This window comes from Xiphophorus hellerii, chromosome 21 (assembly GCF_003331165.1).
Source record: "Xiphophorus hellerii strain 12219 chromosome 21, Xiphophorus_hellerii-4.1, whole genome shotgun sequence".
Classification (NCBI taxonomy): Eukaryota; Metazoa; Chordata; class Actinopteri; order Cyprinodontiformes; family Poeciliidae; genus Xiphophorus; species Xiphophorus hellerii.
Window position 1 is genome coordinate 1,817,042 of NC_045692.1, and position 72,089 is coordinate 1,889,130.

General features: G+C 38.9%; 1 protein-coding gene and 3 long non-coding RNA genes across 4 annotated transcripts; 1 reads left to right on the forward strand and 3 right to left on the reverse strand.

Moving 5' to 3' along the window:
• The first annotated feature begins 21,251 nt into the window (after positions 1-21,251).
• Positions 21,252-30,422, forward strand: LOC116711845 (uncharacterized). The gene is made up of 2 exons (XR_004337346.1): positions 21,252-21,324; positions 30,173-30,422. It is a non-coding gene; the product is annotated as an uncharacterized LOC116711845 (long non-coding RNA).
• On the reverse strand, positions 24,858-25,308 carry LOC116711846 (uncharacterized). The gene is made up of 2 exons (XR_004337347.1): positions 25,195-25,308; positions 24,858-25,069 (listed from the first exon to the last, which is right to left on the reverse strand). It is a non-coding gene; the product is annotated as an uncharacterized LOC116711846 (long non-coding RNA).
• Positions 30,423-41,881: 11,459 nt separating the features above from the next.
• On the reverse strand, positions 41,882-43,364 carry LOC116711843 (ADP-ribose glycohydrolase OARD1-like). The gene is made up of 4 exons (XM_032551402.1): positions 42,987-43,364; positions 42,793-42,851; positions 42,592-42,704; positions 41,882-42,485 (listed from the first exon to the last, which is right to left on the reverse strand). The coding sequence occupies exons 1-4, from the start codon at positions 43,177-43,179 to the stop codon at positions 42,347-42,349; spliced, it is 504 nt and encodes a 167-aa protein (XP_032407293.1). The 5' UTR covers positions 43,180-43,364; the 3' UTR covers positions 41,882-42,346.
• Positions 43,365-49,885: 6,521 nt separating this feature from the next.
• On the reverse strand, positions 49,886-51,283 carry LOC116711847 (uncharacterized). The gene is made up of 2 exons (XR_004337348.1): positions 50,660-51,283; positions 49,886-50,262 (listed from the first exon to the last, which is right to left on the reverse strand). It is a non-coding gene; the product is annotated as an uncharacterized LOC116711847 (long non-coding RNA).
• Between the last annotated feature and the right edge of the window lie 20,806 nt (positions 51,284-72,089).

Consider the following 72,089-nt stretch of genomic DNA (forward strand, 5'->3'; position numbering starts at 1 on the left):
GGCTTACCCAAACCGTTTGAAGGGATTGTACTCTTAGAGTTTACTTCGGAATCTGAGGAAAGTAATACAATCATTTCCACATAATTTTTTCACTTTAGCTTTTAGCAAATCGAAACATGTTCAGTAATTCTAACTCACTCAAAATGGGATAAGTTTAGCCTGCTAAATGCAGGGGTGAGGTTTAGCAGCACAGTGCTTTACTATCTGCAGGGCAACTAAAAAATACATTTACAGATATATTTGAAATCTGTCTGTAAATGGTTTATGTAATTACATAGAATGTTATCAAAAGGGGTTTTGATGGTCCAAGAATGTTGAATGAATGTCTCATCTAAAGTGTACTTTGAATAAATTTGGTAAATATGCTGAGTGTCATGTTCTGTGTTTTTCGGTGTGTTTATTTTGAGTTTTCTGTGTCTCTGTGTTGTCCTGTTCTCCCTTCGATTACTCCCAGGTGTTTCTCGTTCCCTAATTACCTCCTGTGTATTTAGTGTCACCTGTGTGTCTGTGTCTTTGTCGGGTCCTTGTCTCATTTGGCGTCTAGTCTCTGTCATCTGTGTTCCCAATCCGTTGTTTCGTCCTTTGTGTTAACAGTTGCTACCGGCGTCGTTGCTACAGTTGCTTCCGCTGGACTGTGTTATTATGGACATTCATTATTAAAATCATTTGTTATCGCATCCTGGGTCTACAGCGTCTGCCTCACCACCTCAACACACCACGTTTCATGACACTGAGTTCTTTGTTGTTTCTGTCTATTCACAAATATTTATTCTAAAATAAATCAATATTTCATGGTTGACAAAATCCGATCAACATTTCTTCTATGGTTGCAAATCCTCTGTAAACTAAAGTTTTAGGTGCAGAGTCTGAAATGTGTCTGTTTCTGCTGAATCAAACGTTCTGCTTGCTGGTCATGATGGATTGTCAGCCATTAACATACTCACGGCTCAGAAGTGGTTGCTGACTAGTTTCAGAGAACACTGTTCCATCTGTTGAGGCACAGCTATCCTCCACTTCACCTATATTTACATTTCAGTCAGTGTATTCAATGTGTAATGAAATGTTTTACTGGATGAGTTTCATTCTCTGAAATTAATGACAAAAATATTGGACATTTTAATTAAAATAATATTTTTTACATGTACCTTTATATCATGTCATTGCACATTACTACAACACTTTAAAAATAACAGACCATATTTTTACTAATGTATATATTTTCTCCTTTTTTTCTCTTTTGCTGGTTACAAGGTGTCTGATTTCCTCTGCTTATGTGCTTTTCACTGTTATACATTCTGTTCTCCTTTTCACAGATCTGCTTTTCTCTGTCCACTGTCCTTTCACCTTTAGCCTCATCTTCCTTGCTGTCACCAAGAATGGAAAGCATATTAATGCTTCCTCTTTGGTGTATGTCGGTGTTTTTTTTTCCCTCACCTCTAGTTGAGTTTTTACAGTGACATAAAATCATGTAAACTCACTTTTGCCTTTACTGTAAGATACACACTAAATATGAGGAAAAGCTGCTTGGTAATCATTTTCTATACCCATGTTCTTTCGTTTTCAAAACAATTCTGTACATCAATAAGATGTGTAGCTGCCTGTTTCTCTTTTTACAGTGATCTAAATGATCAGTCATGTTTGCCTGTATCTGCTGAACTGTTACCTCTTTTTCTAATTGGACTCATCAGTGTCTGCTGTGTCAGAAGAAATATTGTTTCATCGATTATGTTGTCAAAGAGCACCAGAGCAGCTGTCACATACAAAACATAAACTCATGCCCTGGATATCTTCATGAGCATGGCAGTGATTCCCAATCAGCACTGAGCACCATAGATCTGACTACATATATTAATATGTAGTCAGCTCAATGGTATTTGTATATAAAAGGGCTTCGTCATTCAGAGTAACAACCGAACACTTCTCACAGACTCTCAAAGAACTGAATGTTATTTCATGGAGTGGTCCTCAGCAGCAGTTCTTCCTGATGAATGCAACTGCATCATTTGGACGTGGTGTGAGGGTCTGAGGAAAATGAATAAGTGGACGACAACTGGAGGAAGAGACTGACCTTAGGAGGAAAAGATAGAATCTACAGCAGAATACAAAGAATCCAGAAGCGATCCAAAACATGCATCATGCTGTCCTCATTTTGGAATTGGTGCATGTGTGCGTGTGTGTGGGTTATGAGTTTGTTTTGAGCAGCAGATTTCCACCTATGTGGTAAACAGTTTGCAGCTGTCACTACTGGCTGCAGATCCTGTCAAATGGCTGTGAATGTGGCGACGAGTCTTCACCTCATCATCATCCTCAGGGATAGAGTGAGAGTCTGTTGTCTCATACGAAAGAACTTAATGTTTAAATCACTGTATTTTGATTTATTTTTGAACATATGTGTTTTTAAATGAAGCCCTGTCAAATGTGAACTCCTGCCACCTCTGGGACTCAGTAAAATTTACCTCCCATGTAGGGTTTCTTTCTGGTCCCCTTGTTTGAAATTCCACTTTCTCTTTCGTCTCAGATTTCACCCTGGTATATACGGGCTTCCGTCTCTTCTTGTTTATATACCCCCAGCGATCACCATCACCTGCCTACTCTCTGGCCCCCTGCAGAACCTCCTTGTGGAAGCCAGGCTTCCCTCTGGTGCCTCACCCACAGCAGCTGCCCTCTCCAGGGCCTCACATCTCAGGAAATCTGTTAGCACCAGAAACCAAACCTCCACTCCACACCAAGCCTCTTCTAACCATCCCCATGTTCACTTTCAGACATTTTCTGCAGATTTTGACTTTTGGACTTTGTTCTCATATAACTATATCAATTATAAATAAACCACTTACCACTTAACCACCTCAGGAGATCTCGTGTCTCCTGAGGTTTCTTTCTCTGTGGTTCAGGAAGTTAACAGGACTAAAAACAGGACAGTTCTTTTATATGATCCATACTGTTCATTACTTTCTAGGAATCACCTGGTTCAGGCAGAAAAAGACACCCGGCCTGTATTTTCTCAATGTATGTGATGAAATCATGATCATTTTTTTCCTGTTATAGGTCAAAATTTTTGTTTATTTATTTCATAAATAAATTTTTGTTTATTTATTTCATAAATAAACAAAAATTTGTTTATCAAACTTTAGAATAATGAGTGAAATCATTTCCTATTAAACTGTGTGTGGTGTCAAATATTTTGCTGGAATTCTGAGCTGTTCAAAAATGTTCGATCTTAGTCAGATTTATATAGTGACTATAAAAAGCAATAAAGTGTTATTGCTTCTATAAAATAGTCATAATCAAATTTGGTTAATTGTGATAACCAAAGTATTTTGATTGCTAATTTGTTTTTATTATAAAATTATTGGTGCCTTATCCTTAAGTTTAGATACAAGTTTACGTACAGCCAAAAATAGGCTACTATGCCTTTATCAATTTGGGAATTCTAGATTATCATGCTTCCTTCTCTGGTGTCATGGGAACATCAGAAGAATTGAGTTAAGATACCAAAAGCAGAAATGTGGACCTCCACAGTTCTGGGTCAAGTTGGATACAACTTCCAAATTTCAGAAGTTTTTCTGCACATTTGTTCAAATCAAATCCAAATATAAATAGCATAGAGTCATCCAGCTCTGATTCTGTTCAGGAAGGAGGCTGGTTCTGTGTCCCACACATCAACATGTGATGGAGCTAACTGAGCGGAACGAAACCAAAGAGCTTGTGATGTTGCTGACTGAAGATGGTCAGAGGGTGCCATTATCCACAGGCAAATGAACTTGTATTCCTGTTGGTGAAATTAACAGCATGCTACATAGTCATTGACAAGATGGTTGACTCAGCTAATCAACCAGCTAAAACCAGCATGTTGATGAAAACACAGCAGCAACAAAGACACAATAAACACATCACCACTGAAACCTTGCTCAGGTTAACCAGACATTTTAGAAAGCTGTTGTTTTTTGAGTGTAATAACTTTTTACACTTCCAACTGCTATTTATAATTAGAATTTATTTGAAGCAGTAGACAGAAGCTGTGCATTAAGTTTAAAGCAGGATGTAAAAACACAATTTTATGATATTCAAAGAAATGCTGGAGTTCATTAGCATGGTGTTTCTACAGTGCCTGTAAAAACTGTACAGGCACTACAGTTTTTACAGTAGTGCCTGTACTACTGTAAAAACTGTAGACATACATAAAAATGCCCTAAAAATACAGGGCATTTTTATGTATGCCCTGTATACATAAAAAGTATACAGGGCCTTTTTATGTTTTACTCTATTGCATTTACAAATCACTCATGATCAAAGTTAAAATTTATTACAAGAAAAATAAAGAAAGAACCCCATGATTTCTTCAAAACAATAACTATAGAATAATATTTGACATGAACAAAGTGCATAAATATTATAGTCACCCCCTTCCACTCAGCGTTTAGTATTTTCACCTCTGGTTGCCATCGTAGCAGGAAGTGCACATGAATGGTTCTCAGTCAGGCTCATCTTGATGTGAACAGATGTGGGTTTTGACTGGACTACTCCATAACCTCCACACTTGTTGTCTTCAAATCATCTCTGTATCTTCAGCTGGACGCTTCGAGTCGTTCAAATAGTAGCCAGAAATTCTGATGAACCAGTGAATAAACCTGCCAGCTGTCTTTATCCAGCTATCAATGGAGACACATTCACTGCAATCAGCTGATCTCCATCTCACTCATTGTGAGACTAGTAGCAATAACTGGATGGATTCCTGTAGAATTAAGTCAGACATTTTAAGGGTGGTGAATGTATTACCACTTATTTTATGTTTTACCACTTATTTTATGTTAATTGTTTTCAGTGAAATATTATTTTGTATTTTGTCAATTTCAAGTTAAAGAGTTCTTTTGTCAAACTTTGTTAGGCATGATCAAGTTGTAAAAGCAACAAAAGAGTAAAATATCCAAGTGAGTGAAACTTTTTATAGGGACCGTGAACTTTCGTTGTCACACACATTTTCAGCTCTGCTTAAAAATTCCCTTTTGGACTGAAATTGACATGTTCGAATTCAACCTTCTGACCCACATGCAGAATCAGAGTTCAAATAAGGAAATGGTTTTATTTTCATAGAAACAACTGACAGATCTTGAGCTTTCTGGAGAATGGAAAGGGTCACGTGATTGGTGGCGTCTGGAACGAGAGTGGAGTTAATGGTGGCCTGAAATGAGTTGATCAGGGATGTAATAAGAGAGAGCTTACTTTAGAACAATTCAGAGTGAGAAATGGAGGAAAAGATGGCCAGGTTCCTGTGTGGTGAATGATTGATGGTGATTCCTTAGACCAGTGCAAGGAGGGTGGTGACACAGAGAGGCAGGGGTCTGATGGAGCAGGGTGGAGAAATGAGGAACAGCAGAGCAGGCAAGCAGGTAACTTGCATGTAGGACCCACAGAAGGAGAAACAACGGAACTGATTCTTCTTGGAAAAGCCAATGAGACAAACCGAGAGGCAGCAACCACAAGGGCTATTAAATAGTGATGGGCTATCTGAAGCCAGGCTTCGAGGCTTGTACCGAGTAATAAGGGGGCGTGTCAATGAAGCCCCGCCCCGAGGCTTGTGTCGGCTTGTTGAAAACCACGTGACTGGCAACAAGAGGCCTCACATTGCATGGGTCACGTGACTGCTTCATTTTGCGTGTTGGTTTTCAGAATAAAAGCCCAATGAACCCTGTTGCTTCGTGGATTGTAGTAGGTGGTTTGGTAGCGCATCAGCAGAGCAGTTTTTATCAGCAGTGGTTGAAATGGAGCCGTCAAAAAAGAGAAAAACCTCTCATATGTGGGTGTATTATGAGATGACAGATCACAATAAGGTTTGTATAATGTTTGCCCAAGATCTGACTACATTTGCCTCATTAATAGCAACTTTGTGTTAACTTCCACATCCTTTTATTTCAGGTGAAATGTTTGCTGTGTGACAGGGTGTTGGTCTACAACAACACATAATCAATGGTTAGGCATTACAGGGCCATACATGAAAATAAGCACACTTTAAACACAGGAGACACCAGCCGGAGTATGACATTGTCTTATGTTTAGTAAATTATTTCATTCATATCATATATCTGCTCTTTAGTGGTTTTTTATCTTTTCATTACTGGACTTTTTTTTCAGAATTGCACAGCGTTGCTGCGCTACAGCAGACATGAACTTCTGGACATTTGGAGCTACAAATTTGACTCTATGATCACCGATCTCCGACTCATCCCAGAGATCTCCAGAACACCGGAGGCTGCTCACTTCTCCCAGCTGGGTGGAAGTGTACGCAGGCCGCGACGAGAACGTAAACAAAGGCGGGGTAAGCGTGGAGGGGTGCGAGCTAGGCTAAAGCTAACACCACACCGGCTCCCTTTACCCAGCATTTTCTTCGCCAATGTCCGTTCTCTAGCTAATAAAATGGATGAGTTACGACTATCCATCACGAGTGACAGACGGATTATGAACTCAAATGCCATGTTTTTCACCGAAACATGGCTAAACAACAGCTGCCCGGACAATGTTATCCAACTATGTGGACACCACACACACCGAGCCGACAGGACAGCAGATGACTCTGGCAAGACCAGAGGCGGAGGTTTGTGCATTTATATTAACAAAGCTTGGTGCACAGACTCTGCTACTACCGAGAGTCACTGCTCACGGAATGTGGAGTTTTTAATGGTCAAATGCAGACCTTATTACCTCCCAAGGGAATTCACCTCGATCATCCTCACTGCCGTGTACACCCCCCCGGATGCTAATGCCAAGCTAGCCATGAAAGAACTCTATCTGGCTATTAGCAAACACCAAACCAAATACCCCGAGGCTGCTTTTATTGTTGCGGGTGATTTCAATCACTCCAACTTGAAGACAGTTCTTCCCAGATTCCACCAACATGTCTCCTGCCACACCAGAGGAGACAAGACCCTGGACCATGTCTACTCCAATGTGGCTGGAGCCTACAATGTGACACCCCTCCCCAACATCGGACAATCAGACCATCTCTCCCTGTTCCTCACACCTCGGTACTTACCACTCATCCAAAGTGTGAAACCTACCGTGAGGACAGTAAAGGTGTGGCCAGAGGGCTCAGACGCTGTGCTCCAGGACCGGTTCAGGAATACAGATTGGACTATTTTCCACCATATAGACTTGGATCAGTACGCCTCATCTGTACTGAACCATATTTCCACCACCATAGAACGTGTCACCACTTGCAAACGCATTACCATGTACCCCAACCAGAAACCCTGGATGAACCGAGACGTTCATCTCCTGCTGAAGGCCCGCAACATCGCCTTCAGGTCAGGGGATGCACAGACTTACAGTGCAGCCAGGGCTGAGCTGAAGAAGGGAATCAAGAAGGCCAAACACTACTACAAAAGGAAGGTGGAGGATCATTTTTCTAACGCCAACCCCCGACGTATGTGGCAAGGCCTTCAGATTCTCACAGACTACAAGAACCCCAATACCACCCCCGCTTCTACTGATGTCTCCTTCCTCAACGAACTTAACTTCTATGCTCGTTTTGAGAGAGGGAATACCACAACTGCAACCAAAGCAGCTATCACCCCAGGCCAACAGCCACTGACTTTCCTCCCCACTGACGTAGGAGCGGCTCTGAGCAGGATTAAATCCCACAAGGCTGTGGGTCCTGATGGCATACCTGGACGTGTCCTCAGAACGTGCTCTGGGGAGCTGGCAGGAGTGCTGACGGACATCTTCAACCTGTCCCTGGCCCGCGCTGTGGTACCGACCTGCTTCAAGTCTACCTCCATCGTCCCAATCCCCAAGAATCCCAACCCAACCAGACTCAATGACTACCGCCCGGTAGCCCTTACCCCCATCATTACCAAGTGCTTGGAGCGGCTGGTCCTAGCACACTTCAGATCCTGTCTCCCCCCCACACTAGACCCCCACCAATTTGCATACAGGCAGAACAGGAGCACAGAGGATGCACTCTCTATAGTGCTGCACTCTGTCCTTTCTCACCTGGACAGTAAGAACACTTACGCCAGACTGCTGTTCTTGGATTTTAGTTCAGCATTGAACACTGTCACCCCATCACAACTCATTACCAAACTCACAGACCTCGGCATCAGTTCACTCATGTGTAACTGGTTGCTCGACTTCCTGACCAGTCGACCTCAACATGTCCGGCTGGACAACCACTTCTCATCCACCATCATCATAAACACCGGAGTGCCACAAGGCTGTGTGATGAGTCCCTTCCTCTACTCCCTCTTCACCTACGACTGCAGACCTGTCCATGGCTCTAACGCCATCATCAAGTTTGCAGACGACACCACGGTGATCGGCCTCATCAGAGATAATGACGAGGCCGCTTACAGAGAGGAGGTAGACCGTCTGGCTGAGTGGTGCGACAAAAACAACCTGCAGCTGAACACCGAGAAGACCAAGGAGCTTATCGTGGACTTCAGGAGGAACGCTGACCTACATCCACCCATCCACATTAAGGGGACAGTGGTGGAGCGTGTGGACACCTTTAAGTTCCTGGGAGTCCACATCTCCGAGGAGATGTGGACTTTGATGGTTGTCAAAGTCTCCTGACTTTGACAACCAGCAGCTCCAAACTCATTAAGAAGGCGCATCAGTGCCTCTTCTTCATGAGGACCCTGAGGAAGTACCACCTGTCCTCAGAGATCCTCACGAACTTCTACCGCTGCACCACTGAGAGCATCCTCACCAACTGTATTACAGCTTGGTACGGGAACTGTTCTGTCTCCGACCGGCAGGTGCTGCAGAGGGTGGTGAAAACTGCCCAGTATATCGCCGGGGCACTGCTCCCTGCCATCAAGGACATCTACAGGAAGCGGTGTTTGAAAAGGGCCGGGAAAATCACAAAGGACTCCACTCACCCAGCACACACACTCTTTTCCCTCCTGCCCTCTGGGAGGCGTTACAGAAGCCTACGGACCAGAACCACCAGGCACCGGAACAGCTTCTTTCCCACAGCTGTCACGCTTTTGAACGCCTCCTGACATAAAACATAAACTATAAGGACTGTACTCCCCTATCCTCTCATACAACAATAACACATGGACTATCCTCACACACACACACATCACGGACTGTTTTCTTCACACACACATACAACCTGTAAATTTTATCTGCCATTATTTATCTTGTATTATATTATATACATATATAATCCATTCCCTAACATTCTTGTATATTCTGTATATTCTGTATAATCTGTGCATATAGCTCCCATATTTATATTTATACACAATATCTATATCTCTTTGCTATAACCCCTTATAGTCCATACATACATAGTCTTGTACATCTGTAAATAAATATTTATATCTCGTAGAGCACTTTTGGATAGATGCAAACTACATCTCGTTGCTTGTACTTGTGACAGTGCAATGACAAAGTTGAATTCTATTCTGTTCTATTCTATATCAGTATCATATCTATCAGTATATTATTGTGTCATTTCAATTATTTTATATTTATGCATCTTACAGGTTCCAGGAAGCAGGTGCTAGATGAGGCTGTGGTAAATCTGATTGTAAAGGATTCCCAACCTTTTTCAGTAGTGGAGGATGAGGGCTTCAGAGAGCGCATTCATTTGCTGGATCCAACCTATGTTCTTCCTACTAGAAAGGTTTACATGTGTAAACAATAACAGCTAATGTGGTAATTTGAAATCATTTCAGTTATTAAAATGAATAATTTTGCTTTTCATTTTAGGCATTAAAAAAGATGGTGGAAGAGAAATTCTACAAAACAAAAGAAAAGGCCAAAGAAGACATCCAAAAGGTGTCTGCCGTCAGCCTGACAGCAGATATGTGGGCGTCCATAAATATGGAGGCGTACCTGGTCATAACATGCCACTTCATTGATCCCAATGACAAACTGAGCATTGTAGTAATTGGAGTGTAGCATTTCCCTTCCGCTCACACATCTGACAATCTGGCCAGGGTCATGCATAATCACATGGCGGAGTGGGGAATTACTGATAAAGTGAACTGTTTGGTGACTGATGCAGCTGCTAACATGATTGCATGTGCTAAGGCATTAAAGATCAGGCACTCCATCTGCATTGCTCATGGACTGAATTTATTAGTCCGAAAATCATTTGACCAGATCCCTGCCCTCTGTGACATCCACGCAAAGGTTAAAAGAATTGTGGCATATTTCCACTCAAGCAAAACAGGTAAAGAAAAGCTAGAAGGGACTCAAATACAGATGGGAAGACAATCACAAAAGCTTATAATCAATGTGGACACACGCTGGAACAGCACTTACCTTATGTTGGAATGTCTGTTTCAACAAAAAGAACCTGTGGCCGCAGCCCTCACAACACTCAAAACTGATACAATCCCTTTGACTTCTCAGGATTATGAGATAATTGAGGAATTCTTACCCGTGTTGTTCCCATTTTTCCAAGCAACTTTAGAGCTCTCTGAAGAGAAAAGAGTGTCAATATCCAAGGTTATACCTTTAATGAACATGCTGCACCATGCAGTGCTTACAAAGATTGTAAATATCAAAAATGATGTTGCAAGACTTCTGTCTGAAAACCTATTGAGGCGTGTCAAAGAACAAGTCTCAAATATTGAATCATTAAGTGTCATGACAATGGCCACATTGCTGGACCCTCGGTTCAAAACTCTTGGTTTTCTTAGTCAAAGCAAAGCACAAGAGGCAGTACGCCGGCTGGAAGCAGAATGTTCTGAACTGATTGGAAGCAATGAAGGAGTCCAGCTGCAGGATTCAGGAGATGCAGGAGAAGGCACCAGCAGATCTTGTGAGTTTTTATATATTTTGAAATTTTCTTGTGACATTTGTACTACTGTATTTCAGCTCTTCGTGTTGTGTATTATCTGTAATGATCTTTTGTTTTTATTTATAGGTGAACTGTGGTCTCTGTTAGATACTACGGTGGACCAGAAGAGGCATAGCTCCAATGCCACAGCAGATGCCATTGTTGAAGTGGAGCGATACCTTGCTGAAAAGAACCTAAGGAGACATGAAGATCCATTGGAGTATTGGCATACACAGAAACATGTGCATCCCCATTTGTACTGCATGGCACTGAAGTTCCTCTGTTCACCTGCATCATCAGTGCCGTGTGAACGAGCTTTTTCCAAGGCGGGGTAGGTCATCTGCCGACGAAGAAACCATCTAAAGCCTGAAACAGTGAAAAAGTCCTATTCCTAAATAAAAACAATTAAACCTAAAATCCAGATATTTCTAAATTTTCTTTTGTTTGATCAGGAGATGCATCGGAATCACACATCAAAAGCAGACTAAAAGCCATTGGAAGAGGCAAACTATATGTGTAACTTAATATTAAGAACCAGAACTAGAACTCCAAGGAAGAGATGATTTTAAACAAATTCTGTCTTTAAGGAAGCAAGTTTCAAGCTCAAAGTATACAGAGTCTGCAGCAACAGTCACTCAATTCTCAATACATTAAGTAACACATATCTTCATTGTCAAATAAGTCCATGACATAAACGAAAACCCAACACCACTGTTAGAATAATTTTATTATCATTGTTACATTAGTAGTGTTACTAGGGTCATCTATAGGTTAAAGTGAACATATGTGTGAGACAGAGCTAACCTTTCTTTAACCCTTAAAACTAGTTCTTTGAAGATGGTCTTCTGATGAGTTTTCCCTAGTCGTAAACCTGTGTTTGTTTATACTCTCTGTGCCTCCTACATAGCAATTCCTTAGTCGTAAATCTACCTTTTGTTATGCGTTAGTTCCTGAGTGACTGCTGATCTTATCAGCACCAGCCCCCTTTCTTTTGTTTTGTGTTAATAAAAGACAAGTTCTACTTCGGAGCTTCAGAACACATGGTGAGCTGTTCAGAGGAGCAGTTCGCTGTGTCTTCTCCTTTTGCAAAAGCTTGGTTGAAAACTCAAACGTTGTCTGTGGTTCTTTCTTTGTATTTTAGGTACACAAAAATACCTATCAACCACCACTGATGGTCAAGGATTAGATTGGCTACAAATAATTTTAATAATTAAAACATGACAATTAAATATGATTCTCCTCTTACTAAACGTGAGTTTGATGAAAACCTTGTGACAATATTGCATTTACAAATTTTTGGAAGTATGATCCAACTGAGTAACAAGGCTGTTACAGTTTCACCAGCCGATGTCACTAGTGAGCGATGAATGAAGCATCGAGTAATGAACTTTTTTCCAAAGCAAAGTGTTGGAAAGCTTATTGCTTCATGAGGCTTCACTTGCCCATCACTACTATTAAACATATGGCAAATGCACAGGAGAGAGTCAAAAGCTTGTAACAGGTAACTACAAGAGGGGGCCAGAGAGACTACAGGTAACCATTAATTGTCCAGGACTGAGTGAAGGCTCTGCCGCTCTTTTATTCCCAGCACTCTGATTAGGCTGATGAGCTCCACCTGTGTTGGCTGCCCAGGTTCTCCACCAAGATCTTCACTGGAAAAGATGCATCACTTGCACTCACACACGCATACCCCCATACACACCCCCACACATGCACGCACACACACAGGAACCCTGACTGAAATCATGACTTTCTGACGTCCACTCTAAAACACCTTGACTTTAATCTCGTTAAGTCGCTTTCTTACCAAATTCATGATGTAAAAATTGTAGATTTTCAAAGAGAAAATAAGTTTTAACTTCCTGTTGAATATCTTTAATATTGCTTTAGTATTTAGTGAAGTAAACCAGGCCCTCCTGCAGAAAAGCACCCATACAACGTAAACCTGCCAACCTCCCACTTCTCAGGCCGGACTTCTCAGGCCGACATGATATATACTATGAGTTAGGGACAGAGCCAGCTTTCCTCCCTTTTCTCCAATTGTGACAATGGTCATAACAGTCAAACACTTCTTTCTACAGACTACTTGACATTTCTACTTAAGAATTATGGTGTTTCCATCAAACATGTTCACATTATCGACTGGTTTTGTTGCGGGGTCCATATGCACATCTCACAATAAATCACCTGGGATATCAGAACTCTATGACTGCTGGGAATTCTCATGCTGTTTACATTGTTTACACATTTTCAGTCATCTGGAAACTAATGAAACACACTATGAATGAAACATACCATGGAGACCAGCAATTTTCTTCCTCATATCATGGCAGATTTCTTTGGACGATGAAGTGTGATCGTGTCCCACAAGGTGGCAGACTGTGTATGTATAACCTGATATATAAAATGACCTTCCAGTGGCTACAATTCAGTCACCTCTGGAGAACAAAATTAAAAGGGGCAGGCACATAGTGCCATTTTAAAGCACAATCAAGTAACTATGCCTCCTTCACTTGTGAAAAGAAATACTGTACGTGTCAAATATAAAAATTAAAAAAATCGCTTTGTAATTTGAAGCCTGTTTCTTTAAGAAGCTCTTGCTCTTCCTGACACTCCACCTTCAACACAACATGACATGACAACACTCCTTCACTATGCTGCTTACAACTTTCTTAGGAGCTTTAGACTGAAATGTAGTACACTAACAGTTACACCAGATGTTCGGTAATTGCTGCCGTCTCTAATCTGGAGAGGCAGAGGAGGGAAGTTGTAGCGGAGGGGCGCTCTGTAATGCAGAAGCTTGACTTGGGACTCCAGCTCCAAGGCGGAGCTTTGTGGAAATAGGCAGAGCTTGGTGAGAGCAGGCAGGAAGAATCAAAGCAACATTTCAGGTATGTTGTTGATAGGGGATTACATCATAACGTGATGCAAAGTTTTAAAAAAAGTCGAGTTTACATAGCACCTCTCCTTCGATCTTTTCAAGATGAACCCAGAATTTGGCTTGGATTTTCCCTCGTAAGCTTGAGGGAAATCACCTCTGTATCACATCTGTAGTGACAGTGACACAGAAAAATCTTAACCACACTGTTTGTCTCTCAAAAGGCTGTCAGATGAAATTATTGAAGTCGTCTCCTGAGGCTGTTTCTGCCTCAGCAACAACAGCAGAACCTTTCTTCCATCCATGTTGGATCAGAACAAGTCTCAGCTCTCAGGCAGAAAGCAGTGAAGGCTCCAGGTTGTGCTTACCCTTGACCTAAGCGGGGTGGGGAGGGAGCTCTCAGATTGTCTTTGAAAACTAAATCATATCTCTGGCTCTTGACATAAAAAACACAAGAGCAGGAAGAGGAGGAAGAAGTGCCACTGGTGGCAAGACTGCTAATTAAAGGCATAGATTATTTATTTGCTTTATTGTGGTATTTTGCCTGTTTGCCAAACAGCTGCAGAGGGCTGACACTGCCTTACTGGTTGCCCTAGTCAAATTGTATTGTACACACATATGGTCACACACACTAATGTGCCTCCTTGCTTTTTGTACAGCACACACACTAGAACTTCATTCCTGTCCATCTTTAAAACTGGAATTTCTGCATCATCCAGATCACAGAGATTTTAGAGGACACATGGAGAACAGCTTCATTTAAAATTAGAATGTTTTGCATGTGACGTATTAAAAAGGGTTTTTCAATGTAAAAGTGATAGAGTATTAGCGACATTGTAGATAACAGAAAGAAAAAAAAATGGCCATGGAGGAGTAAATTTCCACCAAAAAACCCCAAAGAATTTGAGATTAATTTCACATATAAACAAGAAAAAACTTGAAAGATTGTAAAGTTCTGAGAGTTTGCCAAAAACTCCAAAAAGTTCTCTGAGGTTTTAGGTGTAAATTTGTGCTGCTGGATATTTTCTAAAGTGTAAGTGGCAGACCATCTCCTGCAGACTCAACATGAATGCCTCAATCTGGATCCAGAACACATGTCTGAGTCAGTGAAGAAGAATATGGTTCCCTGTGTTGTCATGACAAGGCTGACAAAACCAGGCACCAGGTGCTGCACAGGCATGAGGTCCAGATGGAATAGAGAAAAATATGGAGCATACGTAGCATTTTGCTGCTCACCCTGATCAGAAGGAACAATCTGGACAAATCACTGCTGCAGAATTACAGGCTGATCTCCAACCTTCTATTCATCAGCAAAATTATTGAGGAAGCTGCTTCAACAGTTAAATTTCTTTCTAACAATAACCAACTGCTTTGACGTCTTTCAATGGTTTCCATGGTTACCACCGTACCGAGTCTGCCCTTGTCAAAGTGTTCAATGACAGCCACATAAATACAGACTGCGGAACCACAGTGCTGGTTCTGTTGGACATCAGTGTTGATCATAACTTATTACTGAAACAACTGGACTGTCTGGTCCAGTACTCAGTAGGTTTGAATCTTACGTAAAGAACAGGGATGTCTTTGTTTCAATAGGAAACTTCTCATGGAAGTGGACTGAAGTCACATTTGGAGTATTCTCTACTCTAATTTAATATTTATGTGCTCCCACTAGCTCAAGTTATAACAATCAAGTAAGATTAGCTACCATAACTATGCAGATGATACACAGCTCTACATGACGATGTCACCAGGTGACTCAGAACCCATCCAATCACTGAACAGATGCTTAGAACAGATACATTTGTGGATGTGCCAAAACTTTCTCCACCAGAACCAAAACAAAACTGACACTATTATCTTTGGACCTAAAAAGGAATGATCAAGAGTCAGCACAGAACTGATGCAAAACTTCATCAGAAGTGCACATATGAGTTCTGATGAGTAATTCCCTCTATATGAGTTCACACAAAGGGACAGACAGAGTACTGCAGTTCTGATGGGCTCATGGTTGTGGTGGTTCCATCATCCAGCCCGTCCCCAAGCCACACTCTGCTCACTAATGATTTGACTCTTCTCATTCACCGTTCTTCATCTGTTCTGTGCAATGGGAATTACTGAGCTTGATTTGTCCAAAGATGTTTCAAGACTACTACACAGAAGCAGTTTTCACTCTGTCTTGTTGAGTCCAGCTCCACTTTAACAGCAGGATTTCATCAGCATGATGGTCCTTCTAATACTCACTGATTAATGATCAAATAGAGAAGAGGATATTTTCAGGTCTTTCCTCTCAAGTGATACCAGCATTTTTAGCTGCTTTTAATGTTTAGCTTGATGGAAATATTGGGTTTTGACCTGTGTGATAGCTGTTGGACATCTAGGGTCATTCCAAGAGGTACAGGACTATGATATAAGGTAAAATTACTAACATCTACAAGTTATTATAGGGATAATAATGTATTATCTTCATATGCAGATGGAGCAGTTCCTGCAATCACTCTGTGGTGACTCAGACTTGGACAGGGGTCCCACTTAGGACAGACAAAGACATCAGTCCTGACTCATGGCACAAAGCAGCCTCAATCATAATCCAGGATCTGGTCTAGATCTGTATCAAACAACCTGTTTTCAACATATAAACATGGAATATCATAAAAGTTAGTAATTTGTGCATTTCACATAAGTCTATAAAGATCAAAGTACCTTTACACTGACATTCACAGTGAAAGATGAGTAACAATCAATCAATTAATCAGTCAAGTTTATTTATGTAGTCCATTTCAGCAAAAAGGCAGTTCAAAGTGCTTTGCATAATAAAAAACAACAAGTCATAAAAACACCATACAAATGAGAAACCAGTAACAAACATTCCATTTTGATGAGTGTCACCATCAAAATCAAAATCAATCTTGTTCTGCAACCCTAATAAAGTCATCTTACGATCACAAGCAGAAAAATTTTTTTGTGCGATCTTAAACTTTAGACAATTTACAGAATAGAGCAGACAGGTGAAGTGGAACAAAAAGGAGAAATGATTTTAAAATATGAACAAGATGGTATCTTATGAATTCAAAACCTTTTCTTCTTAAAACTCTGAAAAATATCTAGAGCAGTTTATTTGCATTCAGAAGTCAGGAAATGGACCCCGGGGAAATAGGTGTGTAGCTTAATTTCAATATAAATTTTCCTGAAATGGGCCAAGATTATTAAGCTGAAAGAGTTCACAGGCCATAAAATGTTATGGCTTTTTCATATAGAATGAAAAGATGGCTAATAAAAGACATGCTTTGAGTACCTGACCATATATCATTCAAGAAGGTTTTACTCTATCAGTTAATATCTTTCTCAAAACAAAACCAAGATTGTTTATCCGCATCAACAGCATTAGCAATCTTTGACTGACTAATCTTTACTTGACTTGCAATCGACAGCTTCACAAAATTATAATAAAAGACTTGCAGTTTTGAGCACTACTTTGTGCTGGTCTTCAGCATAAGATCCCAGCAACACACACTCATGATAATGGTTGTACTGGGACAATCTGTGAAATGGTTAGAGTCCCACAGCAGGCAGATAAAAAGAGTTCAATCAAAAGCAGATTGCTTTCATTTCCTTTCTCATAACCTCATAAACTAATGCTATAAAGATCTTAAAATTGTACTTGTTAATATTTCATGTGCTTTGTTAGTTTTTTTTTCTTTTTCTTTTTTTTAAAAGTTTTTTTTAGTTTTTTTTCCTCAAATGTTAGCACTATGGAGGAAGAATAACATCATAGTATAGCATAGTCTCTAAAGAGACTCTTCCACTTTCAGCAGCAGATGAAAGGAATGTAGCGTGATCTATGAGAGGCTTACACAGGCCCATCCGGGAGGTTCTGTAACTAGGAAATTAACTCGTATTTATCATTTTAAGACATGACTGGCAGCATTCTCCTTCCATCATCTTCTCCCTTCCTCTTCTACCAACTCCACACTTTGGAATCTTTAGTTTCCTTCCTTAGTAAAGATTCTACATGATGATGAAGGGAGGGGCTACCTGCCCCTCTTTCCAAGTTATTAAGTAATTTAATTCAGATCATTTGTAACAAATGAACATTTAATTTCAACATATTTTTCAACATATTTTTAATTTTTAACTTAATAAGCAATTAAATTAGAAAATCTAAAATTATGTCCTAAAATTATATTTTGCCTTTTATGCTGAATTGGACCACAAAACAGTTTTACTGCTGCATTATTTCACTTAATAAAGTCTAACATCTGGTTGGTTAACCTGCCAGTTATATAAGATAAAGATAGATTCACTGACTTGATGCGCACAGCTCCATTTATACATGTATGTGTAATCATACATTTCTAAATGCACATTTCTAAATGTATATTTCTAAATGTTTTACATTTATAAATAGACTTCTTGGGCCTTTTTAATATACTGAATTGTGGCACATTTGGCCACAATTCTAGTGGTTTAAAATCTTTGTTATTTATTCTACTGTTTGTCTTCTATATTTAGATGTTTAGATTTTAGCTCCAGATATCATAGCTGAACTTTCCTTAAGCAGAGTGGCTCCACAGCAGGGTCTTCATTCTGAACACAGCCACTCAGATCCCGATTCTTGCTATGAGGACATGCCTGTTAAAAATTGTCAAACTAGAGAAATTTATGAAGCAGGATGGCCATTACCATTCACCACTCTCCAAATGTTTAAAACCAGAACTGTTCTAATTACAACTTCCATCTTATGGACATGTGGTGTCTGACAGAAACTGTTGAATCTGTCAGAGCAGAGGACACCGAGCTGAGATGTCCACAGTGGACTGACCCTAAAGTTGACTGAACTTGACATGGTTCTGTTTGTTCACAGTGATGAAGCAGATGGCTGACCCAGAGCGGAGGCACAATAAAATCAGTTTGATTTTTGATCAGAAATAAATTAAAGGAGGCATGTTTTCTTCTGTGTGCTGCACACCAAAGATTTTATACTGTATTGGAGCAGCTTAATAGATTCCAAGTCAGAAGTTGTATCAGCTGACAGACCATTTTAAAAATGTTGCTGTAAATTCATCCTTATTCTTAGACTTTTATCCACATACAGGCCTATTTTGAAAAAATATTAATAAATAAATACATAAAATCTGGATCATAATTTGTGGGCGACCTCTCTGCCCTGGGCCTTGAACAATTGTCCCGTCGATCCCGCTCTAGTGGCCCTGACTTTACTTCCTTAAATGACCTCCTTTAATTTATTTCTGGTCTTATATTTTATTGTCTATTCATTTTCTAGTCTCTTAAATGAATAAAAATGGCCTTCTGGGGCTGGTATCTCGAGCAGAATAAATGTTCTTACTCAGTTTTCATTCAAGACATTCCCTGCTGGATAGAATCTTTCAGAACATCTTTGCAATCATACGTTGCAGGATTCCGACTGCATGCTGAAGCAGAGTGGTCTGAGGGGCCAATCCCTGCCGGTTTGTTATCAGATGCTCACAATCAATAATCCTGACAGGAAACCTGAATCACATTTGGATGTCAGTCATACACGGCCCGGATCAATCTTATCAGGAAGTGGAGGCACAAGAAAAAGCCTTGCACAACGGCAGAGCAGGTCAATAGATTCAGCTGATCTCACAGTTTGGACTCTGCTTTAACCACCAGGATCTGGGAATGAATCTACTCTTTGTGTTTTCTCCTAACTTTTCTCTGATTTCCACTCATACATGTGGATTTGTTGTCCTCAATCAGGTAAATCTGGAGCCTTTTAAGCTGATACTTTCTTTAAAAAAAACATAATAATAACATATTCCCTTCAAAGTTTTCTTTTGTATTTCCCTCTGGATGGCTCTGCGTTGGACACATTTCAGCTCATAGACTGTGCAAATAATTTTGCAACAGCACGGGGATTCTCTGAGAGCTGTGAGGCGAGACTTGGCATATCTCGGCAAAGTGTGCCACATGGCCTTAAAATAACTCAAGGGAGCTGGACACATGTAGGACAGAGGATCAAATGTCAGGAGAAAAACATAAATATCTCCAGTTGATGAACTGTAGGGTTAGAAACGCATGTGCTTAGGAAATAATGAGAAAATTCTGGCAAAGACCTGCCACAGGACCTGAACTGCATCATCCTTCAGGTGATTGCCAACTTTCTAGTTTTAGAATCCTTTTCTTAGAAATAAAATACTCCAAAATTTCTATGTCAAACACACATTATTTTCAAGTGACTATTTTCTACATTTCCTCCATCAGCCTCTCTCAGGGTAGACATTTGATTCACATAATTGTGTTTATTGTGTTTTTTTTGTGTGTGTAAAAATTCTGAAATGACACAGGGCTGCATGAGTGAATGATTGAAGCTGTAATGCTTCATGGTCCAGGGTTTACTGTAAATCTCAGTTTTCTGGGTTTATTAGTTCCAACTGTGGACAAGTTGCTTCTTTATTGTAGTTTCTTTCCACAGTTCAATCATTTGCATTAACTGGTCACTCTGGAGGTTCTTTTCCACAAACTGATTCTAGAGCTGGCCTGTTTGCACCACTGGGAACTGTGGTTTTGACAGTGGTGGGCACTGCTAACTAAAAAGTTTGTTGAGCTAACCCTAAAGCGCTAATCATAAACAGTTTCAAATTAGCACTTTAGTGCTTTTGAATTTAATCTATGAAAATTAAGGAAACTAAGTGCACTAAACATTGCACTAAACAAAGTTCAAAAACACTAAAGAAAACATTAGCTCTGCTATTAGCACATCATAAAAAGTGTGCCTACCAATTGTTTTTAATTTGATTAGTTTAAAACAAAAACAGTCAGAATTTCAACATTTGAAATTTCCAGATTAGTGTCACTTAACATGAGCTCACCATCTCTTATCCTCCTGCAGGTTGTTGCCATGCTGTTTAAATGGTATTATTAAAAAAGAGGATCATTTAATGCTAGCTTTGGACAAAACGTTTGGCTCCTGCTTCCTCTTTTAATTTTGCCCGGGATCTTCGACGAGTGACGTTCTCAGTGGGCGACGTGGAGCGACGGCGTGCTGCTAAAACGAAACAACAACAAAACGTGTTGACGTCACAAATCACAGAGTTTAATCTCATAAAAAGCAATCGACAACAAAGCTGCAGAGGAACAGAGATATACATGTTATACAGACAAGGGGAAACAGACAACACGAAACACAGAGACATACAAAGGCGCCCACGTGGAGTAAAAAGATGGAAAAAAACTCTGCCACTCTCCGGTGGTGACCTGAAATTTTAACCAAAGAGGCGTTTCCCCATTTAATATATGCAAAGAAGGCATTCCGTTGTCCGACCAATCAGAGCCCTGTCTCGGCCCCCCAGAGAACCCCGGAAACTCCCCTTCCCACAGCTCAGCTTCCAAGGTGATCTGCTTTTTGTACAAGCGAAAGGGGGGCCGCTCCGTGTCCCTCTCCGCCTGATACGGTAGAGGCGCCAAAGAGTCTGTAACTCCTATCGGAATGTAAATTTTATTGCTGTGTCTGTCAAAAGGGGAAGGAAAACAGGCCCTGCTTTGTCTGCTTTCCGCATCTCAGACGAGACCTGTTCCAAATAGAAGTATTGTATATAACTGTTACACATGTTGTATATTGGCTATATTAAACACCAAAAAATAATCATTTTTCTTAACAGTTCCCCCTTTTGAGGTCTTAATCAAAAGACCTCAATAAAAATTGATTAAGCCTTCTAATACAGAACCAAAACTATGTATTAAACTAATAAAAGAAAAAACCAAAAAATAAAAAGACAAAAGAGTGACGTACCCTAATTATATACAGTTCCCCCTTTTTAAACAAAACCCAAGGGTAAGAAAGACTTATCCTTACAAAAATATAAAAACATAAAACAAAATTATCACAATCCAACCAAAACACAGGACAAACAAAAACCCAAAGTGTAAAACAAAAATAAAACATAAAGCTGGGACATACATAGAAAATCAGGAAGAAATGCTCTGCAACTTAAAAGACAACATTCACCACAAAATTACAATCTATCAAATGAGAAAGACACAAAATTACAATCTGCTGTTCGTCTTTTTCTGTTTTTTTTTTTTAAATGTCCATCGACAGTCTCTCAAAAAATATGAAGTCTTCGTCAGGAAATGTTCAAAAAAAAATGCGCGCAAAAAACGAAACGAAAGTCCTTTTCAGAGTTCACAACGAACGAAAAACACGCAATAAAAAGTTAATGATGATCCTCTTGCAGCCTGATCTTCTTCGGTCGGAAACCTCAAGTTTCCACCTTAGCGTCCGTTGCTCACTGAAAATTGGATTATTATGCCAATATAACCGTGAGTTTCAAAAAGAAAGTGAAATCTCCTCGTGAGGAAAGTAAATCTTGTGAAGCGACCTGTCACAAGTTATTAAAACAGACATTTTGTTTTCAACATGAATTTCATTAGCATCAGAAACACAATTACAACATTCTTTAATATCATCTTCATCATTGTCAGCATAATCAAACGACGGTTTCACCTAAAAAATAAATTTGTTTTGTTATCTTCCATCCAGGGAAATTATTTTAATCCTTTTATCAAAGAACGCAGATTTTGAATGAGATCACATCCAGACGGCACCGGAACAACAGCTGCCAACTGGAACGAGAAAGCAGAGTTCAGATTTTCCAAAAGCATCATTCATTTTGTGTATTCAACACAAACATCTTCAAGTCACTCCGTGTCTGAGTGAATCCTCCACCGCTCGTGACTCTGTGGCTGCTATCGTCGAAAAAGTGTGAAACCGCTCCTCCAAGCAGCCGCACTCCTCCTCTAACGACAGCTTGTGTGACAGAGTCCAGAGTCCCACCTGGAGCTCGGAACTCCAGGCCAGTCTGTGTGTAAAAACCATGAGCAACTCATCCCATGAAGCCTTATCTCCTACTTTGTCCAGTTCTGCTCATTCCATGGTGGATGTGATCCCTTCAATGTACGTTTCTATTATAATATACTATAGCTCCAACCGATGAAAAACACCAAAACCCTGTATTTCACAATTTAAATTTGAAAGCCACTACACCAGTCTGAGCAATCTCTATTGTCAGAGCACAAAGCAAATCTATAACCCCACCATAAAACCCCTCCCTCACCTCTTGGAGGGGCTGATTTTATGGCAGGAAGAGAGCCGATAAGGATTTCAGGAGGAACTCCTAATTCTTTATTAGGCTTTGGCACTTGAATCATCAGTATGTGTTAGTTTCTTCTAATTTTAAAATTTGAACTTAAAAACCTTTTTGTCGTTCCACTACTAAAATTGTAACTTATATACTGATATTCTGTCAGGAGGTACTTCAAATGATGGGAGAGACAAGGATTTGCCTTACAGCTGCTTGTCCTTTTCTGCTGAGCTGCTGTGAGCAGAGGTTGCTTCGCACTTAAAAAAATGGTATGCAAACAGGCTTCACATGTCAGTTAGTTGAATCTAGTGGGGGTAGAAGTTACAGCCCAGCTGTTGCTTGTTCTCCCGTGCTGAACTTCTGTAAGTGGGGGTTGAAACTCCTCCTTGGGCTACATTATTCTCATATCTAAACAAACATACTCGGCGCTTTGACTTGTTTTGTACTATTTAGTTATTTTTCATAATGATCTTATTTTATTTGGAGCCCTCTCGCCTTTCTGTAGGCACTGTTTAATCATCTCTTATTACAGTTTAATATTGATTCTCTACAATAGTTCCATATGATCTTTACCGTTAACCCATAAGGTATTTCAAACTCAATATTATCCTTCAACAACAAATTTGTATATTTTAGCAAACTTTTCTATATTTAACCAATTTCTATTTAACAAGAGAGTGACTTCTAATTTATCCTGTCTAATTATCCGTAAGTCCTGTAGATTTAACAATATTTTATCTATCTTAAAGTTTTGGTCAGTTTGAAAAAGACTGATTGTGAAAATATCTAGAGTCAGTTGCATATTGCAGTTTGTTGTCATCTGAGCAATTCCTCTTACAGTTAGAGCCTGTGTCTCTAAAAATCTTCGTTTATTCTTATCCTCAACTCATGAAAAAAGTCCTATTTTACTCATTGTAATTTATTCTATTTTACTACTTCCTCGTCAGCCTAAAAGGAATACTTAACATTTAAGCTAATATTTTAGTTGTCAACGCTATATACTTTTTAGTTTATTTATTTCTCTACCCAATCATGTCTGTATTTATCTATTAATTTGCCAAGACAGCATTTCTACAATCCTCTGTGACCTAATTTTCTTGGCTTATTCTTTCTTTCTTTCTTTATTTATTTATTTATTCATTTATTTAACCGTAGAACCCATAATTTATTTTCAATTTGTTCTGATGATTTATTTTATCAAGATTCTATCCTTTAATCACCTTCCAAACTTTTCACTGCAGGTCACACTTACTGCTGTTATTGCTTAATTTTAATAATTTAGTCCAAGTTAACACAGAGGATGTTTGTAAAAACTGGAAATGTTGCACCACATAACAGCACTAAAAAATTGCTCTGTATTTTATATGACATGAAATACCCAGTGGTATTTTATCTCCAATCACACACCCTCTCACACCAACATGAATGACAACACAAACGAAGACAAAAAACACAAAACACAACACATCTGGCCAGGTTTATAGTCAGTCAAAGTGTCAGTCAGTCATTATTTTATCAAAGTTTTACTGTAATTTCATCAAATTTACTGAAGCTTCAGAAATTGTCCGATGTTTTATTAACATATTTTCATGTGTCCATTTAATTAATTTTAAACTCCAATCGTAAGGAACGTTTTTAAAATCCCGTGCACGTTTCAAAGAGACATCTCAAAGTTATGTTAAAATCAAACCACAACCAATAATTTAGTGTTCTGGTACCAGTTTTATGTACTTAACTCCTATTTTGTTATTTATTTATTTATTTTTAAACTAAACGACCACGTTTTCGCCATCGTTCTACTTTCCCGTTAAGATTCTTCAACGAACCCCGACCATAAAATAGCGTACAGCACGTGTCGCAACTCAGTGTCCATAATAACTTTACAATAAAACGCAGCAAAAGCAAGTCACATTCACTCAAACAGCGCTTTTCAAACACAGCGTTCCACACACACAAAGCAATTAACGCATACACACGCACACACCCAGAGCTCTGGAGAACAAACCCGGTTTCAGACGAACGTACGAGACAGAGGGGAAAAATAATCAAAGTCTATCCCAGACTATTTTCAAAATCTAAAGCCTACCGCAGACTATGTTCCAAAGCGTCCCGCAAACTATTTTAAAGTGTACCACACACTACCGACAAAGCCCGCAAGCTCTTGTAGCTTCCCGCAAACTATTTTAAAGTCTACCGCAGACTATCGTACTTGATTCCTTAACAGTCTACCTCAGACTATTTCTCAAAATCTACCTCAGATTATCTCTCAAAATCTACCTCAGATTATTTGCAAAATCTACCTCAGATTATTTGCAAAGCTTCCCGCAAGCTATTGTCAAAGTGTACCACACACTCAATAAACCTACCTCAGGTTATTTTACCGTATTATTCTTAAAATCTACCTCAGATTATTTTAAAGTGTACCCCACACTAATACTTGATTCCTAAAGCCTACCGCAGGCCATTTCCAAAGCTTCCCGCAAGCTATTTTTTAAAGTGTACCAAACACTAATAAAGTGTACCAAACACTCAATAAACCTACCCCAGGTTATTTTAAAAATCTAAAGCCTACCCCAGGCTATTTTTAAAATACACAATTCCTAAATTCCTTTTTTAGGGACCCAGTAATGAATTCCCAGGGAAAGAAAATAATTAAGAAACCCAGCCTTTTTACGACAAGAGTTAGCGCAAAATCCTCTGTCTGAATCCGCCACGATTCACTGTAAGTGTATTTTCCCTAAAGTGTACCACACACCATTGTCAAAGTCTACCTCAGACAAGCGTTCCAGCCTTTTTAATCCAAATATAAGTCAACAAACTCTTGTAGAAACAACCTATCCTCTCCTGCAGCTTCGAAACTCCGAGCAGCTGCAGCTGGCTACGACAAGTCACGCCGGCCCGGTCACAGACGACCAAAAAATAATCAAATTGTATCTTACCGCATCAAGCCGTCGAGCCGATCGGGGAGAGACCGCCACCCGCCAAGATTCCAGAACCGGACGAAGCCCCCAATTATTAAAAAAGAGGATCATTTAATGCTAGCTTTGGACAAAACGTTTGGCTCCTGCTTCCTCTTTTAATTTTGCCCGGGATCTTCGACGAGTGACGTTCTCAGTGGGCGACGTGGAGCGACGGCGTGCTGCTAAAACGAAACAACAACAAAACGTGTTGACGTCACAAATCACAGAGTTTAATCTCATAAAAAGCAATCGACAACAAAGCTGCAGAGGAACAGAGATATACATGTTATACAGACAAGGGGAAACAGACAACACGAAACACAGAGACATACAAAGGCGCCCACGTGGAGTAAAAAGATGGAAAAAAACTCTGCCACTCTCCGGTGGTGACCTGAAATTTTAACCAAAGAGGCGTTTCCCCATTTAATATATGCAAAGAAGGCATTCCGTTGTCCGACCAATCAGAGCCCTGTCTCGGCCCCCCAGAGAACCCCGGAAACTCCCCTTCCCACAGCTCAGCTTCCAAGGTGATCTGCTTTTTGTACAAGCGAAAGGGGGGCCACTCCGTGTCCCTCTCCGCCTGATACGGGAGAGGCGCCAAAGAGTCTGTAACTCCTATCGGAATGTAAATTTTATTGCTGTGTCTGTCAAAAGGGGAAGGAAAACAGGCCCTGCTTTGTCTGCTTTCCGCATCTCAGACGAGACCTGTTCCAAATAGAAGTATTGTATATAACTGTTACACATGTCGTATATTGGCTATATTAAACACCAAAAAATAATAATTTTTCTTAACAGTATTCATCTTCTTCAACTGTGTGAAAATGTATGAGCATAATTTATTACCTATTGAAAAAAAGTTGAGGCTAATGTTTAAAACTCCCAGTTTATACCCACTTCTAATCTGTCCAATTTAGGACAAAAACAATAAATGAATTTTTAATGCTAGAATTCACTGTCTCTCTGCTGTTTGTTCTAATATCGCTTTCTATGTAGAAAACGTAGGTCAGTGTACAGCCCAGAGCCGTGCTTCCATTTTCAGATGAATATATAAACTCAATTTATCACTGTGTTTATCAACTCTTCTTTGAATATCACAAGACAGTGTTTCTTTATTCTGCTTTAAACGTTCTCTTTCCCACTACTTCAAATAAATTCTAATTATAAATAGCAGTTGGAAGTGTAAAGAGTTATTACATTCAAAAAACAACAGCTTTCTAAAATGTCTGGTTAATGTGAACAAGGTTTCAGTGGTGATGTGTTTATTGTGTCCTTGTTGCTGCTGTGTTCTCAACATGCTGGTTTTAGCTGGTTAATTAGCTGAGTCAACCACCTTGTCAATGACTGTGCAGCATGCTGCTAATTTCACCAACAGGGATACAAGTTCATTTGACTGTGGATAATGGCACCCTCTGACCATCTTCAGTCAGCAATATCACAAACTGTTTGGTTTCGTTCCGCTCATTTAGCTCCATCACATGTTGATGTGATGGAGCTTTCTGGTTTTGAAGCCTTTTTGATCTCTGTTTCCAGATAATCAGTCTCTGTTTTAACAATACATTATTTAAGATACATGCAGAAAACCTGTCCAGTTTCTAATCCCAGTAATGAAATTTTCTGTGGTGCCTGTTCTTTTTGAATCTATAAAAACGATTGCTCATGATGAAGAAAGACAAATTTATCTTTTTTTTCCCCTGAAAATGGGGCTGCTGTCACATCTCTGTCAGTCCCCGTTGTTAACATGACTTTTGTGGCCTAATCATTTAATCTCCCCCTCTCTTCCCTTCCCCGCCTCAGTCTCTTGTGTCTCTTTTTGCTGCACTCCTCTATAGATCAACCTTGTGGAGCCCTCAAGCCTTCCATACATATCAGTTTTGACTAGGGAATCAATAACTGAATTACTTTTATGAAACCACACTAGTAGAAGTGATGAGGGCTCTGCGTCAGCCTCAAGCCAACCACTTAACATTTTTAACTTTGAAGGCAGTTCTGTATGGATCAGCTGCTTTGGGAAGAACTGGAGGAAATGAGAAACCCGGATGTTTTTTAATTAGAAGCAGGAATCAAACAAGCAAAGTCAACTGGGCTACTTATCAACATTAGTCAGCAATAGTAGACAGGCATTAAGGTCAGTGCAGAATTGGAGATTTTGCGAGTCATTTGTAAAGACCAAAAAAAAGGAAACATTTATCAATTTAGGACCAGGCTGACAAACACAAAATTGTTTGGCTGAAACAACCAACACTGATTTATGTTTCTATACAAACCATCATTGTTAATTTAAAAGATGTAACTTAGTTAAAATTAAAAAATACTTTATTAATCCCAAAGGGGAAAAAAATGTTGAAACTCATTATCTACGTATGTATCTTCAGAGTTGTTGTAAATGCTGATGGCTTTGGGCAGGAAGGATGTCCTGTAGCAGTCTGTATTACAGATAATCTAAAGAAACCTCTTAATGAAGGCACTATGTTCTATGACAGTACCATGAAGAGGATGTCCAGGGTTGTACATTTCTTTTTATGAAGAATCCATCTTTGTTGTTTGACAGTCATCCCCAGCACAGAAAATGTGAATATTTGTAGATCAGTTCTCAGAGCCTTCCTAATCACCTAATTATTCTATTCAGGTGTGGTGCAGCAGAGGCACATCTAAAAGTTGCAGGACTGGAGTTTGAGACTCCTTGTCTATCTGTTGCCTTGAAAATGCAGTTTAAGTCATCAAGAAAACAGTATTAGTTTTAACTCAAAAATTAAAGTGTAGAAGCTTTTTTTTTTTTCTTTCGAAGATTTTTATTGTTACTGTAAGCATTTAAAAGTCCATTGCATTTTTGCAGTTATACAGAACCTTTCAAAATGTTTTCAAGTTCATCAATTTATACTAAAAGGAGCTAAGAACAAGGGTATAAAACATAAAATCTCTGCGTGTTAAAAGTTGAGCAGGACCGGGGTGACTCCTTCCCAAGTCCGGAGCCGTCCCGTCCTTCCAGACAGCGCTTGGTGCTCAGAGGGGAAACCTGCCCTGAAGCTCCTTCCCTCCTGCCTCACCCGGAGAGCCAGGCCGCCGCTGCTTGGACCTCTTTTCGTGGAGCGCCGGTGTTATGCCCAGAAATGCATGCCTGCCGAGAATTGCATCCCCTGTCGCGGGAGCGCGCATCTTTCTAAACTCTCGCATTTTAATGAGGAAACGGACTGAAATATGACCGAAGACGAAACTTTTAAAGATATTCGTAACAATATCACGTTTCTTAAACATGTCAGCCTTAAAACGGTGGGTTTTATATCGCAGATTAATTGAAATAAATACGGTTTTTACACATTTATTGAGACAAATGAGTCGAACGTTTTTCAGTCCGTGTCTGAAGAAAATGCTCTCCGCATTTGGTTTGAAATTTCCCGATTTTTCTTTTAACATCATATTAGCTTAAAGTATTACAAAACAGAGGCCCATTATGTAGAACATTTTATATCATGCTTAACTGTCTAGCATATTAATGTAGAGGGGATGCATTTTAATGACTGAGCCTGCCAATATTTGTATCCCCTGTCTATTGTTGATATGAAACGTATAGCAGTTGCACAGAGAATAAGTGTCATTACGTAGAAAAGGTGAAGTCCCTGTTAACTCTTCATTTCTTCAAGTTAGCAGAGGGATGCATTTTCTGGCATAGCAAATTATTACCTTGCCAATATATGTAGTGTTAAGGAAGGAAAGTTATTAGGTTAGCTTAATTTTGGAAAAAGCATGGCTCTCCTCTCCTCCTGTTAGCCGGGTCGCGAGCGGATGACATCACGCTGGCAAGGAGACGGCAAGGCACGATGACGTCACAGAAATACAGCGTTTAATCTCATACAAAGCAATCGACAACAAAGCTGCAGAGGAACAGAGATATACATTTTATACAGACTACACGAAACAGACAACACGAAACACATAAGACAGACAAAGGCGCCCACGTGGAGGAAAAGATGAAAAAAAACCTCTCAGCCCCTCTCCGGTGCTGCCCTGAAATTTTAACAAAAGAGGCGTTTCCCTATTTAATATATGCAAAGAAGGCGTTCTGCTCTTCGACCAATTAGAACTCCCTCAGGCCCCCAAAGAAAGTTGTGACTTCCTGATTTATAGCAAAGGTGTCTGTTTTTTATCTAAGCAAAGGCGGATCACTTCGTGCCCATCTCCATCCGACCCGGGCCGAGAGGCGCCAAGAAGTCTCCTCTGCTCCATCGGAATGCAACCCTATTGCTCTGTGTGTGGGGGAGGCAAAAGGGCCCTGCCCTGTCCGAATGCCTGCCACCGTGAGCCCCCCCATGCTCCACAGAAAACCGCTCCAAACAAAGCGCTGACCATCCCCCCACACATGTCATAAGATTAAGTGCATTTTTAGCATTAAATAATCATTTTCCTTAGCAATCCCCCTTTTGAGGTCTTTTTCAAAAGACCTCAATAAAAATTGAGTACGCCTTCTAATACAGAAGCAAAACTATGTAATACATAACGAAAAAAAACCAAAAAAATAAAAAGACAAAAGAGTGACGTACCCTAATTACATACAATCCCCCTTTGAAACAAAACCCAAGGTGTAGAAAGACTTATCCTTAAAAGTGTAAAATCATAAAACAAAATCATCACAATCCTACCAAAACACAGGACAAACAAAAACCCAAAGTGTAAAACAAAAATAAAACATAAAGCTGGGACATACATAGAAAATCAGGAAGAAATGCTCTGCAACTTAAAAGACAACATTCACCACAAAATTACAATCTGCTGCTCGTCGTTTTCTGTTTTTTTTTTTTCTTTTTTCAAATGTCCATCGACAGTCTCTCAAAAAATACGAAGTCTTCGTCAGGAAATGTTCAAAAAATGCGCGCAAAAAACGAAACGAAAGTCCTTTTCAGAGTTCACAACGAACGAAAAACACGCAATAAAAATTAACGTCGATCCTCTTGCAGCCTGAACTCCTCGGTTGGAAACGTCAGGTTTCCACCTGAGCGTCCGTTGCTCACTGAAAATGGGATTATTAGGTCAATATTACAGAGAGATTTCAAGGAGAAAATGAAATCTCCTCGTGTGGGAAGTAAACCTTAGGAAACGACCTGTCACAGGTCATTATTTTACTGAGAAATTCTACCCAATACTGCCCCGTCCTAACAGGCAAACTGTCAAAACAAACAGAACAATGTATTATAGCATGCTGTAAACCTTCAAGATTACTACTTTCAAAAAACATTTCACATTACAGTTTTAAAGCTCAGTATACAATTTTACTCTCATGATTATCAAATAATTCGTTGTAGAAACTTCTCAAAAATTTTCAGCAGTGTTTGACAAAACGTGTTTACCAATTAAAAAACTCAGTGAAGGTTATGCATAAACCAGCCAGAGAGACGTTGAAAAAGAAAAAAATAATCCAAAAATAACAAATTGGGCCCATGCTTAAATCAACATAACAAAAAACAACACAAGTAGTAACAGAACGACTCAAGCACAAACTGACCGAACAAGACATGAGGGGAACTTAGATAATGGCTGATCAGACCATTAACACACTAAGGGGTAATTAAACACACAAAACCCTAACGAATACTGGTCAGTATGTCACTAAATCTACAAATGAAAGAAATTAAACTAAAAACTAAATTTCCCCCTCCCTGGGTGAACAAATGGAATGGCCCGCTAAGGAAGCTAGACACCCATATAAGGACACCGATCAGCTGGAGCTCATCAGTGTGACTTTCAGGAACAGGTCCAGAGGAAACTGATAACTCAAAAGAAAGAAAGTAATTCGTTATATTTAACAAAATAGACAAAGAACTGACACAAATAGCCAAATAAAAAGTCAGACTAATGAAAAGAAATGTAAAGATTAAAATCCTAAATTACTCACTACTTAATATATAAAGTAATATGAAAGGAAAACAGAAAATCATTACCAAGAGTGTCTGTGTGTGACAGTCGACTCAGTGTTTTGATACTAAAAACTTATATTTAACATTTTCCACATTATTCCTTGCTCACAATTTTCATTTTATGTATTTACTTCATCCCGTATTAGAACCCATAATTTTCCAATTTGTTCTCGCTTAATATTAATAATTTAGTCCAGTCTAAGACATAGGGTGTCCTAAAAACTGGAAATTTAACCCCACGGGACAGCACGAAAATACTCTGCAGGGTAATTTCTACTTCTACTTGGCATCCAAGCGAGAAATTCTTGCTTATTGCATCCACATACAGAGGTGCTGTTTGCAATCCCGTTATATTCACATGAGATAAAATACCAAGTGGTATCCCATCTCCAGACACACTCTTTCAGACCAACACGAAGAACAACACAAACAAAAACACACAACACATTACAGAAAACACAAAACACACACATCTGGCCAGGTCGTATAGTCAGTGAAAGTGTCAGTCAGTCATCATTTTATCAAAATTTTACTGTAATTTTATCAAATTTACTGAAGCTTCAGGAATTGTCCAATGGTTTGTTAACATTTTTCATGATTTCAATTAATTTTTAAACTCAAGTCTTCAGGAACGTATTTAAAAATAGCGTGCACGTTTAAAAAGAGACATCTCAGAATTATGTTAAAATTTAACCACAACCAATAATTTTGTTTTCTGGTACCAGTTTTATGTACTTAACTCCTTATCTAGGATGTTGCGGAAGTAAGGCAGCGTTCGGAGTTTGTCGTGGCGACAGGTCCGGCAACGCACCCTCTTGTGCAGCAACCGGTGTGTAATGAGGACACTGCCGAACCCAGTGGCCATCCTCACCACAATAAAAACACCTATCTCTGCGTCTCCCGCCCCGTGCACCTCTTTCACGGACCCCCGACCATGCGGGGGCTCCTTTTCTACCCCCACGCCACCCTAGAACACCAGGCTGGCAGGTCGGAGCAGCATAGATGTGCGGACCAGATTGCGTCACCGCAACCGGGACCCCAGCCAGAACCGGAATTAATTGAGCAGCATCTGTTAGCATAGTTTGAGCCTCCCTCTGTTTCTGTCTTGCAAGATACAGTTTCTGTCTAGCTGCACCTAATTGAAGCTGTAATATTTGTGTCTTAAAATTTACTTGCTCCTTCTCCGCCTGAGGGGAAGTGGGTGTGGAGAAGCTTAAGCGGTGTGTACTCTGAGCTATGCCTGGGGAAACCGCAGAAGGAGGCAGAGAAACACAAGGTTTTCCACGCTGGTCCTGATCTGCCATAGGAAAACTACCAGCACTGATACGGTCCTCCTGTTTGCGGACCGCATTTTCCAATTCATCGGCCTGTACATTAAGCGAATCCAGACCAAGCTGTTGATCATACATATTAATTAAGTCAGCAATCTGGTCCCGCAGACTAATCCGCGGAGCCAGATTACTTGGACGGTCTATATCTTCATATGTCAACTCAGTGTCCATAATAACTTCACAATAAAACGCAGCAAAAGCAATGCAAATTCACACAAACAGCGCTATTCAAACACAGCTTCTCACTCTGCACAGACACACAGCCAGCCCGAACTCGCGCACGCGCACACAGACGGCCACACCGATACACATGCAGATACACATACACACACTCTGGAGACAAACAGTTTCAGACGAACGTACGAGACAGAGGGAAAAAATAATCAAAGTCTACCCTATTTACCCTAACTATTTTCAAAATCTAAAGCCTACCGCAGACTATGTTCCAAAGCGTCCCGTAAACTATTTTAAAAGCGTACCAAACACTACTGACAAAGCTTCCCGCAGCTATTGTAGCTTCCCGCAAACTATTTTAAAATGTACCACACACTCAGCAAATCTACCCCAGGTTATTTTACCGTATTATTCTTAAAATCTACCTCCAAGCTCACCAGAAGCTATACTAAGAATTTACCACAAATTCCATCCGTCGGCCTACCCCAGACCTGTTTAGTTCAGACACAAAATACACCTCAAAGTTTACCACAAACTATAATAAGAATTTACCACAAATTCTATCCGTCGGTCTAACCCAGACCTGTTTAGTGTACCACACACTCAAAGTAAATTTTAATACACAATTTTCTTTCAATTTAGAGGCACAAGACTAAATCCTCAGGGCAAAAGAACAATAATGCAGAAAAACCCAGCCTTTTTGACAATAGGGTAGCAAATCCTATGTCCGGAACCGCCACGATCCTCTTGTTTCCTGTGTATTTCAATCCAATCAGTAATTCACTGGCTATTTCAAAGACACAATCTATCTATCTCTGCAGCTCCGAAAACTCCGCGCGGCTGGATACAGCCACAACAATCCAGCTCGCCTTTTTCGCAGCACACGGCGGTGCAAACAACAAAAGAACAATCAAAAGTATCTCACCTCACCGAGCCGAACCAGGCCAACACGTGACAGAGCCGCCCGCTCAGAATCCACAACCGAACGAGCCCCCAAATTGTTAAGGAAGGAAAGTTATTAGGTTAGCTTAATTTTGGAAAAAGCATGGCTCTCCTCTCCTCCTGTTAGCCGGGTCGCGAGCGGATGACATCACGCTGGCAAGGAGACGGCAAGGCACGATGACGTCACAGAAATACAGCGTTTAATCTCATACAAAGCAATCGACAACAAAGCTGCAGAGGAACAGAGATATACATTTTATACAGACTACACGAAACAGACAACACGAAACACATAAGACAGACAAAGGCGCCCACGTGGAGGAAAAGATGAAAAAAAACCTCTCAGCCCCTCTCCGGTGCTGCCCTGAAATTTTAACCAAAGAGGCGTTTCCCTATTTAATATATGCAAAGAAGGCGTTCTGCTCTTCGACCAATTAGAACTCCCTCAGGCCCCCAAAGAAAGTTGTGACTTCCTGATTTATAGCAAAGGTGTCTGTTTTTTATCTAAGCAAAGGCGGATCACTTCGTGCCCATCTCCATCCGACCCGGGCCGAGAGGCGCCAAGAAGTCTCCTCTGCTCCATCGGAATGCAACCCTATTGCTCTGTGTGTGGGGGAGGCAAAAGGGCCCTGCCCTGTCCGAATGCCTGCCACCGTGAGCCCCCCCATGCTCCACAGAAAACCGCTCCAAACAAAGCGCTGACCATCCCCCAACACATGTCATAAGATTAAGTGCATTTTTAGCATTAAATAATCATTTTCCTTAGCAGTAGGCCTTATATATTTTCCACAAATATAATTCTACTGATACAAAATGTATACCAGCAGTTCATAAAACAAGTGTGATTGTATAGAAAAAGTAATTTCACTCTTGACTCTTTATTTCTCCATGTAAGCAGGGGATGCATGTACAGCAAAGCCTATTATTAGCCTGCCAAAATATGCATGGCCTCTCCATGTTCTTCAAATATTATCCTATCGATATAAAACCCATACCAGTAATTCATAGAACATCTCTGATTATGTAGAAAAGGTGAAATCCCTCTTTAATTCTTTATTTCTTCATGTTACCAGGGGAAGCATTTTTTTGGCAATATGGATGTCGAGCCTGCCAAAATATGCATGCCCTACCTATTTTCCTCAAATTTTATCCTATTGCTATGAAATTCATACCAGCAGTTCATACAACTACTCTGATTATGTAGAAAAAGTTATTTCACTCTAAACTCTTTATTTATCCAAGTTAGCAGGGGATGCATTTTGTGGCAATATGGATGTCGAGCCTGCCAAAATATGCATGCCCTATCTATTTTCCTCAAATATTATCTTATTGATTTAAAACTTATATCAGCAGTTCATAGAACAAGTGTGATTTTGTAGAAAAAGTTATTTCACTCTAAACTCTTTATTTCTCCATTTTAGCAGGGGATGCATTTTTTGGCAATATGGATGTCGAGCCTGCCAAAATATGCATGCCCCCTCAGAGAGACTCTATAGGCACCCTTCTGTCAAATTTTAATCGGAGTTTGATGGATGAGTGATTAATGACCCTAATTAATTGATATTAATTTCCGGTCACATGATGCCCCTCCCCCCATCCGGTCACATGATGCCCCTCCCCCCATCCGGTCACATGACCCCCCATCCGGTCTCATGACCTCAGCGTGCTTAACACGTGTTACAATATATTCCCGCTAATTTCAATTCAACCAATAGAAACAGAGACAGGCTCCGAGTTTTATGAGTAATACAATTAAAGTATAAAAAAAAACAATAAGTGTTAAATAATCAAGAATAATATACGATATAATATATTTAAATAGAATGTTGTAATTAACTCTGGTTTTGCTCACCAAGCCGTTCGTGTTTGTGCGTGTGTCCGGGCAGAATACTGGACAGGGAGAGGGTTGAACTTTGAACATGTCCCTCAGGATGTCTCAATGCCATACATTGTTTAAGGTGAACTCCTTCTGACCTCTATGAGTTTGAATTAGCCAATAGAAGCAGAGACAAGGGGTTCGGTGTTAGAAAATCAATAGTAACATACAATATAGTATATTCAAATAGATTTGGCTGTTGTAACTACATCCGGTTTTTTTTAAACACAAGGTCTTTCTGATATACTGCCTGAAGCGGGACAGGCCCCAGCCATCAGGAAGACTCTCATGACCTCCGGTCATCATGCGTGACACATGTGGCTCTCTATATTTCCGATCATCTCAATTGGGTCTCTATCGGGGGTTGATTGATATGGAGTAAACGCCAGCACAGGATTCATTCTCGTGACTTTTTGGAGGAGGCCCCATGACAGTGCTGCTCACCAAGTCATGTGTGTGTGTTTGTATATAAAGACATATAGAAACAAAAGTCCCTAAAGAAAACCTACAGTTTAACTATTTTACTGCATTATTTATGGTAGCACAATTAGCCAGTGTTGACTATGAGTTTGTGATTTCCTTCATCACTTCAATTTTAAACTCTAATAGATTTTCTTTTTCTGTAACACTTGCTAGTGTGATACATTTCAGTAAATGTTCCTCATTTGTACACGTACTTCTTAAGAATATGTGACAGACAGTAAACAGGCCTACTCAAATTTAACTTTTATCTTTCCGCAGTTAAAGAATTTGTCCAGACTTTTCCAGAATTTGGCCCGGCATCACTGTGAATGATTTTGTTCAGTTTTTTTTCTTGCTGTTGAATCAACACTGATCTTCCCACTGCTTCATGTTGTCTCCAAAATAGTAAATCTTGGTTTAAATACATTTGAAACTCAGATTTTTTTTCTGTAACACTTGCTAGTGTGAAACATGTTAGTAAAAGTTCCTCATCTGTAAATTTATTTCTGAACAATATCTGACAGGGACTAAACAGGCCTCGGTGAGGTTCCCTTGGATTTCTATTGATTTATTGAATGTGTAAATATTTATCAAACTGAATGGTCATTCAGTTTTTATATAGTTTTTTTTTTTCTTTTGGTGTTTGTTGCACAAATTTAAATATATGCTGGCTATCAGCCAAAAATTCAATCAGTGAATTTGTGTTTTTTCTTAAATACTCCCTCTCACGGAGACTTACTTACATCTTCTGACAACTAGCCCCACTTATAATAACATTGACTAAGTTTGCTATTGGTACACTTTACCTAAAAATAAAAATTAAACATACTCACTACACAACCATGCTCCAAGAGTTGCTCATAACATGGTGAATTGTTTTGTTACCTTTAAAATGATCTGCAGCTTTTGTTCCTCGGTCCTAATGATGCTGTTCACTAATGTTCTCTAACAGACAGTACAACACCTCTTGTAATTGATAAGCTTATAAATGATCAATGCGAAGCATCAGTATGCGCTAAAGAAGATCATATCAGTCAAATTAAGTAAAATATCATTATACTCAAAGCAATCAAAATTATATTTCTCTGAAAGGTCATTTTTCCTTTTCAGAGAGTTTAGACTGTATGAAAGGAATCAGTGAAATATACTATGAAATATTTTATCTGCTGCATCCCGATAATAAAACTTCAATTGTGAATTGAATGATTACATTGTATCTAGACACAAAAGAATCAACCGTTAATTAGTAATCATACTGACTAACAAGATCTGATCAAACAAGAAACTTGACTACCTCAAGGGATTTCTCACATTGGAGAATAAACCGTCTGACTTTCTTTAGCCACTAAATTTAACCTTACCAAAGTTTTGCCTTGGAGCAAACAGGTACTGAGTTTGAAGCGGATCAGACGCCTTCAGCCATCTGCTAAAGCTAGACTCCGGCCTTCCTCACTGTAAAATAAAACATTAGACTTAAACAAAAAGTTCAAGCGAACATCACTTAATTATCATCGACTTGTTGTTTGTACTCATCTTAAGCAAGTGGCAGGAATATTTGGATATATAAAAAAAAGCATTATAAGTTAATCTATTTAAGTTGAGTCCATGCAACAAGTAAAATAAAATAAAAAGTGAACTATTTGAAAGTAATGAGGATTTTGGGTGGTAAAAGTTGAACATTTTAACATGCCCAGACACTACGCCATTTCTGCTCAAGCAAACCAAAAGGTTTTGAACAGAACAACCATGTCAAATAATGAGACCATGAATCTTTAATCTATGTAGCAAATATATTGCTGCTGCTGTAGGCAGAAAATAAAAGAAGTTTTACGGAGAATAATATTTTGGATGAGTTTAAGAATATTGTTTGCCAAAATCACACGGTGTAACTACACTTGTCTTTTATATGTAGCAGTAATTGAATCTTTTTGAGGCAATTGGTTGCATAAATTAAAGTAAATACGACCTATTTTCCTGCTCCACATACTTAGTTAGCAATTTGCCAGCTAGCTTCCCAGTCTGAACTTCTGGGCAATGTCTTGATTCAGTCAAATTTTCTATCTTGTATCTCCTGAACTCTGATATTTTGCTTGCTCGTCTTCATCGTGCTCTGAATGCAGTATCGGGTTTCTCTTACTTTAACCCGCCCAACTTACACCTGATTGGCATGTTAGCCTTTTGATTCCCTCCCAGTGAGGCGGTGCTTCACAAAGCAAACTGTTTGTCAAACTGTTGATCTGCCTCATGGCTGTTTTAGAAGATATGGTGACTGAGGTTTAGACAGTACTAGCCCGCTCATGCAGCTTGTTTTTATTAGATGGCAGTCCTAAAAGTACATATCTTTAAAATATGAATAAATATGTACAATTCCATAATTATTCGATCCAACGGTTATAGAAGTTTTGTAATAATGCAATTCAGGTATTTTACATTTTCTGGACTAAAGGAGGATTTCAGTTCAACACCTGTGGTTTCTTAATGTAAGTGTTTCTGCTACTGGACAAGAAACAGGGTTAAAAGAGGATTTAGAAAGAAAAATACAAAGATGATAGTTGTTTTTACCGAGAGCAAGGCTGTGACTAGTTATCGGGACAGAATGAGACCTGTAAAACTGTTGGGCATCTGCTCCAACAATTTATTAATCTTTAGGAAATATTTTTTGGACACAGCCATCCGCAGGAGCAAGATGAAGCAAGAACATCACAACATCAGATGTATTTTTTCATCCTTATATCCGTGATTTAAAACTATTTTTAATTTTTGTGTCATCTTAAAGATGGAAAGAGTCAATTATTTTTCACCCATGGAAAAGTGTAAAGTGTTTATTATGAGTAGGATTAACCAAGCTGAAGGAAAACAAAGAAAAAGGATAAATAAATATTAATTGATACAGAACCGAATCAGCAAATATGAACTTATGAAACTATTGAAACCTTCAAGAATTTTATGTTGTGTAAGATATTTAAGAAACTAATAATGAATCTGCGTTCATGAATTTCTTTATTTGGTTGTTATCTGTAAAATACGTTTACCTTTTGTTTTGTTGAACACCAGACATCTCATCTCTTTCCCACAGTTTTTTTTCCACTTAGTTCCACTACTGCAGTGGATTTTATAGTCAATGTTTAAAGCCAGCACAGAGTCTGAAGCGATGGAGGAGATTTACGTCAATATGGAACCTGTTGGAAAAACTGCATCTAATCACACAGGTAAGAACGAAGTTACAGAGAAATTTAGTGTGTATTGAATTCAATTTTGCTAAGGTTGAGGTTTTTGTTAAGGTTCGAACATCTCCAAAGAGAGGCTCTGCCTCCGTGCGGCTGTATGTTTGGGAATCCTGAATGTTTTACTTTTGGCTGAACTCATCGCCCTCAGTGTACACAGTGAGTCTTCTTCTAGTCATCTTAAAGATGTAAAAAGAGTAAATTTTAAGTTTCTGTTATATAAAAAATGTCATTGTTCCCCTTCTAAAATCAAACTGACCAAATAGCAAGGGTTTAAAACAGAATAAAGCTTAGTGACTCAAAGTGTTGCAGAGAGGTGAAACATTACATTAAGTTACATGAGTTTGATTCATTTTCAGCAATGGTTGCATTTGCAGCCATTTAGGTTAGCAGGTCTTTAATATCTTTTCTTTTTCAAACTATTTACCCAACGATTTATTGTTCAGTGTTACCTCAGTTTAAATTCTACAGGCATAACCAAAATCATGAAACTATTTTATAAGTCTTAAGTGAAAACACAATGCCACTTCTTTTTGCAAACATGGTTAATTTTTTTTTTTTTTTTGCAGCTCATCACATGACAGCAGATTTTTCTGACATCAGCAACATTCTGACCGAGCAGAACAGCAGCAGCAAGTTTCCCTCCATGAACGCTAACTTCACTGAAACGGCTCCACGAGCTGAAGACACTTTAAGGTTGGTCAAAAGCTTTAAAAAATTTGGATTTCGTTAAAAATTGAATTCTACTCTGAATTGTAGAGTATAACTAATAACTTTCCTTTTTGGTCTAAATGAATATAATGTAAATGAACAACTTTTATTTTAATTTATTAAGTGCTCTATCATTTGCATGTGCTAAAAAACAACAATGTAAAACAAACTAAACTTTGATTTTTTTCTCCTTAAAGGGAAATTGTGTCCTACAGAACGAACAAACATCAGTTGTTCCTGTTCATCCAGGGGCTGCGGAAGAAGAGAAGAGCAGATCCACTAGTGATGGATGATTAGGATCTGTGTTCACTGTGATATTATTCACCAACAATAATGTAGCTTATTAGTACGGTGTTACATAAAACCCTAAAGATAAAATGTACACTTCCAACTGTTGTGACCTGCATCTAATAACACAACAATTTTATCGCTTGTACTCTGTGTTTTTCTTTCTTGTTAAAACTCTGACATGATAAACAAATGTTTTTTTTTGTTTGTTTGTTTTTTTGTTTTTTTTTTGTATTTTTGCGGAGAATCGGTTGATGCGCTCTGATTGTGTATTAATGTGACTTTTACTACGAAACTTTATGGAGTTCCAGTTGTGTCCGGTAATAGCGGATTAAGTTCTATCTTGGTAAAATTATATTTCCAATTATTTACTATCATTTGTAATAAAGTGATGCCAACACCACGGATTCAACAGTGAGGAGTTTGTTCTAGTCATCTTAAAGACGGAAAGAGTCAATGTTGTGCTGATTCTGAGTAACTGAATGATTAACTGAATGACTTTTTATTCATTTCAGAGTTCAATCAGCGAGGTTATTCATTTTGTGATGGTCCTAGTCTATGAAAGAAAGAAACAAAGAAAGAAAGCAGCAAATGTACATGTTGGTTCCACCGGCTTCCCCTGAAAATATGGATAAATTAAGTCATTGTAGGGTTAAAGTAATTTGAAGAGGGAGAAGCGTATAAACAAGTCAAGTCAATGACGAGTCAATGACATGATGCATTCTGCATTTTTAACTCAGTTAACTTAACTTTTTGTTTTTTTAACTGACTTTAATACATTTAAATTGCTACGTTGTTTGATAAGTAGAATGGAAATGACTATTTTTTGTAAATGGTCTTGTAAATTAGCGTTTTAAAAATCAACTGAATTGAATTAAGAAATTTGACCATCGGATTGGACTGAAGAGAAATGATGAGCAATGTTTTATGGGTGGATGAAAGTAAAGATTGGTATTTTTGTAACATCAAAAGTTCATTTTTGAGGCAAAACTAAGAAATTTCTAAAAATTTCAAATTGCATTTTCCTACATACCGTTGCCTGGTGTTTTAGCAGGTAAAGGTCATCCCTTGCAATAAAATGAAGCTGTTGTCTTAAATTTTATTTACAAAGATATAAGTCCTAATATTCTGTACAACTTAATTCACAGGTTACAAATACTAAAAAAGTCAAGTATCAGAATCACTAAAAACTCATGACAAAAAAAAGAACTTGTGACAACAATCTTGCTCCTGAATTTGGGTCAGGAAAATAAAGCTAGAGAAGCAAACTCTTTCACAATTTAGATTTACAGATTCACAGGAAAAGCTACGTTTTCAACAACTATATAGATTTAGAAAAACAAAAAAACAAATTTTAGGCATAACTATTGTATTTTACCTGCCTCAGGGGCTTTGTTGGATCATTTTGTGTAGCATGATTTAGTAGTAGCATCATGTAGTACGATAGTGACAGTGCAACATCAGTGTTTACAATAAGTTTCGTATCTTTAATGGCAGGAAACATCATTTTTACATCAGTGGGATGTTAAAAGTCTTGTATGTAAACATCTTATGGGGAGGTTTTTATTGTTTCCTTATTTATTGTTTCCTTAAAACTGTTTAAGGAGTGTTGATTTCATCCAAAATTTTAAGAGATTATAAAGGATTTAAAGTTAAAAACAAAACTCAAATGAAAATGTACTACACGGCATGCATTTGAAGCTTTGACCCAACACAGGGCAGGCTGTACACTGTGATGGAGATATTTGTCTCTTTAAAGATCTGCTCCAGGATCTTTGACACCTTTGACCATTGCAGCTGGTCCAGGCCACAGCCAATTCTGAGGGGGGAGATATGAGACAAGCAAATTGATTAATTATTCCCAATAAAGAAGAAGATTTAAGGGTATTTATTATAGTCATTTATTCACAGTAGTTCCTACAAACCGAGGTATTGATATCCTATTGACACCATTTTCTAAGCAGTGAGATTTCATGTCTTCCAGACTCTGTCTTAGGTTGACATACGTGGGTTTCTGGCTGGCTTTTTTCTTTGTGATCTGAGACACATAATAGGAAAGATACAGTTACCAGATCGAATAATGAAACAGGTTTTGGTCCTGTGCAGTATAATTGTGGTATGTTTACCAGATAGTAGATGAAACGTTGATCATGTGTCAGGACAGCACACTGCCCTGGAAGCTTCTCTATTAGGACATACAAAAAAATACAAAACAGAATATGATTTAGCACCTGCTGTTGAAATCATACATTTGAATGAACTGCAAAAACATAAAACATTTTTTTCCAAAACAAAGACTTTAGTAACTAGTCTGACTCACTCTGCTCCTTTAACTCTGAGACTCGACCAAACTTCTTCTTGAACATCACCGCTATGCCTGCTCCCATGCGACAGTCTTCACTGATGCAGTGGGCCAAGGATTCATCGCGTGGACAGGAGAACAAATCTCCGGTGACATACTTTAATGTCCAGTTGGTTGATTGATAGAGTTTCTCAGTTTTGCACATGTTCATAATTTCTTCAAACGCAACTTGGAGAAAACTATAACCACAAAGTACCAAATTGGTAACGGCGCTTACTACAGCCTTGCTTATCCCCTCTACATGTGGCCCCACACTGGGCTGTGTCTCATTGTTCCTTAAAGCACCACCCGCTTTAGCTGAATTTTTTTCCCAAATTTGTCCGGGGGTTGTTAGTCCCAGTAAACTATAATAAGCTGGATTTTCTGTTTGCCTCAAAAATGAACTTTTGATGTTACAAAAATACCAATCTTTACTTTCATCCACCCATAAAACATTGCTCATCATTTCTCTTCAGTCCAATCCGATGGTCAAATTTCTTAATTCAATTCAGTTGATTTTTAAAACGCTAATTTACAAGACCATTTACAAAAAATAGTCATTTCCATTCTACTTATCAAACAACGTAGCAATTTAAATGTATTAAAGTCAGTTAAAAAAACAAAAAGTTAAGTTAACTGAGTTAAAAATGCAGAATGCATCATGTCATTGACTCGTCATTGACTTGACTTGTTTATACGCTTCTCCCTCTTCAAATTACTTTAACCCTACAATGACTTAATTTATCCATATTTTCAGGGGAAGCCGGTGGAACCAACATGTACATTTGCTGCTTTCTTTCTTTGTTTCTTTCTTTCATAGACTAGGACCATCACAAAATGAATAACCTCGCTGATTGAACTCTGAAATGAATGAAAAGTCATTCAGTTAATCATTCAGTTACTCAGAATCAGCACAACATTGACTCTTTCCGTCTTTAAGATGACTAGAACAAACTCCTCACTGTTGAATCCGTGGTGTTGGCATCACTTTATTACAAATGATAGTAAATAATTGGAAATATAATTTTACCAAGATAGAACTTAATCCGCTATTACCGGACACAACTGGAACTCCATAAAGTTTCGTAGTAAAAGTCACATTAATACACAATCAGAGCGCATCAACCGATTCTCCGCAAAAATACAAAAAAAAACAAAAAAACAAACAAACAAAAAAAAACATTTGTTTATCATGTCAGAGTTTTAACAAGAAAGAAAAACACAGAGTACAAGCGATAAAATTGTTGTGTTATTAGATGCAGGTCACAACAGTTGGAAGTGTACATTTTATCTTTAGGGTTTTATGTAACACCGTACTAATAAGCTACATTATTGTTGGTGAATAATATCACAGTGAACACAGATCCTAATCATCCATCACTAGTGGATCTGCTCTTCTCTTCTTCCGCAGCCCCTGGATGAACAGGAACAACTGATGTTTGTTCGTTCTGTAGGACACAATTTCCCTTTAAGGAGAAAAAAATCAAAGTTTAGTTTGTTTTACATTGTTGTTTTTTAGCACATGCAAATGATAGAGCACTTAATAAATTAAAATAAAAGTTGTTCATTTACATTATATTCATTTAGACCAAAAAGGAAAGTTATTAGTTATACTCTACAATTCAGAGTAGAATTCAATTTTTAACGAAATCCAAATTTTTTAAAGCTTTTGACCAACCTTAAAGTGTCTTCAGCTCGTGGAGCCGTTTCAGTGAAGTTAGCGTTCATGGAGGGAAACTTGCTGCTGCTGTTCTGCTCGGTCAGAATGTTGCTGATGTCAGAAAAATCTGCTGTCATGTGATGAGCTGCAAAAAAAAAAAAAAAAATTAACCATGTTTGCAAAAAGAAGTGGCATTGTGTTTTCACTTAAGACTTATAAAATAGTTTCATGATTTTGGTTATGCCTGTAGAATTTAAACTGAGGTAACACTGAACAATAAATCGTTGGGTAAATAGTTTGAAAAAGAAAAGATATTAAAGACCTGCTAACCTAAATGGCTGCAAATGCAACCATTGCTGAAAATGAATCAAACTCATGTAACTTAATGTAATGTTTCACCTCTCTGCAACACTTTGAGTCACTAAGCTTTATTCTGTTTTAAACCCTTGCTATTTGGTCAGTTTGATTTTAGAAGGGGAACAATGACATTTTTTATATAACAGAAACTTAAAATTTACTCTTTTTACATCTTTAAGATGACTAGAAGAAGACTCACTGTGTACACTGAGGGCGATGAGTTCAGCCAAAAGTAAAACATTCAGGATTCCCAAACATACAGCCGCACGGAGGCAGAGCCTCTCTTTGGAGATGTTCGAACCTTAACAAAAACCTCAACCTTAGCAAAATTGAATTCAATACACACTAAATTTCTCTGTAACTTCGTTCTTACCTGTGTGATTAGATGCAGTTTTTCCAACAGGTTCCATATTGACGTAAATCTCCTCCATCGCTTCAGACTCTGTGCTGGCTTTAAACATTGACTATAAAATCCACTGCAGTAGTGGAACTAAGTGGAAAAAAAACTGTGGGAAAGAGATGAGATGTCTGGTGTTCAACAAAACAAAAGGTAAACGTATTTTACAGATAACAACCAAATAAAGAAATTCATGAACGCAGATTCATTATTAGTTTCTTAAATATCTTACACAACATAAAATTCTTGAAGGTTTCAATAGTTTCATAAGTTCATATTTGCTGATTCGGTTCTGTATCAATTAATATTTATTTATCCTTTTTCTTTGTTTTCCTTCAGCTTGGTTAATCCTACTCATAATAAACACTTTACACTTTTCCATGGGTGAAAAATAATTGACTCTTTCCATCTTTAAGATGACACAAAAATTAAAAATAGTTTTAAATCACGGATATAAGGATGAAAAAATACATCTGATGTTGTGATGTTCTTGCTTCATCTTGCTCCTGCGGATGGCTGTGTCCAAAAAATATTTCCTAAAGATTAATAAATTGTTGGAGCAGATGCCCAACAGTTTTACAGGTCTCATTCTGTCCCGATAACTAGTCACAGCCTTGCTCTCGGTAAAAACAACTATCATCTTTGTATTTTTCTTTCTAAATCCTCTTTTAACCCTGTTTCTTGTCCAGTAGCAGAAACACTTACATTAAGAAACCACAGGTGTTGAACTGAAATCCTCCTTTAGTCCAGAAAATGTAAAATACCTGAATTGCATTATTACAAAACTTCTATAACCGTTGGATCGAATAATTATGGAATTGTACATATTTATTCATATTTTAAAGATATGTACTTTTAGGACTGCCATCTAATAAAAACAAGCTGCATGAGCGGGCTAGTACTGTCTAAACCTCAGTCACCATATCTTCTAAAACAGCCATGAGGCAGATCAACAGTTTGACAAACAGTTTGCTTTGTGAAGCACCGCCTCACTGGGAGGGAATCAAAAGGCTAACATGCCAATCAGGTGTAAGTTGGGCGGGTTAAAGTAAGAGAAACCCGATACTGCATTCAGAGCACGATGAAGACGAGCAAGCAAAATATCAGAGTTCAGGAGATACAAGATAGAAAATTTGACTGAATCAAGACATTGCCCAGAAGTTCAGACTGGGAAGCTAGCTGGCAAATTGCTAACTAAGTATGTGGAGCAGGAAAATAGGTCGTATTTACTTTAATTTATGCAACCAATTGCCTCAAAAAGATTCAATTACTGCTACATATAAAAGACAAGTGTAGTTACACCGTGTGATTTTGGCAAACAATATTCTTAAACTCATCCAAAATATTATTCTCCGTAAAACTTCTTTTATTTTCTGCCTACAGCAGCAGCAATATATTTGCTACATAGATTAAAGATTCATGGTCTCATTATTTGACATGGTTGTTCTGTTCAAAACCTTTTGGTTTGCTTGAGCAGAAATGGCGTAGTGTCTGGGCATGTTAAAATGTTCAACTTTTACCACCCAAAATCCTCATTACTTTCAAATAGTTCACTTTTTATTTTATTTTACTTGTTGCATGGACTCAACTTAAATAGATTAACTTATAATGCTTTTTTTTATATATCCAAATATTCCTGCCACTTGCTTAAGATGAGTACAAACAACAAGTCGATGATAATTAAGTGATGTTCGCTTGAACTTTTTGTTTAAGTCTAATGTTTTATTTTACAGTGAGGAAGGCCGGAGTCTAGCTTTAGCAGATGGCTGAAGGCGTCTGATCCGCTTCAAACTCAGTACCTGTTTGCTCCAAGGCAAAACTTTGGTAAGGTTAAATTTAGTGGCTAAAGAAAGTCAGACGGTTTATTCTCCAATGTGAGAAATCCCTTGAGGTAGTCAAGTTTCTTGTTTGATCAGATCTTGTTAGTCAGTATGATTACTAATTAACGGTTGATTCTTTTGTGTCTAGATACAATGTAATCATTCAATTCACAATTGAAGTTTTATTATCGGGATGCAGCAGATAAAATATTTCATAGTATATTTCACTGATTCCTTTCATACAGTCTAAACTCTCTGAAAAGGAAAAATGACCTTTCAGAGAAATATAATTTTGATTGCTTTGAGTATAATGATATTTTACTTAATTTGACTGATATGATCTTCTTTAGCGCATACTGATGCTTCGCATTGATCATTTATAAGCTTATCAATTACAAGAGGTGTTGTACTGTCTGTTAGAGAACATTAGTGAACAGCATCATTAGGACCGAGGAACAAAAGCTGCAGATCATTTTAAAGGTAACAAAACAATTCACCATGTTATGAGCAACTCTTGGAGCATGGTTGTGTAGTGAGTATGTTTAATTTTTATTTTTAGGTAAAGTGTACCAATAGCAAACTTAGTCAATGTTATTATAAGTGGGGCTAGTTGTCAGAAGATGTAAGTAAGTCTCCGTGAGAGGGAGTATTTAAGAAAAAACACAAATTCACTGATTGAATTTTTGGCTGATAGCCAGCATATATTTAAATTTGTGCAACAAACACCAAAAGAAAAAAAAAAACTATATAAAAACTGAATGACCATTCAGTTTGATAAATATTTACACATTCAATAAATCAATAGAAATCCAAGGGAACCTCACCGAGGCCTGTTTAGTCCCTGTCAGATATTGTTCAGAAATAAATTTACAGATGAGGAACTTTTACTAACATGTTTCACACTAGCAAGTGTTACAGAAAAAAAATCTGAGTTTCAAATGTATTTAAACCAAGATTTACTATTTTGGAGAAAACATGAAGCAGTGGGAAGATCAGTGTTGATTCAACAGCAAGAAAAAAAACTGAACAAAATCATTCACAGTGATGCCGGGCCAAATTCTGGAAAAGTCTGGACAAATTCTTTAACTGCGGAAAGATAAAAGTTAAATTTGAGTAGGCCTGTTTACTGTCTGTCACATATTCTTAAGAAGTACGTGTACAAATGAGGAACATTTACTGAAATGTATCACACTAGCAAGTGTTACAGAAAAAGAAAATCTATTAGAGTTTAAAATTGAAGTGATGAAGGAAATCACAAACTCATAGTCAACACTGGCTAATTGTGCTACCATAAATAATGCAGTAAAATAGTTAAACTGTAGGTTTTCTTTAGGGACTTTTGTTTCTATATGTCTTTATATACAAACACACACACATGACTTGGTGAGCAGCACTGTCATGGGGCCTCCTCCAAAAAGTCACGAGAATGAATCCTGTGCTGGCGTTTACTCCATATCAATCAACCCCCGATAGAGACCCAATTGAGATGATCGGAAATATAGAGAGCCACATGTGTCACGCATGATGACCGGAGGTCATGAGAGTCTTCCTGATGGCTGGGGCCTGTCCCGCTTCAGGCAGTATATCAGAAAGACCTTGTGTTTAAAAAAAACCGGATGTAGTTACAACAGCCAAATCTATTTGAATATACTATATTGTATGTTACTATTGATTTTCTAACACCGAACCCCTTGTCTCTGCTTCTATTGGCTAATTCAAACTCATAGAGGTCAGAAGGAGTTCACCTTAAACAATGTATGGCATTGAGACATCCTGAGGGACATGTTCAAAGTTCAACCCTCTCCCTGTCCAGTATTCTGCCCGGACACACGCACAAACACGAACGGCTTGGTGAGCAAAACCAGAGTTAATTACAACATTCTATTTAAATATATTATATCGTATATTATTCTTGATTATTTAACACTTATTGTTTTTTTTTATACTTTAATTGTATTACTCATAAAACTCGGAGCCTGTCTCTGTTTCTATTGGTTGAATTGAAATTAGCGGGAATATATTGTAACACGTGTTAAGCACGCTGAGGTCATGAGACCGGATGGGGGGTCATGTGACCGGATGGGGGGAGGGGCATCATGTGACCGGATGGGGGGAGGGGCATCATGTGACCGGAAATTAATATCAATTAATTAGGGTCATTAATCACTCATCCATCAAACTCCGATTAAAATTTGACAGAAGGGTGCCTATAGAGTCTCTCTCCCCTCTATTTTTCTCAAATGTTATCCTACTGATATGAAACTTATACCAGTAGTTCATAGAACATGTGTGATTATGTAGAAAAATGTATTTCACTCTTAACTCTTTATTTCTCTATTTTAGCAGGGGATGCATTTTACGGCAAAGCCTATTATTAGCCTGCCGATATCTGCATGCCCCCTCTATTTTTCTCAAATATAATCCTATTGATATAAAACTCATCCCAGTAGCTAAGAGGATAAGTGTAATTATGTAGAAAAGGTAAAATCCCTCTTGACTCTTTATTTTTTCAAGCTAGGAGGGGGATGCATTTTTTGGCAATATCGAATTTGAGCCTGCCGATATTTGCATGCCATACCTATTTTCCCCAAATATCATCCTATTGATATAAAACTCATACCAGCAGTTAAGGGAACAAATGTGATTATGTAGAAAATGTTATTTCTTTATTATCGCTATTGCAAGGATACTGAAGGAAATAAATCTGACAATGCATCTTTGCTAAATGTAAAGCATGCACAAACCATTTTTATTTTGGTTTAACATAAAAATTAAATCACTTTTTTTTTCATTAATTTCAACAAAAGAATATTCATAACAAAAATCTTTGGAAAACCAATTAAGTCAACAAAAATTATGTCACATGTTTAAACTGAAAATCCACTGAACTGCAGTCATTAACGAATTAGATTGGTACAAACATAAAATCTATAAACACATTGCACAGCAGCAGTCTGTGTCGGTTTGTGGGACCTTAATGCAGCCTTGGTGGTACCACCAGTTGCATCTGTCACATGTGATCTGTAAATACATAATACAAAATGGTCAAATAACAACATAAAGAATGTTTTCTTTTAGCTCCTTATCTGTTTACTGAAGGTGATTTTGGGTTTTGTCAACATAAAGCTTCTTCTTAATTATCAATATATGATTGGTAGCCCTTTATTTGAGGAGATGACAGCATGTTCCTGACATGTATGGAGGTAAAAAAATTCTAGGACCACAAGCAACTGTGTTTAATGTTTTACGACTGTACTTAAAAAAAAAAAAACTTAAGCTACTTCCCACTTACCTGCCTTGGGTGTTTATTTATTTTATTATGATTTATTTTTGTATATTTACATACTTTGCAACTATTTTAAGGATGGTATATGGTTTGCTTGAATTGATTTTTCACTGCATTACATTGTTGTCTTACCCACATGTGATCTTCTGTGTCCTCACTGTCACAGTGTCTGCAGAGTCTGTAGAGTCTCCACTGACAAACCGCATCTTTAAATTAATGTTATAAAATAATCTTAATGGTATTTTTTTGTGGTTTTTTTTTTTTCTTTTAAATAATTCCATTTGTTAGTGTTCTTTTGAAAGTGGAACAATAATCCTCTGTGTAGATCTCAGTTGTCTAATCATCCCTTTTTGATAATGTCTGGTCTCATAAACAAATACAAGTAATAGAAACTGTACATCATATTGGCATATTAGGCAGGCGCACATGGTGTCTGTCTATTCATGAATTGAAACACACATCTATTTAAGGTATTTCTGGGATTTATGGTAAAAGAAAGCATCACTTAGTGTTTACTTTTTTATAATTTTCTCCAACTTAAGCCACTGAAGGTATAAAAATGGCATTCAGAAAATTTTAATATGTCTATATATATATGTGTGTACATCTTGTGAAATTTGTCATTTTGTAAATGTTAATTTTATGAAAACACAGTAATGAATATAATGGTTCACATAATACATCTCATTCCAGTTTTGTACTTTCACAAACTGCAAGTCCTTTTTGTTTATTAAGTTACATTAAAGCTACTCAAGAAAAGTGTACGTAATTGTATCCTAGAACAATTTTAAGTTTGTTGATTATGTTTTTTGCCTCAACAGCTATTGGGCTGTTATGTGTAATTTATTTATTAGAGATCAAGGCCAGGTGTATTGAAATGTTCTTCACTAATTGAATTTGACATAAACACTAGCATGATTGTACTTCACACATCTGCAAAGTTCAATATTTTAATATTTCTAATTAGATAAAATAGCTGACCTAACACAATTTTTTTGTGCGTGCATGATTTTACACACAACATAGTATCCCACCCACATAGGAACTGAATAAAAAATATGTCAAAAGATACCTGATTCTGAGAGAAGTGTGGAAGAAATGTTGAGTCGCATGGTATTAACAGCTTCTGCTGTTGATGGAAAGTTCAGGTCCTTGTTTTCCAGTATGCACTCTGCAAACTTTAAAGGCAAATATATTTTTTTGAAAAAAGAAAGAAGAGTAACAGCGGACTCATTACAAAGACAAAATATTTGTCAAAGTATTAGATTGTCATATAGAGGTCATGACATTGATGAATAATTTAACATTTTTGCTATACTTATTTCAGACTCTTTCCATTGTCATTAAAATAAATCAACCATGTAATAAAGCAATATAATTCATAAACTACATTATATTTCAGGCAGAAATGCACAGTTTAAGTTGTTTAGCCAAAGCTGTTCATCATCTTAAAAGTTCTACTCCTACAAAATAGCATTAGATTAATGGCAATGTGATTATTAGAAAACCACTTTCATATTAATCTTTTTTTCACAACATCAAAAACGTAAACAAGCATGTATACCAATATATTGATATATAATTCTATCTATCTTCAGACATAGATAGATATACATGTATGTGGAAAGAGACAGAACAGTACACATAAAGGTTATATAAATTGATTTGTAAACAGGCAATGTTCTACATTACATAAGAAATATAAGTAATCATAGTCAAGTATATACAGTACAGACCAAAAGTTTGGACACACAGTTGTGTCCAAACTTTTGGTCTGTACTGTATATATATATATACTGTATATAAAAACATAAAACCACGGCTGCCCAAATCACGGCAGAATTAAATGTGCACCTCAACTCCCCTGTTTCCACCAAAACTGTCCGTCGGGAGCTCCACAGGGTCAATATACACGGCCGGGCTGCTATAGCCAAACCTTTGGTCACTCGTGCCAATGCCAAACGTCGGTTTCAATGGTGCGAGAAACGCAAATCTTGGGCTGTGGACAATATGAAACATGTATTGTTCTCTGATGAGTCCACCTTTACTGTTTTCCCCACATCCGGGAGAGTTACAGTGAAGTTACAGTGAAGCCCCAAAGAAGAGTACCACCCAGACTGTTGCATGCCCAGAGTGAAGCATGGGGGTGGATCAGTGATGGTTTGGGCTGCCATATCATGGCATTCCCTTGGCTCCATACTTGTGCTAGATGGGCGCGTCACTACCAAGGACTACCGAACCATTCTGGAGGACCATGTGCATCCATGTATATATACATATATACATATATACATATACATATATATATATATATATATATATATATATATATATATATATTTATACAGCACTTACTTTGAGGGCAAACACACCACATGAAACCACATCTTGCTGGATGGCATGTTATACTGTTTCACATTTCCACATTGACACTTTCATCCCTTTGCTTCTCATAAATGTCCTTGTTGAGAGGATAAAATGTTAAATTAACATTCTAGTTATCCAATTATGACATTTTTTATTATAATAAACAATAATTGTTCTTGTTTTTCTCACCTTGTTACTTCCAAGCAACTCTTCACATCTTTTTGGGACCCTCCAAGTGAGTTAAGGAAACCTTTTGTTATGAATATTCTTTTGTTGAAATTAATGAAAAAAAAAGTGATTTAATTTTTATGTTAAACCAAAATAAAAATGGTTTGTGCATGCTTTACATTTAGCAAAGATGCATTGTCAGATTTATTTCCTTCAGTATCCTTGCAATAGCGATAATAAAGAAATAACATTTTCTACATAATCACATTTGTTCCCTTAACTGCTGGTATGAGTTTTATATCAATAGGATGATATTTGGGGAAAATAGGTATGGCATGCAAATATCGGCAGGCTCAAATTCGATATTGCCAAAAAATGCATCCCCCTCCTAGCTTGAAAAAATAAAGAGTCAAGAGGGATTTTACCTTTTCTACATAATTACACTTATCCTCTTAGCTACTGGGATGAGTTTTATATCAATAGGATTATATTTGAGAAAAATAGAGGGGGCATGCAGATATCGGCAGGCTAATAATAGGCTTTGCCGTAAAATGCATCCCCTGCTAAAATAGAGAAATAAAGAGTTAAGAGTGAAATACATTTTTCTACATAATCACACATGTTCTATGAACTACTGGTATAAGTTTCATATCAGTAGGATAACATTTGAGAAAAATAGAGGGGGCATGCATATTTTGGCAGGCTCGACATCCATATTGCCAAAAAATGCATCCCCTGCTAAAATGGAGAAATAAAGAGTTAAGAGTGGAATAACTTTTTCTACATAATCACAGATGTTCTATGAACTGCTGGGATGAGTTTTATATCAATAGGATTATATTTGAGAAAAATAGAGGGGGCATGCAGATATTGGCAGGCTAATAATAGGCTCTGCCGTAAAATGCATCCCCTGCTAAAATAGAGAAATAAAGAGTTAAGAGTGAAATACATTTTTCTACATAATCACAGATGTTCTATGAATTGCTGGTATAAGTTTCATATCAATAGGATAATATTTGAGAAAAATAGAGGGGGCATGCAGATATTGGCAGGCTAATAATAGGCTTTGCCAAAAAATGCATCCCCTGCTAAAATGGATAAATAAAGAGTTTAGAGTGAAATAACTTTTTCTACATAATCAGAGTAGTTGTATGAACTGCTGGTATGAATTTCAAAGCAATAGGATAAAATTTGAGGAAAATAGGTAGGGCATGCATATTTTGGCAGGCTCGACATCCATATTGCCAAAAAATGCATCCCCTGCTAACTTGGATAAATAAAGAGTTTAGAGTGAAATAACTTTTTCTACAAAATCACACTTGTTCTATGAACTGCTGATATAAGTTTTAAATCAATAAGATAATATTTGAGGAAAATAGATAGGGCATGCATATTTTGGCAGGCTCGACATCCATATTGCCACAAAATGCATCCCCTGCTAACTTGGATAAATAAAGAGTTTAGAGTGAAATAACTTTTTCTACATAATCAGAGTAGTTGTATGAACTGCTGGTATGAATTTCATAGCAATAGGATAAAATTTGAGGAAAATAGGTAGGGCATGCATATTTTGGCAGGCTCGACATCCATATTGCCAAAAAAATGCTTCCCCTGGTAACATGAAGAAATAAAGAATTAAAGAGGGATTTCACCTTTTCTACATAATCAGAGATGTTCTATGAATTACTGGTATGGGTTTTATATCGATAGGATAATATTTGAAGAACATGGAGAGGCCATGCATATTTTGGCAGGCTAATAATAGGCTTTGCTGTACATGCATCCCCTGCTTACATGGAGAAATAAAGAGTCAAGAGTGAAATTACTTTTTCTATACAATCACACTTGTTTTATGAACTGCTGGTATACATTTTGTATCAGTAGAATTATATTTGTGGAAAATATATAAGGCCTACATATATTGGCAAGGTAATAATTTGCTATGCCAGAAAATGCATCCCTCTGCTAACTTGAAGAAATGAAGAGTTAAGAGGGACTTCACCTTTTCTACGTAATGACACTTATTCTCTGTGCAACTGCTATACGTTTCATATCAACAATAGACAGGGGATACAAATATTGGCAGGCTCAGTCATTAAAATGCATCCCCTCTACATTAATATGCTAGACAGTTAAGCATGATATAAAATGTTCTACATAATGGGCCTCTGTTTTGTAATACTTTAAGCTAATATGATGTTAAAAGAAAAATCGGGAAATTTCAAACCAAATGCGGAGAGCATTTTCTTCAGACACGGACTGAAAAACGTTCGACTCATTTGTCTCAATAAATGTGTAAAAACCGTATTTATTTCAATTAATCTGCGATATAAAACCCACCGTTTTAAGGCTGACATGTTTAAGAAACGTGATATTGTTACGAATATCTTTAAAAGTTTCGTCTTCGGTCATATTTCAGTCCGTTTCCTCATTAAAATGCGAGAGTTTAGAAAGATGCGCGCTCCCGCGACAGGGGATGCAATTCTCGGCAGGCATGCATTTCTGGGCATAACACCTGCTCCTTCGTCCACGGAGGCGCAGGCGATTCTTCTTGGTGGCTGTGTCCTTGGCGCGCCACCTGCAGCCCTTGATGTTTTCCTTTTTGCTGCCGCCATCCGGATCACAGCCACGGGGGGCATCTGCCTGCGCCTGCTCACCAGCAAGTTTCTGGAGGTCCAAATGGCGTCTTTGATGGTGGCGAGGGTGAGCCACATCTCAGCAAAGTCTTTTTTAGCCATTTTCTGCTGGCTCACCCCGTACAGCACTAGCTGTGCATGAAGGACCTCCCTTGCTGGCAAGTGTGGGAATTGCAAGGAGCCGGCCTTCGCCCACAGGTCCACAGCAGCGCTGCACTCCCACAGCAGGTGCCCCACCGACTCCGGCGCGCCACAACCGGGTCGGGGGCAGATGGACGTTGCAGACATGCCGCGGGAGTGCATAACGGCTCTGACCGGCAGGATCCCATGAGCCACCATCCATGACAGGTCCTGGAGTCTCTTTGGAAGGACGGGATGGCTCACGTTGTGCCAAACGGTGGAGGCATCTCCATTAAAGTGTAGAAGCTGATTTAACAAGAAGAGACAAGTTGTCTAAACATCATTTTTAAGTTCATTAATTCACAGCATACAAGAGTCAAATTAATGTAACACACGTCCATCTCACTCACGGTGCAGCACAGGATACAAAAACATGTCGCTAAGCACTCTGGGAAATAGTTCCCACTCCTGTCTTTTTCGTCTTTCAGTTTTTTAAGTGCTAACCTAAAAACTCTGCTTTATTCAACTCTTGTAGGTTTGACAAAATTAATAAAAAGTTAACACAACTTACTCCTGTAAGTTTATCTTTCTCAAACTCACAGATTTATGTTCAAAATCTAAAACTCGCTAAATTTATTTGACTTAAAGAGTAGAAGCTACATGCAAATAATTGCAGCTCAAATGTTTAACAGTATATATGTAACAGTCACACTGGAACCAGGAGCTGCACCAGTTACTTCCTATGTATGACAAAGTGTGGGACACACTCAACCAGTGGGCACAACATGCATGGTCAGATCCCTGCAGCCAGCAGTGCAGTTAGGCAGCTCACTCAGATCTCTGTGAAAGCAAAAAAAAAACAAAACAGGAGTTGTTTTTTTGTATTTCCTGTGGGGAATTTATTATACTGTTCAACATTTAAAAAAAGCATTTAAAAACATATTTAGTTGTGATTAAAATGTCATCTATAATCAACCACTGAAAAGTATGTGGACTTTCTCCATTTCTTTCAAATATTGCTTTCCAAGTCTAGATGATTTCATCATAACGCTGCAGAATTAAACTAGGCCATGCAATGACAGTGCAATGACTAAAACATCACTTTGAGATCAGTAGTTCTGTATGCTATTTCATGTAAGAAGTGGGAGAGCCAAAATGTTTCTGTTTATGTTTATAGCTAAGTAGTTTCCTCACATGTGCATTTGGCTCAGAGGGGAGGAAGAGTTGGCTTCTATTGAAACTAAGGCAGCGTGTCTGGGGATTCACTGAATGCTTCACTGTTAGAACAAGAAAGAACAGCTACACTGACAGCTTCACACTTCAGTCATCACGCTTATGTAGAGCATTTTTCTCTATATAAAAAAATGTTATGTATAAACATAATCACATTATGTTTATACATAATGTGATTGAATTCAGGCCAGAGTTTGTATGTTCTCTCCAGGTACTCCAGCTTCCTCTCACAGTCCAAAAACATAACTAACTACATTTTCATGATGCATTTTCTCAAATATTTCTGTAAATTCTGTTAATATATAAAAAAAAAAAAACCCACATAATTTTGCAATTGCATTGTTTCCATAAAATCAGAAATGAACCAAAAATCACACATGAATCAACTTGCTAAGTCATTAAAATCATGGTGGAGACATGAAAACATTCACATGCAATATATTCATATTTCAGCCATGTGGCTAGAGCTCATCATCTATTAGCAAATCAGAGAATACATCGGCATCTTATTCAGGCGTTGGAGTGACAAGCCCCGTCTATATGCGAGTGGCTATGTATGTAGAGCTTTGGGGAAATTGCAGTTAATGATTTTACAGAAGAACTATGGATTCATGACGTTGGAATGACACAGAAGTTTTTATTAGCTGTGTGACGCTGTGAGAGCTCTGCTGGGGCCAGAAAAAAACAAAAACAAAGCATCATCCTCCTACTGCTTCCTGTCATCTTCCTTGTTGTTTTTGCCAGTAGTAACATCATGTTGAGACGTGTGATGCTTAAAAAGTGTTTGCAGTTTTGCAAAATACATCTATTTTGATATGGCTGAAAAACCATCGTAGTGTGAAAACTTTTCATTGAAAAACATTGTTTTTTTTTAAATTGGCTTTTTTAACTGCTTTCAAATTGATTATTGTCATTTCTATTTGTGCGGTTTTATGGTTAACGGAAATGGAGCAAATGCTTCACAAAAGACTGTCTCTATTAGTTGTGCTTTCTTTGTTTCAGCTTATTTGTCTGTAGGCTGCACTGAAAAATAATTCTAAAACTGACCAATAGATGGCGGCCTTAATCATTCCATAAACAGTAGCGCAGGTGTAGGATGTCTACGTTCTTGTTCTGCACCATTCATAATTTTATTAGCAGTATAAGCAACCAAAAAATATTAGATTTCAGCAAAAAAAAAAAAAAAAAATGGAACTGAGCATCAAGACTTGATTTGTGAACATAGTAAGCTAAAATAGAAATGGTGAGCTATCTTTTGGCACAGTAAGCACCCTATGGGTCGATCTGGCAGTTACTTTTACCTGTTTGTCTCAAAGACCAGGTACTGGAGAGTGTCCACAACAAAATAGGACATCAAGGGATTGAGAGTACCGTGAACCGGGAAGTGTTTCTGAGTAGGTTTAGAAGCTAGGTAGCTAGAAGCTGAGTAGGCTAAAAGAAGCTAAGAACAAGAGTATAAAACAGAAAATCTCTGTGGGTTAAAAGTTGAGCAGGACCGGGGTGACTCCCTCCCAAGTCCGGAGTCGTTCCTTCCTTCCAGACAGCGCTGGTGCTCAGAGGGGGAAACCTGCCCTGAAGCTCCTTCCCTCCTGCCTCACCCGGAGAGCCAGGCCGCCGCTGCTTGGACCTCTACTCGTGTAGCGCCGGCTCCTTCGTCCACGGCAACACGTTCTGTGTTGTCCACGGAGGCGCAGGCGATTATTCTTGGTGGCTGTGTCCTTGGCGCGCCACCTGCAGCCCTTGATGTCTCTCTTGTTGCTGCTGCCATCCGGATCACAGCCACGGGGGGCATCTGCCTGCGCCTACTCACCAGCAAGTTTCTGGAGGTCCAAATGGCGTCTTTGATGGTGGCTGGGGTGAGCCACCTCTCAGCGAAGTCCTTTTTAGTCATTTTCAGCTGGCTCACCCCGTACAGCGCTAGCTGTACATGAAGGACCTCCCTTGCTGGCAAGTGTGGGAATTGCAAGGAGCCGGCTTTCGCCCACAGGTCCACAGCAGCGCTGCACTCCCACAGCAGGTGCCTCACCGACTCCGGCGCACCACAACCGGGTCGGGGGCAGATGGACGTTGCAGACATGCCGCGGGAGTGCATAACGGCTCTGACCGGCAGGATCCCATGAGCCACCATCCATGACAGGTCCTGGAGTCTCTTTGGAAGGACGGGACGGCTCACGTTGCGCCAAACGGTGGAGGCGTCTCCATACAGGAGGCCGCGCACTGGAGTCACTGTTTCCCGGTCCTGCACAACAGAAATAATAAAACAATGATTTGTTAAAATCTTGTTCTCCTCTCCTTCCAGTCTAAAACGTTCTAAAAATTTCCGTATAAAAGCATATGCAGGAGGAAGGTTAAAAGCTACTGGGGTTCTAAAATCTCTTTTTATCATTTTTAATTTTCTGTTTCTTTTTCTGTCTAAAAAGTCATACCTATCGTGTTTGTCATTAAAGCCATAAATATTTAAGAGGTTAAAATCCTGTCCGTTAAAAGTCAGATTTGCTAAAAGTGCTCGTCCCTCTCTCACCACGGTGCTCCCCTTCACCAAGATGTGCGGGTTGTTTATTAAAATGGCCACGCCGTCATTTTTATTTTCGTTGGAGCCGCTCCATATAGACGGCCGTGGCCACAAGTCCTGCCACCGGGTGTAATTCTTTAAAAACGGGAGTGAACATTCTTGTTGTAAAAACACATCTGACTGTATGGAGCTTAAAAAGGATAAAACACTCTGAGCTCTAACTCGCGACTTCACACTTCTAACATTAATGGTTGAGAAGGTGAGAGTCATGAGTATGATGGCTAAAATCAAGTACAACATTTTAAAGGATTAGAACAAGATAAGACTAATTTAAACCCATGTTAAAAAACGGGCGGTCATTAAAACAAGGCGGGTTCAGAGACTGTCCTGTGAATAGAGCTCTTCCTTCCCACATGGTGGTGCAGGTCGGGTTGGAGCTCCATTCCCCCTTCGGGCTCTCGGTGTCGGCCGTCTTTCTAAAGCCGTTACCTTGTTTGGGTCCTCTGGGGTTGATTGGTGAGCAAAGTCTAGGAACGAGACCTCATTGGATGAGCCAGGGAGGAAGGCTCTGGATTCCTCTCCGAAAGAACCGAAGAGTTCCTCGAGCCTTCCTCTCTTCCCTACCTTGGGGGTAAGGTCGGAAGGTGACTCAGATGCCGGCCTCTTAGCCAGCTGGGCATCGGGGAGGGGGGCATCATCGCTGCTGTCCGTCTGTTCTTCCTCAGAGTCCGAGCTAGCTCCGCCTTCGGTTAGCATCTCCCCCCCCCTCACTGGATGTTTCGGTCTGGGGGGGGGGGGCTTCCTTCCCCTCCCCGCTTCCCGCCATCTCCTCTCCTCCAATCAGAGGACCTGGCGGGAGATTTGAATTTTCCGACCCAGCTGTCCACTTGCTCATTAGCCGTTTCCGTTAGCGTCTCTTTTCCTTTTTTCAGTTTATTCGCAAACGATTTTGGACAGTCTCTGAACAAATGATCCTGTCCACCACACAAATTACATTTCCGCCCGTTCGTACACTCATCAAAAGTGTGTCCCACTTCTCGACATTTACCGCAGAAAACCTTTTCACAAGTTTCGGCCAGATGACCATGATCCGGCACAGTTTGGGTTGGCCTTGATAGTGAATGTAGCCTCTGTTCTCCCTCAGGACTATCATTTGAGGGGAGATGCTTCAGGCCCTGGAAGCCTTGGGGGTCTTCCCATTGTTTAATGGGGACCCGCCAAGCACAGTTCCAGATGCCGTCCACATCCCGCACCTTCATAGCCTGGCCTCTCACAGTGCAGTATCTACCCAGCCACATACAGATGTCTTCAGCACTGACAGTCTCATTGAACATCCTGACAATCACCGTTTTCAGGGAGTTGTCAGTCAGTTTCTCAACGTCAAATATTGAAAACTGGGTCTTAGCATTTTCAAACCGTGTCCAAAATTCTTTGAGAAGTGCGGCAGAGCAAAAACTTACGTCATATCCCTTATTGAAAGGCAGGGTAAGGATACAATTCAGGTCATCTGGCCGAAACTTCAGTACCTGTTGAATCAGCTTCCTGGAAAAGTCTAATCTCGTTATTCTATTTTCTTCGTCTTTTTCCTTTAATAAAAATCGAACACTGTGGTGCCTCCACATGCCGGCATGGCTAGCCGCCATGGTGGAGGCACCACCAGTTAAAGGTTTAAAACCTTTACTAAAACCAATAAATAGTTAAGAAACACCAATAAATACAAATAAAAGGTAAAAAGATATTTTCCACTACTTAGTGGTCAATATCTCAACCGGGGACAAGATTTACTGAACCTCTAAATCAGTGGTAACAGCCAAGTCACAAAGATTACCACTATCACCACCCAATGGAGGGGACCGCTGTCTTAGCCAAAAGGCCGAGAAGCGATTTCTTTTGTAATATAATTTTATTTCCTCTTGGGGACTGGCCACCGTTTCTATGCCGTCCTTTCATTTTAATTCTGGTTGTTGCTCTGCTCTGACTCCCCGTGTCCTCCATGGTTTTTGTTATTAATTTTTTTCATTAAATCGACAAAAACTACTCAACACCCCACTGCATTTGGGTCTTTTGTCATTTAACATCATGACAGGCATCTTGTTTTGGTCATCTAATTGACAATTTAGGGTTTTGGAACTTCTTTCATGTACCTTTTACTCTGCTTTCAGAGTGAGCTTAATTGACAGACTTAGGCTGTCACCTGTACAGCCTAAGGAAAGTTCTCTACTTCTACATAATTTTTTATAGTGGAATGCTTATGAGGAATTATGTCGAGACCTCTTTAAATCCTTATGAGATTCTTAAGCTGCTGCAGTTTTCTTTTTGATGGCCTCACACAGCTATTTGGATTTCACCATGGGGTTCACCCTTGTCTCAACTGTTGGAAAGCATACAGAATGTCCATCAGGTGACATATATATACGGTAAGCAGATCAACATATGCACCATCTGGCATGTAGAATAATTCAGAAGTTTCTTGGCCAGTTTTACTTAACATTTCTTAAAACAAATTGATCGCTTTTTTTCAGCTCATCAGCTGAAGAAATTCCTCACGTTTAAGAAGAAAGATATGAAGCAAAATAAATAAACAACCCACTGTTATTAACATTAGGTCAATACATTTTGGTCAAGTGGAACTAAAAATTTGTCATTCAAAGAATTACTGTAGTAGCCAGGTTTCCCCCAGAAAACTTGCCAAGTCTGATGGTCGGGGCGTGGGGGCAGTCAACCGGCAGCCCCCTTTCTTTTTGAATTAAAAAATTTAAGTTGTCAGGAAATTAAAATATATAACTAGGTAATCGTGTTATTGGAAGACAATGTTGACAATACGGCTTAAGGCACCCTAGATCTTCAGTGGCCCCCAAAATGCTTAGAGTAAAGAAACCACTTTTTAGTTAGATTTGGGGGATTTATCCTAATTTATTCCTCACTAGAAATTCGATATTAATTGAATTTCATTAATATTTTCAAATCTTTAGTTTTGCTTACTCACAGTGTTTCAATTTCACAAAATTGTTCAAAATGATATTGAATATTCCTTTTATCAAATATGTTAGAAGAACCTGAAGGCTGTATTCACACCCGGCACATGTTCATGTTCCCCATTGGTCCAGACCTTTTCTGCAGGTGTGAACATTGCAGTTAAAGTGTGGACAAAACATCTGGACATCTTTTTTTTCTTTCAACAGCTCCTTCTTTCCTCTCCATCAGCATTTTCTTAAAAATGTGTTACAATTGCACACTTTCACATAGTTTTGACTGACTTGAGCTTTCCTTATAGTCCGAAGCTATGAAGGTTAAGTTAGTCTGAGTTTGTGGGTTTCTTTAGCCATTCTGGAGCTACAACGCTGCTGCAGGGCAGCAATTTGTTTCCTCAGCTCTACTAGTCTGAAGGAATCCTTAACCCCTTGGAGTCTGACAGGATGGTTGGACCTTCTTGCTGCAAGGCAACAGTGTTACCATTTGCAGCCCCTAAGCTACACATGATGGGCAACAAAAGAAGACAAAAATGGATGAAACGTGATCTGGGAGCAGCTAATAAAATATGGAGGACATTTACTTCTGAGTCTAACTTGGCTTCACACAAGGAGCAGAACCTCAAAATTAAGCACAAAAGGGGTAAGAGAAATGAAACAAAGCTTGAGAAAGCAGCTGTAAATCAATCTGAAGCAGTTCCCATGACATGTCTATAAAACACATCCATTCTCTCTTCAGTATGCACTTCGGCAACAAACTGTGGAACATTAATGCCCCTGTTCAACTCTTCATTTTTTATTCTGTTTTATTTTGGTAAGTTCTGAAATCTAGACATGCAGACATGTTTATTCTCTGAGCAATTCCCTAAAAATATCTTTTGTAATGGATGGCATAGTTTTACGACTGGTTCAAGGTCATAAGAAAAACGGGAGACCAGTGGTTAAAGTGCATAAAAAGGAATATTTATTAACTCAAACAATGGATTGTGGGTGTCTGTATCAGTGGTGTAATGCAAATGCTGGGATGTGGTTTATGAGTGCATATGGAAGTGTTGAAGTGCAAAAACAAAGACAAACTCAAATGTGCAAAAGGAGGGGCGCTGAGGCCTGGCAACACACCACAAGCATCAAGCAGCAGAGTGGACGCTGAAGGCGACCCAGAAGGTGGAGACAGCCAGGTTTAAATGCTCTGTGCTCCAAATTTACAAATCAGCAGCACCTGTAAAGGGGAGGAACACAAAGACAGACAACAAGACACCTACAACCCAGCCCATAAGGCCCAGGGCCATAACACATAGTAAGGATCTTTATCAAAGTTGAGCCCACATTCTGATCAACATTAACTTGGATATCGAAAGTAGAACAGAAGCTGGTATGCCTTAGCAAACTGAACTCTCTTTTTTGTTATTTGTGGAAAAGATTAAAAAAGATGTCAGAAACATTACTTAACGTTTCAACATAGTGTTCAAAACATTCCTCACAGACTTTGTACCATGTTGACATCTTATCATTCAGTCAGTGCAGAATTGTAATCTGCACATCCATGAAGTGAATCTCCAATTGAATCACATTTCAAAGCACGTCGTAAGTATCGAGCAGGGTGGGGGGTGGGGGGTACAGTACAGTGAACCCTCGTTTTTCGCGGGGATTACATTCCAAAAAGAACCCGCGATAGGCGAAATCCGTGAAGTAGGAACCTTTATGTTTTCCATAATACATTGAAACCAAAGAACAAAACCTTTTTACAGGCCCAAACATTTGTTTAACAAATAAAAAGTACTGTATAAACATTTCTTTTTTTTTTTTACAAATAACTACTGTACTGTAAAATAATAATTTTAATATGAACTGAAGGCGGATTCCTGTGCCTGAATTGCAGAGATCAGCGCCGCCCCACCGCGACCTGAGTCATTGGATTAGAACGGGAGAAAATAAAAAATGATTATGAAAAAAAACAAAACAAAGTACAGTAGGACAAATATTGACTCATGTGTATTTCACTGCTCTTCTGACTGAGCCGTTGCAGCCTGACTCCGCTCTGTAGCGGTTTTTAGGTAGGTGTGTTTTTTCGAGAGAAGAACATAGTTATCGGTTGTTATTGTCGCTCTTTTTTCTTCTGGGCAAAAAGATTCTTATAAACCGACATGCCACCATCGATTATGTTAAATTTGGCAAGCTGTTTTACGTACGTGTACATATTAAACCGCAACGTTGTTGACACACAGGTAGAGAAGAAGCGGAGAGACTGTTTAGCCAATCAGAATGCAGAACACAATGCACGATGCAAATCTGTGAAACAGCGAGACCGCGAAAGGTGAACCGCGAAATAACGAGGGTTCACTGTACTCTGATGTTGTTTTGTTACTCATTCTGCTGCAAGTTGGCTCAATTTTGAAGACGTAACCGGTAAAATCCGGTTTAGGATTTTCAAAATAAAAGATCCGGAAGTAGTTCATTATTTCTTGCGCGACCCGGTACCAATTGGTCCGCTGACTGGTGGTTGGGGACCACTGATCTAGACCAGGGCTGCTAGGTTTTCAAGACCGGGTCTTGAAAACCTGACGACTCTGATGGCTCAAATTAGCCTCCATTCATCCATTCTTCTATTCTTCTATTGTTCTATTGTACATGTGGTCGTTGACCGTCAGGGCAGAAGGTAGGGATGTGAATAGTCCATGTTGAGGGTGGGTATCTATGATACCTACAACTAGTAAGTTTAGTTTTGAAGCGATGTTTTTGGAGAGATGTGACTTTTTGCAGTTGATCCATGATGTTGTGCTGCATTATCCAGGTCATTTTGCCAAATGTACATAGAGTTTGCAAAACATACAATCTGTTTCAAAAAGTATGCAAAGGTTTTTCTAAAAGAAATGAGTAATGTTTCTCTTTGAAATAAAGCTAAGAGGGTATAAAATGACAGTTTAGAAATAAACTAACCAAATTAATTGTGTTGATCCACCTCAAAAAAATCATGCAAAAAGTGTAAGCAAAAGAGATCTGGGAGACTTTGCACATGCAAATTTGCATGCAGCCTTTTGTGCTGTGGAGGATATTTTATACTGTATTTTATTTTACTCACAACATTGGAACCTCAAACATTGTCCTGAGCCGTATGCAATGAAATTTCGTTCTGTATACACCCTGTGCATTGAAAATGACAACAAAGTCAGTCTAAGTCGAAGTCGAAGTCTAAGGAACAATTGTGCAACTGTGAGATGCGTTGAGGCCATTACCAGGGTACTTAAGGGTACTTAGGCCATTTGGACAACTCTAGACTGAATAGGAGTGTTGTCTACGTGGACTACCTTCAGCCGTTCTAGTGCTAGAGGATATATATCTATCTCTCTCTCTCTCTCTCTATATATATATATATATATACACTGCTCAAAAAAATAAAGGGAACACTCAAAAACACATCCTAGATCTGAATGAAAGAAATATTCTCATTGAATACTTTGTTCTGTACAAAGTTGAATGTGCTGACAACAAAATCACACAAAAATCATCAATGGAAATCAAATTTATTAACCAATGGAGGCCTGGATTTGGAGCCACACACAAAATTAAAGTGAAACAACACTACACGCTGATCCAACTTTAATGTAATGTCCTTAAAACAAGTCAAAATGAGGCTCAGTATTGTGTGTGGCCTCCACGTGCCTGTATGACCTCCCTACAACGCCTGGGCATGCTCCTGATAGTCTCCTGAGGGATCTCCTCCCAGACCTGGACTAAAGCATCCGCCAACTCCTGGACAGTCTGTGGTGCAACGTGACGTTGGTGGATGGAGCGAGACATGATGTCCCAGATGTGCTCAATCGGATTCAGGTCTGGGGAACGGGCTGGCCAGTCCATAGCTTCAATGCCTTCATCTTGCAGGAACTGCTGACACACTCCAGCCACATGAGGTCTAGCATTGTCCTGCATTAGGAGGAACCCAGGGCCAACCGCACCAGCATATGGTCTCACAAGGGGTCTGAGGATCTCATCTCGGTACCTAATGGCAGTCAGGCTACCTCTGGTGAGCACATGGAGGGCTGTGCGGCCCTCCAAAGAAATGCCACCCCACACCATTACTGACCCACTGCCAAACCGGTCATGCTGAAGGATGTTGCAGGCAGCAGACCGCTCTCCACGGCGTCTCCAGACTCTGTCACGTCTGTCACATGTGCTCAGTGTGAACCTGCTTTCATCTGTGAAGAGCACAAGGCGCCAGTGGCGAATTTGCCAATCCTGGTGTTCTCTGGCAAATGCCAAGCATCCTGCACGGTGTTGGGCTGTGAGCACAACCCCCATCTGTGGACGTCGGGCCCTCATACCATCCTCATGGAGTCGGTTTCTAACCGTTTGTGCAGACACATGCACATTTGTGGCCTGCTGGAGGTCATTTTGCAGGGCTCTGGCAGTGCTCCTCCTGCTCCTTCTTGCACAAAGGCGGAGGTAGCGGTCCTGCTGCTGGGTTGTTGCCCTCCTACGGCCTCCTCCACGTCTCCTGGTGTACTGGCCTGTCTCCTGGTAGCGCCTCCAGCCTCTGGACACTACGCTGACAGACACAGCAAACCTTCTTGCCACAGCTCGCATTGATGTGCCATCCTGGATGAGCTGCACTACCTGAGCCACTTGTGTGGGTTGTGGAGTCCGTCTCATGCTACCACGAGTGTGAAAGCACCACCAACATTCAAAACTGACCAAAACATCAGCCAGACAGCATAGGTACTGAGAAGTGGTCTGTGGTCCCAACTGCAGAACCACTCCTTTATTGAGTGTGTCTTGCTAATTGCCAATAATTTCCACCTGTTGTCTATTCCATTTGCACAACAGCAGGTGAAATTGATTGTCAATCAGTGTTGCTTCCTAAGTGGACAGTTTGATTTCACAGAAGTTTGATTTACTTGGAGTTATATTGTGTTGTTTAAGTGTTCCCTTTATTTTTTTGAGCAGTGTATATATATATATATATATATGTAATATATCTATATACTCAACTCAATCTCAACTCAAACTCAGCAGAGATTGAGTTGAGCTGAAAGCCTATTGGAACCTGAGAAGAAAGGTTGTGTGCCCCCTTAAGTGACTGTGATAAATAAGACTTCTCAGGATTCATGGGCGCCTAAAGCCATCTATGTTAAGACAGCCCAGTCAGCAGCCATTTAGTCTACTGATGGTCAAAAATGTTGTCTCCTTCACAATGCTAAATTTCAATAATAGTAGTAACAGCTAAGTGTTTCACAACCCCCCTTTTTTTTTTTTTTACTGCCGTTGATGTCGGAGCTAGTAAATGGTAGCATTAAGTGATTAAATATATAAGTGAGCATGGAGAAACTATTCACAGAGAGGAAGGTAGGGAGATATTAACTTGAGCGATGTAGGTCAAACTGAAACAGAAGGGCATTTTAAGAAACGGATGGACTGAGCAAGTGGCTGTTCAAGGGCTGAAATTAGTGGCCTTTTGTACCCTGCAATTACACACTCCATCACACACACTTAGTTCCCCTTGATTCATCACCCAAACGCATGGAGCTGCACATGAACATGAACTCTGTGCTGTCACAGGTGAAGGAAGAATTGGAAATCATGTGGCATGTGAGCATCTTTCAGCCAATCTGAGATCCTCAGGTGGCTTCTCCTTCAATCCAGAGCCCAGAGGGGGGCTTGACAAGCCAGATTGACCTTGTCTGTTGAAACAGGTAGAGTAGAAAAAACGACAGAAAGGTGAACATTGCTTTTTAAGGCAGTGGCAGATTAGGAGTGATGATTTCCCCACTCCCCACCCAGGAAAAGAACCCCACACACAGAAGAACGTCTTCCTGCTTGCTTTTCTCTGTTTTAAAGCTTAGAATCTGTTAAATTCTTATTTAGGCAAGTCAGACTTCTCTTGGCTGTGCTTTCACCTGCAGGATCATACATCAAAAACTCAGCTCATCTGTCTTGCTAAGGCATGAGGCCAACGGCAATGCAGTAGATGTACCACAGGGATGGGAGAATTGGATATGTAAGGAGAAGTGGAAAATTGGACAAAAGGAAACTGAAAGTAAGTTGTTTTTTCTTTATTTTTAACATTCTAAAACAAGGAACTCAGCGGAAACTGAATTCTTTCTGACAGCTCTAGTTTTTTCACTTATGTTTTAAACCTTTCACCAGTAGGGACAAGTGAATGTGCAAGAGTCAGACTTTTCAGTATATGGAGCTCGACCAGAGATCTACAGAAAGTTTCCTTTGACGAATCTAAATTTCTCGGCCCAAAATCGTTCATTGTGAAGGAAAGTCTTTTGTCGTGAGGTTGAATTACTGTTCTGTTACTGTACTGGTCTTTTCATTCAGTCCAGCTAATACACCACCAACCGACTCATCGGTCCTTAGGTAAAAGATAGCCCAGGTTAAATCTTTAATTGCTTTACATAAATTACTTTCACATCACACTTGTACAGTGTCACATTCAAATTCTGTGCAATGTACGGCATTTTTGCTCCTGCACAGCTTATTGAAATGGTCCAACTACTTCTTCAGCATGTCAATGTTCTGCAGAGGCCTGCTAACCACCATTTGATTCAGGTTTGTGTAGCACACCATCATTTGATTCAGGTGTGCTACACAAAGGAAGGATCTGTTACATGGAGAATACTGGCTCTTAAGGACTAACTTTGAACACCACTGATCACACCATTACCCAAAATCAAGTACCCTTCTCATCGCAAACAACACAGAGACGGACAAAACAGGACACAGTTGTAACCACAGACTGTTGAAGCTCTAATGATCTTAACTTTAGTTAACTATTTAGATTGTAGCAGATAAACCAACAGTACAAGTTCATAAGCAGACATTTGTATTAACTTCAGTGCTATTTCATAATATTCTCTACCCGACCAATGGATGGCTTAAGACTTGGCATATAAGGTACACAAACTGATTGACAGCACTAGGACCCTCCTCCTGACTCGCTGATTGGTTGTTTCTGACTGGGAGTAGCTAATTTCTACAGATGGCAATAGGACCATAGCGAAGAAGAGCTTGTTTTTTTTTTTAAACCAATTATCTGTCTCATACTGTGTGACAGTTTTAGCAAATATGTGAAAAACATATATAAGTTACATACTGCAGCTTTAAGTTAAGTCTAAAACCCATACTAGTTTAGAGCTGGACTGGAGCAGTGAATAATATATTGGATGATTATTATTCTTGATTATTTATATTATATTTGGCAAAATGCAAGGTGTGTTGCTTGTTTCATTATGTTTTTATCGTGTGAAACTGAACTTATCTGAAATGTGCTATGTAATAAAATATACAAATACAGTTGATTAAAGTAACAGAAGAAAATCATAATACACAAAGTAAATGTATGTAATTACTTTTAAAAAATCATATCTCCCATTACTCTGGAAATTTGGTAATCTGAAAATGTCTTATAATCCTAAATGAGCTAAAGCAGCAAAAGTTTAGTCTGATTTACTGTAAGACAGAACGAAAAAAAAAAATCCTTTTAGATAGGGTATGTAATTATCTGGCTTCAACTGCATGTTCTGCTCAGAGGCTGGCAGAAACATTAATTAGCAAATTATTGTCTTTTCAATTCAATCAATATGAGCTAAATATCTGCTTTTGCTATTCTTTTTGTTCTTCAGAGCTTCTTGTGAAAAATGCTGAGTGAATTGTGTCAAATGAGCTTACCACAGCCCTTTTATAGGCAAAGAAAAACAAAAAGAACTGTCATCTGCATTACTTCTGTCAGACTCAAATGAAGAGCAACAGCCTCACAAGTTGCTAATGTACTTTAACTGATACTCCAAACAATCATAAAACTGACAGGCAGCATGGAGGCCAGCCTTTATCACTCTCTGGGAACTCAGCCTTTAATAAACTGAGCAAATTTGAATTAGAGAGATACAATTAGACCAGGCGCAAGAGTTGATAAAGATGTATTATCCTCCGGTCGGTGGGGGAGCTGCTCGGGATAATGATGTAAAAATATACTAGTAATTACAAATTAAGGAATCAGGATGAAAATGAATCAATCAAGCTGTCCTTGTTGTACACACTGGTGTGTTTAGGACCAGACTCCTGTAGGACACATCCATCAATGCAGACACCATCTAACCTGCAATGATGGTAAACAAAGCACCGCAAAGCACTCAGAGACATCATGAAAAACAAATTGATCAGCAGAGGAAGCAGAAGAGAAGGTTTATGCAGACGATACACAGCATCAGACAGTTAGATAATGCCTGAAATGTTTCAGCAAAGTTTCTTTAAAGTCATTATAGACCTCAAGCGAATTATAGAGTGTGAAACCAACTGAATTCAAAACATAGTAAGCACATAAAATAGCATAAGCTATAAAAACTATTCCACCCTTTGATGTTTTATCCTTTTTATTGCTTTTATAAATCAATCATGACAACAAAATTTGACTTTTCTGACAAAAACAAATATACAATAGAATCCATTAACATAAAACTAAAGCTACACAGAGATGATTTGAAGACAACAAGGTGGATGTCCTTAAGTGTCCCAGTCAAAGCCCAGACCTGTTTACAGCTTATCCCCCAGCAACCTGACAGAGCTGGAAGAGCTTAGCAGGAAAACTGTGCAAAACACGACATTAACTAAGCACACCTACAAATGAAGAAAACAATAACTTTAACAAAATGGAAGACATAGATCCGAGTGGGAAACCTGAGACATTGCTGGATGATTGGATGATTCAACTTTTGGCTATAGAACTGGAAAATATTTTATGTTTAGTGCTGTTGTTGAAAATTTTAAACAACTTCTAAACTTATATACTTTTGGTAGCTGCAAACATAGCTACCAAAAGTATTACTTATTTATGTTTGTGATACAAAATTAAAAAACATAACTTAATGGATATGAGTTAATGCTTTTACACATTTATGTACAGTAGGTGGCAGCACCTTAAAGTTGTTTGCAATCTGCCATAATAGAAAAGAAGAAGAACATAGCCATCGAACAATATTTTGAGTTGAAGCTCAGCTTTGATCTTTTTCACAGACTGGGTAAAATAGCGCTGTGACCGTCTGCTTTTCTCAACATGTTAATCATTTTTCTGGACCCAGACATTATCTCCAGCCTGAGTGAGCCGATCATCTCACATGCAGGAAATACAGCATCAATTAAGGACCAAATAGGTAAATAAGATGACTTAGTCATTTTTGTTTTATATGTTTAAGGCGTTTAGTAATATTTTAAATGTAGATACTTTTTGCTTAAAATTTGCTGATGTGCTGGAATATTCTAATGGTGTTTTGTTGCTGTGCTGGTTTAAAACGTCTGTGTTTGAGATGTTTGGATTCAGGATACAGCTTTGAATTTGGCTTTCCTCTCTTCTTTCTCTCTCTCTTTTCTTTTTCATTCCTTTTGTCTTAGACACTTTCACTTTGATTTTATGTAGTCCTAGTAATTCCAATGATGTTTCCTCCACCTCATCTGTCACACCAAGGGTGATAGACTGTGTTTTTACATGTATTTGGGTTTCATGCTAATCCTTTTTGTGTCTTGTTTAATTAGTTTAAGTTAGTTCAAGTTACTTTTCACTA

What these genes read in the sequence shown, in the direction of transcription:
- LOC116711843 (XM_032551402.1), bottom strand. Translation starts at nt 43,179, where the DNA reads ATGAACATGTGCAAAACTGAGAAACTCTATCAATCAACCAACTGGACA. An exon ending in CTCAGAGTTAAAGGAGCAGA is followed by an intron (nt 42,852 to 42,986) that starts GTGAGTCAGACT and finishes ATGTCCTAATAG; the next exon opens with AGAAGCTTCCAGGGCAGTGT. An exon ending in AACGTTTCATCTACTATCTG is followed by an intron (nt 42,705 to 42,792) that starts GTAAACATACCA and finishes TATGTGTCTCAG; the next exon opens with ATCACAAAGAAAAAAGCCAG.